We start from the raw sequence: 72,089 nt of genomic DNA on the forward strand, positions 1-72,089 counted from the left end.
GAGGTTTCAGGAGGAGGAGCAGGAGGAGGAGGAGGAGGAATATTATACACAGATTGATGAAGCAGAAATGTCCCCGTTTTGGATGGTGAGAGAGAACGATGCTTCCATCCGCGGGTGCAGCCTACGTATTGCTTAGGTATCGCTGCTGTCCGCTGGTGCAGAAGAGAAGTCTGGGGAAATCCAGGCTTTGTTCATCTTGATGAGTGTAAGCCTGTCGGCACTGTCGGTTGACAGGCGGGTACGCTTATCCGTGATGATTCCCCCAGCCACACTAAACACACTCTCTGACAAGACGCTAGCCGCACGACAAGCAAGCACCTCCAGGGCATACAGCGTGAGTTCAGGCCACGTGTCCAGCTTCGACACCCAGTAGTTGTAGGGGGCAGAGGCGTCACGGAGGACGGTCGTGCGATCGGCTACGTACTCCCTCACCATCCTTTTACAGTGCTCCCGCCGACTCAGCCGTGACTGGGGAGCGGTGACACAGTCTTGCTGGGGAGCCATAAAGCTGGCAAAGGCCTTGGAGAATGTTCCCCTGCCTGCTCTGTACATGCTGCCTGATCTCTGCGCCTCCCCTGCTACCTGGCCCTCGGAACTGCGCCTTCTGCCACTAGCGCTGTCGGATGGGAAGTTTACCATCAGTTTGTCCACCAGCGCCCTGTGGTATAGCATCATTCTCGAACCCCTTTCCTCTTCGGGAATGAGAGTGCAAAGGCTCTCCTTATACCGTGGGTCGAGCAGTGTGTACACCCAGTAATCCGTAGTGGCCAGAATGCGTGTAACGCGAGGGTCACGAGAAAGGCATCCTAACATGAAGTCAGCCATGTGTGCCAGGGTACCTGTACGCAACACATGGCTGTCTTCACTAGGAAGATCACTTTCAGGATCCTCCTCCTCCTCCTCCTCCTCCTCAGGCCATACACGCTGAAAGGATGACAGGCAATCAGCCGGTGTACCGTCAGCAGCGGCCCAAGCTGTCTCTTCCCCCTCCTCCTCATCCTCCTCATGCTCCTCCTCCTCCTCCTGAACGCGCTGAGATATAGACAGGAGGGTGCTCTGACTATCCAGCGACATACTGTCTTCCCCCGGCTCTGTTTCCGAGCGCAAAGCGTCTGCCTTTATGCTTTGCAGGGAACTTCTCAAGATGCATAGCAGAGGAATGGTGACGCTAATGATTGCAGCATCGCCGCTCACCACCTGGGTAGACTCCTCAAATTTTCCAAGGACCTGCCAGATGGCTGCCAACCAGGGCCACTCTTCTGTAAATAATTGAGGAGGCTGACTCACACTGCGCCGCGCAAGTTGGAGTTGGTATTCCACTATAGCTCTACGCTGCTCATGGCCAACATGTGGAGCGTAGAGTTCCACTGTGTGGGCACGTCGCACAGCAGTCGGTGCACGGGCAGATTAAACCGATGTTGCAGTGTCCGCAGGGTGGCAGCGTGCGTGTGGGATTTGCGGAAATGTGCGCAGAGCTGGCGCACCTTTCCGAGCAGGTATGACAAGTGGGGGTAGCTTTTCAGAAAGCGCTGAACCACCAAATTAAACACATGGGCCAGGCATGGCACGTGCGTGAGGCTGCCGAGCTGCAGAGCCGCCACCAGCTTACGGCCGTTGTCACACACGACCATGCCCGGTTGGAGGCTCAGCAGCGCAAGCCAGTGGTCGGTCTGCTCTGTCAGACCCTGCAGCAGTTCGTGGGCCGTGTGCTTCTTCTCTCCTAAGCGGAGTAGTTTCAGCACGGCCTGCTGACACTTGCCCACCGCTGTGCTGCCACGCCGCGTTACACCGACTGCTGGCGACGTGCTGCTGACACATCTTGATTGCGAGACAGAGGTTGCGTTGGAGGAGGAGGAGGAGGAAGGTGCTTTAGTGGAGGAAGCATACACCGCCGCAGATACCACCACCGAGCTGTGGCCCGCAATTCTGGGGGTGGGTAGGACGTGAGCGGTCCCAGGCTCTGACTCTGTCCCAGCCTCCACTAAATTCACCCAATGTGCCGTCAGGGAGATATAGTGGCCCTGCCCGCCTGTGCTTGTCCACGTGTCTGTTGTTAAGTGGACCTTGGCATTAACCGCGTTGGTGAGGGCGCGTACAATGTTGCGGGAGACGTGGTCGTGCAGGCCTGGGACGGCACATCGGGAAAAGTAGTGGCGACTGGGAACCGAGTAGCGCGGGGCCGCCGCTGCCATCATGCTTTTGAAAGCCTCCGTTTCCACAAGCCTATACGGCAGCATCTCTAGGCTGATCAATTTTGCAATGTGCACGTTTAACGCTTGAGCGTGCGGGTGCGTGGCGTCGTACTTGCGCTTGCGCTCAAACTGTGGCGCTAGCGACGTCTGGACGCTACGCTGAGAGACATTGCTGGATGGGGCCGAGGACAGCGGAGGTGAGGGTGTGGGTGCAGGCCAGGAGACGGTAGTGCCTGTGTCCTCAGAGGGGGGTTGGATCTCAGTGGCAGGTTGGGGCACAGGGGGAGAGGCAGTGGTGCAAACCGGAGGCGGTGAACGGGCATCGTCCCACCTTGTGGGGTGCTTGGCCATCATATATACCTGCGCATGCTGTTGGTGGTGCCTCCCCAGCTGATCTTGGCGCAACAAAGGTTGCACACCACTGTTCGTCGGTCGTCAGGCGTCTCTGTGAAAAACTGCCACACCGTAGAGCACCTTGACCTGTGCAGGGTGGCATGGCGCGAGGGGGCGCTTTGGGAAACAGTTGGTGGATTATTCGGTCTGGCCCTGCCTCTACCCCTGGCCACCACACTGGCTCGGCCTGTGCCCACACCCTGACTTGGGCCTCCGCGTCCTCACCCGCGTCCACGTCCTATAGGCCTACCCCTACCCCTCAGCATGGTGTATTACCAGTGATTTGATTTCCCAGGCAGGAAAGAAAGTGGCGCAAGCCTGCAGCCAAAATACAATTTTTTCCCTTGTTTTTCAAAGGACAAGCCACACCGCGTGTATTCAATGAATACTACTAAGTTTAATAACTGTGTTGCGGCCCTGCAAAACTGTCACAGAACTTTACTGTTGCAGAGTTACTAACTGTGGCAGAGCAGGTATTTCCCAGGCAGGAAAGAAATTGGCGCAAGGCTGCACTCAACCGTAGCTGGTTGCGTCTGATTTTTTTTACGTTCTCCACGCAGCACACACGTACCCAGAGCCCTGACGGCTGTCAGAGGCAGGGCAAATATACTTTTTTCCCTTTTGTTTAAAAGGATAGGCCCACTGCGTCTATTCACTGAATAATAATTTTAATAACTGTGTTGCGGCCCTGCAAAACTGTCACAGAACTTTACTGTTGCAGAGTTACTAACTGTGGCAGAGCAGGTATTTCCCAGGCAGGAAAGAAATTGGCGCAAGGCTGCACTCAACCGTAGCTGGTTGCGTCTGATTTTTTCTGAACGTTCAGCGCACAGCACACACGTACACAGAGCCCTGAGTACTGTAAGAGGCAGGCCAAATAGAATTTTTTCCCTGCTTTTTACAAGGAACACCCACACTGCGTGTATTCAATGAATACTAAGTTTAATAACTGTGTTGTGGCCCTGCCAATTTGTCCCAGAACTGCAGTGATGCAAAGTTATTCGCTACCTACAGCAGATCAGGGATTTCCCATGCAGGAAAAAAATTGCCCACGCCTGCGGTAAAACGTAGCTGACTGCGTCTGATTTTTTCTGAACGTTCAGCGCACAGCACACATGTACACAGAGCCCTGAGTACTGTCAGAGGCAGGCCAAATAGAATTTTTTCCCTGCTTTTTACAAGGAACACCCACACTGCATGTATTCAATGAATAATGTATGTCTTCTGGCCCTGCCTACACAATTCTATCCCTGTAGTATTAATGCCGGGTGCAATGGTCTGCACAGCCGGTTTTGAGAAAAAAAAAAAAAAATGCAACACTGCTAACAGCAGCCTGGACAGTACTGCACACGGATAGATGTGGCCCTAGAAAGGACCGTTGGGGTTCTTGAAGCTTACACTAACTCCTAACACTCTCCCTGCCTAACCCCCACTTCTGTCCCTATTGCAGGGCGCAATGCTCTGCAGATCCAATTTTGGAAATAAAAAAAAAAATACTGTGCTAACACAGTACTGCACACTAGTAGATGTGGCCCTAAGAAGGGCCGCTGGGGTTCTTGAAGCCTACACTAACTCCTAACGCTCTCCCTACAGCAGCTCCAGCACGATAGTACTTTCCCTCAGCTAAGTCACAAGGCATGTGTGGCGAGCCGCGGGAGGGGCCGATTTTTATACTCGGGTGACATCAGATCTCCCCAGCCACTCACAGCAGGGGGGTGGTATAGGGCTTGAACGTCACAGGGGGAAGTTGTAATGCCTTCCCTGTCTTTCAATTGGCCAGAAAAGCGCGCTAACGTCTCAGAGAGGAAACTGAAAGTAACCGGAACACCGCGTGGTACTCGTTACGAGTAACGAGCATCCCGAACACCCTAATATTCGCACGAATATCAAGCTCGGACGAGTACGTTCGCTCATCTCTATTCAGTACCTTTGCATTAGCCTTGTCAGGGAAAGTGATTACTCACGAATGCTCGCTCTTTGAAATGTGGGGATCTTTCCATTTACATCCAGAATACAGTCGCTACAGGATATCTCTCCTCCGCTTCCATCTTCACCACAAGGAAGCTGAAGGTGCTTCCATGTGGCTCTGTTTTAGACTCAGATTGAAGACAAGATGGAAGCAGAACACCAGAAGATGGAGCTCCTTTCCCACTCTCAAGCACTCCTATTTATATCTTCTCTCATACCACATGACATGACAGACTGATACATTCACAGGCAGACTATGATTTTATGAAAGTTAACCTCTCAAGCGCTGCAGCTGTGCAACACACACACTGGAAACAACAAGACAGGCTTTGCACAGTGCATCCACATAAGACCAACATGTATGACATTTATGGAGGGGACGAGGATGATGTACTGTGCCACTACAATTCCCCCTACTTAAAAGAAAAAACGCCCTCGGCGCCTCCAAAACAGAGTGTATACGTCCGGAGTCGGGCGATCTTCAGTCTATTACTTCCATCCTCTTTAAGAACACACTGCGCAGTCACGGAGTGTGCAAGGCAAAACCAATAAACACAACTCCTATCCCTGGTCACCTATATGTTAGGATGTCCCACTCCCAGTATACTGAGACTATAGGAAGTGTCATTTCTATGTGTCTCTTTTTATTTATGACAGCGTGTAAAGAACAATGACTTGCAAGTACATTTGTGAAAAATCTATTAGACTGAACAGAATTCAAAGGCACTAGTATTGTTATGGAGCTTCCTACATAACACTTTGCTCCAAAGGCTAGAGATATAAGATCAGTGGAATGAACATCACTGTTTCTTACCAAGAAGGAAACACACTGCTACCTAGCACAAAAATCTGAAAGGGTGACTGGCAGGAAAAAGAGCCAAAATTATGAGCGGAGCAGTCAGTAGCTTGCGACAATACCACTGTCCGTGATTTGTGAAGAGGTGAATGAAAAGCCCCGCCCCTTAAGACAAGCTAGAATGGGCTGCAAACACAAAGACTGGACATAAGGGGACACAAGAAAACCTCCAGTCATACACGAATAAAGCAATCATACCATACACACAGTTTTAAGCATACGGTGGCATTACTAAGCTAGCATTTTTAAATTAGCATTAATTGATTATTAGAGATGAGCGAGCATACTCGCTAAGGCAAACTACTCGAGCGAGTAGTGCCTTATGCGAGTACCTGCCCGCTCATCTCTAAAGATTCTGGTGTCGGCGGGGGAGAGCGGTGAGTTGTGGGAGTGAGCAGGGGTGAGAGAGTGAGATCTCCCCCCCATTCCTCCCCGCTCTCCCCCGCTGCTCCCCGCCCCCCGCCGGCACCCGAATCTTTAGAGGCGGTCGGGCAGGTACTCGCTCGAGTAGTTTCCCTTAGCAAGTATGAACGGGGCAGTACTTTTAAGTCCTTGTAGCAGGGTCTTAATGGGGAAAACAAAAGCAATGTCTCTGGTACGTTACAGTCTTTTTTGGCAGTAAAGACTTATTGCAGGAAATGAAAGTTATTATGCGGAAGCGCCATTCCTCTGGAAGAAGTACAGAGGTTGAGAAGGCCCCGCGGTCCTCCGGGCGTCAGTCTCTGCTTGTTCGTCCATTGACGTTGTCTCTGTGTGTAGCCAGATTAGCTGGGGATCCTCCTCCCAGTACAGGAGTTGCCTCCTTGGAACTGGCTCCACCACTGCCACTGGAACTGGGCGTAGTCTCTGTATTCTATGAGTAGAGTCCATCTTAACTTTAGCCTGGCAAAAAGTGTTCTGAGCCCAGGAGTCTGCAGCAGCAGGTAGCTCCTCCCACTTTGGGTTCCAACAAGTCCATTTAGCAGGGGTGGTTCTGCCCCCCTACTTTGCGCCAGGCCAGGGCATAGTTTTTTTTGGCACCAAGAGCTTTGTCGGGAACTTCTTAGCAGGACTGAGCCAGAGAGAAGCATATTGCATTGGGCACCATCTTGGGTGGCCAAACTACAAATGAAGTGACAGTCCATTAAACAGTCCATCGACTTTATATGGTGTAACAGCTCTGATCCTGTTCGTAGTGATGTCAAAAATTGGGGTTTGGTAGGGTCCCACAGGGACACCCCGAGCACCTGACATACGTGGGGAGCTGGGAGGGTTAAGTGTTGGCTTGTCATGGCGGCACTTACCAGACTCCTTTCCCTGAGAGATGACACACAGTCAAGGCCAGAGTACATCTGCAGGCCACCAAACACACCCCTAGGATAGGAAATGCCAATAAATAGGAGGATGAGGGTAGTAGTTATCACGGGTGACGCTACCGTTCCTACACACCAGTATGATACATGGCAGAGAATAATCACAGGCAGTTTTCTAGTACCTCAGATCCCTAGGAACGGTTAGGGCCTGGTATAAACTTTACTTGAATAAACTGTTAGCAAACAATTATTACAAGGCAATTTAGGTACAGTCTTCACAGTGCAGGCAACACAAGAAATCAGAGGTGAGGGAGTAAGTACAGTATGACACCGGACCTGCACTCCGCGTTATCTGTCAGATACCGCTCCTGGAGAGGGAACACCGGAGGAGGAAGGGGGTAGGGTCACTCCACAGACACTCTGGCAGCAATTATTGACTTTCAGTATTTGCACCGTGCACTGGAGACGCGTGAACGCTTGGGGAGAGTACTTCTACATGGTGATCCTGGCTCTGGGCGGACGCAAAGGAAAACTTGAAGACTTAATTATTCAGTACCTCTGCACTGGTCTTGTCAGGGAAAGTGATTACTCATGGTTGCTCTGATCTGGGGGGCTCACTCCATTCACATCCAGAATGCAGTCGCTACAGGATATCTCTCCTCCGCTTCCATCTTCACCACAAGGAAGCTGAAGGTGCTTCCATGTGGCTTTGTGTTAGACTCTCTCAGATTGAAGACAAGATGGAAGCAGAACACCAGAAGATGGAACTCTCAAGCACTCCTACTTACATCTTCTTTCATACCTCATGGCATGACAGACTGATACATTCACAGGCGAATTATGATTTTATGAAAGTTAACCTCTCAAGTGCCACAGCTGTGCAACACACACACACTGGAAACAACAAGACAGGCTTTGCACAGTGCATCCACATAAGACCAACATGTATGACATTTATGGAGGGCACCAGGATGATGTACTACAGTTTCTCTGATCATTATAAGATGCCAGAATAAGAGTTTCACAGCATTATATCACTTTTCAAATATACGTTGATGTGAAGAGCATGTACATAAAATTTCCATTTCCCTTTTGGTTTACTCCTGAGGTCTCACCAGCTTACATTTGCTACCCAAACAGGAAGACTACATTGTACATGATGGGTGTAACGTGATTGTCCCTTTGATTTACCCCTGAGGTCTCACCAGTTTGAATTTCCTCTTTACACATGAAAACTACATTGTACAAGACGGGTCTAATGTGAGCAGAATAGCATTCTTCGTTGCTGTACCTTCAGTTGTTGTCCTGGCCACGCCTCTGAAAAAAAGTTTGTAGATGAAGAACAGGATTTCCAGGTCTCAGTGTGGTGTCAGATATGAGTGTAAACAGTATCACGGTGCGTTGCTTGCACTGATCACAGTATGGATACAGAACTCAATCTTTCAGCTTGGAATGTAATAATATGGCACACCGGTAGCATGAACAGATAATGGCTATGTTCCAAGGATTTGTACTTCAAGTGATACTGATAGTCTTGATTTCCGGCTCCTCCACAGGTAAGATTGTATACAGGTTGAATGCATAGAATATGTAAATGGCAACATAGAATATCTTAATGGATGAGTCGAACAACGATGCACAGATTTGGCAAAGTTTGACTATATTTCATGTGTTATGATAACTTTTTTGCCACATTTTTTTTTACCCTTTTAATCACTTTACAATCTTATTCATATGAGATAACTTGTTGGAAAGTTAACCCACATAGGTTAAACTTTACTACATTGGTAGATCAATACAAAAGATAGATACGACCCATTGCCCTTGTGATTATACTGTATGATCTTCAGTTGGTTACCCATAAGTGGTGAGTCGCAGGAGAACTTAGACATGAGATAAATGGCAGCAGAAGAAGGCAGAGAAAACATGTATGCAATAAATAATGAAAAACAGAAGCTTACCACCTTAAGATCTGTCTACTGAAGAAAACCCAGTCTGTAGTCCCAGGTGGACGGAGAACTGCTGAGCTTGTAGTAAGGTGAAGTCCACAAACTTGGAAGACTCCAGCACTTCTGAATTGATTGCTGTCTTTATTAACATGACATTAAAATGTGTTGCAATGTCATCCACGTATAAACTTGTAGAAACTCGCTTTACAATTTTCAACTTTATGAGTAAGTGTATTTATGCAAATTTATATGTGGATTCTATACTTAACAACGGAGAATTTTACTAATATTCTATTGGCCCTGAATTGTCAAATGTAGTTGTTTACAGAGGTGTTGGACATTTCATCTTAACAATTTACACGTTTTTAGCATCCTTTTTACTGTACAGTAAAATAGGGACTAGAATGTTAAAGGCAAAATTTATAATTGGGAGTTTTCGAGGTGCTGCTAATAGTTGTCTTTAGTTGTTTATTCTCATGCATATTAACTGTATTTATGGCATAAGCTTGGTTCTGCTACTGTATTTATGATGTGAACTTGATTCTTATACTGTAATTATGTTTTGAACGTGGTGTTGGGGCTATATTTTTGTTCTGAGCTTGGTTTCGATGCTATATTTGTTATGAGCTTGATTCTCGTGCTGTATTTGTTATGAGCATGGTTCTGGTGCCTTATTTATGTTGTTAGCTTGCTTATCATGCTGTATTTGCATTATGAGCTTGACTCTAGTTCTGTATTTGAGCTTAGTTTTGGTCCTGTATTTATGTCATCAGCTTGGTTCTGGTGCTGTATTTATGATATGAGTTTGGTTCTGATACTGTATTTATGTTATTAATCTACTTCTAACGCTATATATATGGTATAAGCTTGATTCTGGAGCTGTACTTGATATGATTTAGGGTCGCAGCCACCTGCAGTTGGCCACTCATTGCTGCCTTAATGGCACACACTCACAGTCTTAACGTACCAGTGTGTATCCTGCAAACCAAACCCTCTTCAATCCCTAACCACCTTTGCCTATATGAAGCAGCTTCCACCTAAGGAAAATGCCTAAGCCTTTTGCTCTTCTGGATCCAGCTACAGGTGCTAGTTATTTGTTCTGATTTCCTCATTCTAATTCTAGCTGTTCCTAAGTGCTCTGCATTCTCCACTCATCACATCATCTTACATTATTGATCATTCTCCTGTCTGCTACCTGGTCGGACTCCTGGCCTGTTTATATTGTGCTAAAACTCCTTTGTGTGCCCTGAATTCTGGACTGTCCCAAACGTTAGTTAACTTGGTTCTTGTGCTGAATTTATGTTCTGGAGCATAGTACTACACTCCTTGTCAAAAAAAATCATGCCCCTAGAAGAAGTTGGCATTTTGCTGCAAAACTTAGCATGCAGTTACATCTCAGGCAGATATGGAAATTATAAGAGTTGTGGCATGATTAGATGAACAGTCTTGCCCTAAAAACCTATAAAACGTCTCTCAGAGGCTCCTTGTGTGTAGTGGCCTCTTTTCCCGCTTGTGTAGAGCTTGTTGACCACTATATGCCTCTATGACGCAATCAAAGAGATTTTGCTCAGTTAACAGAGTTTGAGAGGGGCGCATTATTGGGGTGCGAGAAGCTGGATGGTTGTATCGACTGCCACCTGGGCCGTTCTGACCACACTGTTAGGAGGTGTTGGGAACAGTGGATGTGTGAGGGTACACAAGGTGACCGGGCTCAGGACACCCTCAACAGACCACCAGTAGAAAGGATTGTTTGACAAGCATGAGCAGCAGCAACTGTTTCATCCAGAGAGAGGTGGCGCCATCGTTACAGGCCCCTTTGTCTGTTGGAACCAATTCTATGCACTTGGATGAAGGACAGTTAGTCCCACGGTGCCAATTATGAATACTGCCTTTGACACGCACGGTTGCCTGCATTTCCAGTGGTTTTCTAAATGACGAAACTGGACTGCTATGGAGTGGAACTGGGTTGTCTTCAGGGACGAATCCTGGTTTAGTTTGGGCACTGACGATGGCCATGTTTGTGTTTGGAGACCTCGGGGTGAGCTGCTCAATCCTGCCTTTGCTGTGGAGCAGCACACTGCCCCCACTATTGGTGTGATGTCTGGGGGGCCATCACATACAACAGTCAGTCACCCCTAGTGGAGGTACAAGGGACAATGACAGCTCAGCGATATGTTCAGGACATCCTGCAGCCACATGTGTTCCTCTCATGGCGGCTTCCAGCAGGATAATGCTCAGCCGCACACAGCAAGGGTGTCACAGGAATGTCCCCACAACATTGTCACACTTCTGTAGCCTGCCCAGTCACCAGATTTAGTGCCAATAGAACATGTATGGGACTATCCAGGACGCCAAATTTGATAGCCTATTAGTTGCATGATCTAGAGGCTCAGTTACACCAAATGTGGACCCATATGCCTAATAGTGGACTGATAGTCCGAGTAAAAAATAAAAGACGCAGCGTGTCCTATACTTGGCCAATTTTCTAATGAGAATAGCACATGTCAATGTCTGATGTTCAGCACCCGGAGGGGATGACCATGTGTGGTATCCGATGTGGGTTATGCCCATGTGCAAGTAGACTTAGATAAATGTGTCTCTATGACTCTTCACCATCTATACATTCTAGTGGATTGGGAGGTAGGGAATTCATGATGTCAGATTCCCATCAAGATGATAAATGTTTCCATTAGTCGGAACATAAAATTTAAGTTAGTAATCACTGAGTGATCAATATTAACCATTCTGTTATACTTTTTGATCCCTCACATAGGCAATCTGTATGATGTTACAATATCCAGACGATTGATTTGCTACATTACACATTATTTTCCTTTAACTATATGCTTTCCATCATGTGTTGATGGAAATCATGTTACCTATGACAGTTTTAACAAGCTGAGCAGGTTTCCCTAGAGAGAATAATAAGCAAAGAAAGACATAGAATTTGGTAACAATTGCCCAACTGTTATGTCGGGTCATTAAGTATTGGTATGTCGCTATACTGGAAAATGGTATGCCATCAAGCAAAATAAACCTAAGGCGAACTCACTCCAAAATACACATGGATAGGGTATGTCCACCTAGGTATGAAGGGTATGTACAATTTATATATAGATAATAGTTACATAAAGCTGCCCCTACTGTGAGATCAATGATCTATTGTCCAACGATTGCTACCCCATACATATCAACGTTCAGTTAATCGCATGGATGTTTTATCACACAGACTATAATTCATTCTGACCCACATAATAGGGCTGATATGGTTAACATGTCGTTCTGACCATGTATGCTGTAAGAACAAGACTGCCCTAAAAATAGTGAAACTGTGGGGTTATTTCCGATTTCACGCCACTTAGAAATTTGTAAACTTTTTATTTAGTTCATTATATGCTATTGAATATTGCCATTGAAAAATACAACTCGCCCAACAAAAAATGAGCCGTTTTATGGCTATGACAGTGGAAAGATAAAAATCTATAAGTTTTTGAAAAGGAGGTCATAAGCCAAAGATGAAAATCAGCAAAAAATGGCCATGTCGCCAAGGTGTAAAGTTAGGATGCCTTGAAGAAAATATCTCCCCTTTTTGTTTCGGTCCTGTGATTAATGGGAATGTATTCAGAATCAAAAATCTGTATTTCTCTTTTCATCTTTTAGAGGTTTTCAACATATTTTCTATTTTTGCAAATATACACTGAATTTGGAAAGTCTGCAGACCCTTTCAGTTTTTTAACATTTTTTTTATGTTGTGGCCTTGAGCAAATTAAAAACAATTCAAGGTTTCCCCATAAGGGTGGATTCACATGAGCGTGTTTATGTGCGTACAATTTTGTGCACAAAAACATGTGCCTATTAGAACCATTAGTTCCCTATGGTGTGTTCACATGTCCCTGTTTTACAGGTGTGCAAACGTACAAACCTGCAAAACATAGGACATGCATGCACCATAGGTCTGTGGTGTGTGTCAATATTGCCCAGCGGGGAGTCCCCTTGTCACTGAACACTGCCATTCATTGAATTCATTGAGTGGCTGAGTGCTGCCTGTGATTGGCTGAGTGCTGTGACCAATCACAGGCAACACTCAGCTGTCATTCAATGAATAGCTGAGTGCTGCCTGTGATTGGCAGAGTGCTCAGCCAATCAGATACAGCCCTTTTAGCAGGCAGGGATTTTCAATCCCCGTCTGCTGAAACAGATTCAAAGCAGTGCAGGGAGATGACAGGTTGGATACGCCTGAGCCCCGGCAGCTGAGGAGAGGTGAGTATACACTTTTTTTTTAGTTTTGACCCATTCTAGGCACGATTTTTCAGAGAAGGGCTTATATTTAAAGCCCTTCCCTGAAAATCCCTGCAGGGCTTGCTGGCAGCCCATTGCTTTCAATGGGGCTTCAGAAGCGCCAGTCCAGTTGAAAGCAATGGGAGAACATTGCGATCCTCTGCCACAGCTGTCACAGCTGTGACACCAGTGGCAGCGGAATCTTTACTCCACATGGGGAATATTTACATGGCAGCGGCAGAGAGGGGAGTTTATATTTATATATATATATATATATATATATATATATATGTATTTTATTTTTGTTTTTTTACGTAAACCAGGGATGATTTTCAGGGAAGGGCTTATATTTCAAGCCTTTCCCTGAAAATCACTGCAGCGTTTGCCGGCAGCCCAATGTTTTCAATAGGGCCGCCAGCAGCTGCCATGGTCCCATTGAAGGCAATGGACACGGACCTGCATTCATACAGGTTTGTGCACGTATGTGGGTGCCCGTTTTTGTGTGTACCTATGTACTCGTGTGAATGCACCCTAATTCTGCATTCAATACCTTGTAAATTAAAAAAAAAAAGAAAATCTAACATTTTGCATTGACATAAGTATTTGGAGCCTTTTGGTATGACACTTGAAATTTAGCTCTGTAAGCCATCCATTTATCTTTAATCATGTTGGAGATGTCTCTACACCTTGATTGGAGCCCACTTGTGGTAAATTCAGTTGACTGGACATAATTCCCCTGTCTATATTAGGTCTCACAGCTCACAATGCATATCAGAGCTAATAACCAAGCCATGGGGAGGAAAGAACTGCCTGTAGAGCTCAGAGACAGGATTGTGTGGAGCCACAGATCTGGAGAAGGCTGGCCTCCATAATTCTTAGATGGAAGACCTATGGAACAACCAGGTCTCTTCTTAGAGCACACCTATTATCTTGCGTAATTGCCGCAATTTTGCAATGTAAAAGGGTGAATGCCATGAATCTGTTGCAAAATCAACCTGAATCTATATTGATGCAAGCACTGTGAGTCTCCATTTCCTAAATAACATGTCTTCTCATTTTTCATTTTAGACCAACATTTGCTTCCAGCCCCAGAAAATATCTCCATGGTCTCTATCAACCTGAAGCATTTTCTGCACTGGGATCCGGTGATGGTAGATGGAAATGTTACTTATTCTGTTCAATCACAAGGGTAATGACTGATTTACATTTTATTTCTTGATTGTATTTTCCTTTATTTTTGTTTGCTAAGAAAGTATCTGTGAAGATCTTCTGCAAATGAGATCCACTTTTTGGCAGGTCCTACACAAAACCGATCTGGCAAAATGTGCCAGCTGTGCCATGGTGGATGGGTGGTCTGCTATGGTGCCAACCACTGAAATCCGCTGCAATGACTCCCATTAGATCAGCACAATCTGTCCTCTCCTTGCATGTCAATCTTGCAGCTATATCGGTGTCAGTAACAAGGATAGAATTGATAATAACTTTCGCAGGAATAAAGGTACATCACATTTAAGCACTGATTTGGATTGCTCATCAAATTATCTAGCAGATTCATATGTTACATGCATCCCTTCCCATTTAAAAATATCGACTTGGTTCTAAGATGGCAACATTCAAAATGGCCAACATGTTGGACATCGCCACATCCCATCCACAGGATGGTGTTCTCACCCACTGTTTTCAATTTATTCAGGTGTCTCCATACATTTGCACCACCTTGTATATATATAATCTTAGCCTGATGTGGGGCAGTTTGTTATCAAAACAACTCTGCCATCAGGTGTATGCGTTACATATAACTATACGCTATTCCTCAAGCTCACATCTCCTCACACCTTGTAGGTGCTCTCCCTAGGGAGAAATAATACCCTTCCTGACCCACGTCACCTATGTCATATGCGCCTGGTCCAGCCAAGCTAGCAACTTACTGCACACTGATGAGGGGCAAAACCAGGAAACAGTCTGCCTACACCTGGTTATCTTTTCCTCCTGGGAAGACTCTGGCTTTGGCTTATGTTCCCAGTCATTGTTACAAGGCTTGTTAAAAGGTCTGACACTGACTTGCATGAATGTTACCTTCTAATACCCTGTTCCCAAAAAATAAGACCTACCCTAAAAATAAGCCTTACCCTGATTTTTCAGGATTTTCAGGGAGGCTTGAAATATAAGCCCTACCCTGAAACCAAGCCCTAACTGCATTACATTAAAAAAGGAATACATTACCTTGCAGGTATGGTCCAAATCTCTCTTGCTCCAAAGCTTCGACGCGCTTCTTGCAGTCCTCGGCTGCATACAGAAGATCACTTCCAGGTTACGGGATTCATGAATCCCACCTCCAGGAAGTGATGGCTCTGTTTGGTTCTCAAGTGCTGCTCAGCCAATCAATGCAGCGCTCGATGAACCAATGCAATGTCTGTGATTGGCTCATTGAGCCCTGCATTGATTGGTTGAGCAGCAGTTGAAGAGCCAATCCCAGCCATCGCGTTGGAGGCAGGATTTATGAATTGGTCAATCAATGCCACGGCTCAGAGCATTGGAGCTCCAGAGAGCAGCAGGGGTGGACATGGTCTGAGCCTGCTAGATAAGTATATTAAGACATCCCCTGAAAATAAGACCTAGCACCTCTTTTGGGGCAAAAATTAATATAAGACATGGTCTTAGTTTCAAGGAAATACGGTAGGTGGCGCTGTAGAGGCCTTGTTTCATCTCCCTTTTGTATATTCTCACTCACTCATGATCACCATAGCATCTACTTCATGCCATAATCATTTACATCCACACAAGTGGCGTGAAACATTGACGGTCATGAAATGATAAAATCTTGATTTAACAAAATCCAAACAAGTCCTGTGAAATCGTGGTACGTCCTCGAATATATGATGGCGAACAGGAGTGCTGAACTGTGCAAGCAGAGAGAATAAGTCAACAAACGGACCCTCATGTTGGTTTGCCCTGACTCCTTTGCATTATACCTGATATTCCTAATTCCAGTGAGTACTTTTCCAGAGCATGGAAATATTTATAGATTGCAGCTGCCATCCTGGGACGGTCTTTCTACTATATATGTGTATATATTACTCTGGGTCCCTATGTTGAGTTCGTAGCTGGGTACCTTATGTGGTTATGACAGTAGCACCATCCTGATGACAGCTCCGCTTGTGACAGCACCTGCAGCACATCCACAGATTTCAAAGCTTAAAATGCATAGAATTTGCTAGATATGCTAAACACAAGGCAGTGCAGAATAATGTTATGGCCAAAACCCATATGAGCATGTGAACATTTCCAACCAAGCAGAATCTGTTTACTTGTAAGGAAGAGAAAAGTGCAATGCATACAGTTTGTACTTTGGACAGACATTTCCATGTTTGATGTTGCGTGGGCGTATATATTTTGGTTCACTGTGAATTTGTCTGCTATTATAAAGTCTTCTAGATCTTTTATATATACACCCAATAAGTTGTAAAACAAAACAGCTACGAAGTATGGATAATAAATAATGCATCTAATTGACTAGGAGAGAGCATTCCAGAAAACAGGTGCAAATAAGGAAGATGGAACAATACCTCTGCAGCGCCACCTATTGGATGGCAGCATTCCTGCAAATCAATGTCAGACCCTTTTATACAGGTCTTTTCAACAATGATTGGGAATTGAAAAACAAGCTAGCATCCATACACAGACAGCTGTTTCTGGGTTTCTGCCTCTCATCAGTGTGCAGTAGGATTCTGGCTTGGCTAATGAGAGGCCTATAATGTGAGTCGGGAGGGGTATCATCACTCCTTAGGGAGAGCACCAAGAAGGTGAATGAATGCTGCCATCCCATAGGTGGTGCTGCAGAGGTATAGTTCCATCTTCCTTATTTGCATGGCCTTATAAGCCTCCTCACTCACCTTTTAGTGCTCTCCTTAAGGAGTGATGATATCTCTCCCAACTCGGAGAACAGGTGCATCATGGGAGAAGGGAGGTTTTGATAAGTGAAAACTGTAGTCTTTGCTAACTATAAAAATGTCTGCTCGCAGAAAATGTATTAACCCTTATGTAACATGCTCTCCATTAATTCACTAAATAAATTTATTTCGGGTTCACTTACTGCAGTGGAGTTAGTGTACTGTTGAACTGAACATTACGTTATCAGAATGTTCTCCCATTAATCACTAATATGGGATCAGTCCTTATAAATGACCTGTCATCTACTCTCCTCACCAGGGCTAGTAGCACAGCTTTGCAGCCGCACTTCTGCTAACTCTAACAAAGTCTTTCTTTTGTCATACTCACCCCATTGCCCCGTACATGCCTTCTTAGATTCAACTCTCAGCACTGTGAATGTTTTAAGTAGGTAGTCTCCACTGCTCACTGTCAATCGAGTCTGACATCAACTATTGACAATGAGCAGTGGGGACCGCCCACTTGACACATTCACAGAGCTCAGAGCCAAATCTATGTAGAGGCCATACGGGAGAATGAACAAAAGAAAGACATTGTTGGAGTCAGCAGTGGTACGGCGGCAAAGCTATGCAGCCAGCCTCACTGATATGAGGACATAGATCCTCTTTAAAGGGGTATTCCAGCTAGAAGAATTTATGAGCTATTCATTTGATAAGTGACGAATGTTAGATTGGTGGGGATTCAACCAATGAGGCTGCTACCTATTGCTAAGCTACAACAGGTGACTCTAGTCCCCTCTCTTCACCCAGAGAGGGGGCTTGAATGGAGTGGCAATTGAACATATACAGTCAATTCAAACCCTATGGAAAAGATGGAAATGGTCAAGATCAGCCCTTTAGCATTGTTCAAAAAGGAACATAAAACAGCATTCGCCAAAACTGTTGATTATTGTCCATTTTATTTTACCAAATGTCCCTGACGAATATGTTTTTTGCATCGACAAAGGATATTTGTAACTAATGATGAGCTGGTTCGCTGAGCTTTTTATAGAAAGTTTGGTTCGATCCAAATTAGTTCAAACTGAATCGGAAGTTCACCAAAAACCTTAAAATTGTGTATAACACTGTCTCAGCCATTGAAGCCCTGTGTAACACTCTGAGAGTCTTATACAGGGCTTTTATGGCTTTTAGACAGTGTTATACACCAGTGTTCAGGACTAGTGTTGAGCAAACCGAACTATTAGAAACTTGTTTCGGGTAGAACTTTGTTAAAAGCTTGGTTCAGGTTTGTGCCAAACTGAACCTTTAGCAAAGTTTGACCTAAACAGAGATCTACTGGTTCAGTTGGCTATTTGTAACGTTATCTACTAGTAGGCCCTACATTCCTCCAAAACTGGACTATTTTGGACACAGACCCTGCCATTTAGTGCTTGGAGGCCACTGGTAGCTCATTGGTAGTCCATAACCAACTGCTCCATCATATCCTAGCACAAACTAAAGAATGCAAATGCAGCTGATAACAGAGCTCATATATTTGTGGTATAGAGATCTTTGCTGTGATTATATGGATTTGTAATACTGGATGCCATTATCAACACTAGTTTTTTTTGTTAGGGAATTTGAAAGTGTATATATGCCAAATAATTGGTATGAGCCTGAAAACTGCCAGGAAATCTCCGCTCACCAGTGCAATGTGACTGACGAGGTTTCAGCCACTGTCTTGTATAAATTCCGGGTTCAGTCAGTGCTTGGAAACCAACTATCTGCTTGGAAAGAACTTGAGCCGCCATTCAACAGAAAAACAAGTAAGAACTATGCCTGCTGGTTAATTACCTATTAGCAATATCTAGATGCTTATAGACAATCAGTGATGTAAAGGGAGTAAAACAGTAGAGGTAGGGATGTTTAGATATGATACATAGCTACTGATTCTAGTGGCTATTGGAACACTCAAATTCTATTATCCGATGATCTAAGGACACTCTCACCCGTTTTTTTGGTTCTGTCTTATATTGTATTTTCCCTTTTCATCCCCCTTGGAGCTCTGCCTCAACACTTTCTATAAAAAAGGCCATTGTTAGAGGTTGGCAAAGGTATAGTTAAAGTGGTGTAATTTGTAATGTGTTTTAGGTGAGTTCAGAGCCCTCTATGCCACATAATATGACTGTAGTTCTCTAAATGGCACATCATTATTGGGGCCCCGGTACAACTCTCATGGTTGAAGTTACTGCTGTCTTGTGAAAAGTTTTTCTGCATCAGTTTATTCTAACAACACTTTAACCTTCTGCTTTCATGGCTAAAGCGACCCTCTAATTTTAGGACCAAATTTTGTCCTGGTGCCACAGGAGGCTGTTCTATTACCTGCTGATGGTCTTAGGTGTCGATGCTCCTCTGATCTGCAGGTTCTGAGTCCCATTTTCATCCATCCAAGAACGCTGATGCAATCTTCAGACTACTTAATCCCCACAGTGCATTGCTAGTGTTAGACTACCAATGCACTATAACTTCTCTGATTGGTCAGCTCTGCTCACTTGATTAGTGCTGGCCAATTGGAGCCATGTACAATGTGTATTAGGTAGCTAGAGAAGTTGAGTGGCCATCTTAGACGGCTAAAAATGGGATCCCAAACCAGTGGATTGGAGAGACATTGTCAGAAAAGAACAACAGCATATTTCCTCCCCCTCCAGTCTCAGAATAGAATTTTGTCCCAAAACTGAAGGGTCGCTTTACGTATTGCAGTATTTAAGTGCAGAAGAAACACAACCATTCCTTACTATACATACTGTAGCTGTCTCTGCAAGAATCCAAACCTTCTGTATTTCCAACACTCATTTGGAGGTGCTAGATTAAAACTATGTCTCCCAGCAACCCCATACTCATTAATGCTTGATTCGGACAAGCATTCACGTGTTTTAATGGACCACTGGTATGCAGCTCTGGAGGGGAATTATCTCTAGGGGTAGAAAAGAATTGGATGTTGAAATGGAACATGCCCTGTCCTTCTTTCCTCCAACATAATCTGTCAGGGTAAGGTTGGTAGACTTCCATGCACTTGTGACAGCTGTATGGTCACACAGAAATTGCAGGTCCAAATGACTTTACCTATTGTCTCTGGGGCCTTAACTTTGATACCATTGTGTCATCCTAGCCTTAGTAAGTCTAACCGCATATTTGATAAACATACAGTAATACATTATGTTTAGAAAATATGCAACGTCTTCAAAGGCTTTAATTGTATTGATCTAATAAGCCACCAACTAGTTGAAGCTCATGTTTAAACACATCACACTATATTACTTCCTTGACACTGCCCAGACGTGCTCTGCCACCCTAATGGAATCCATTCTACTGTAGTTACCATGATATAGTAACTTGAAAGCAACATATCAGATACCACAGCTTGTGAGAAAAGACAAACGTGAGGTTGTAGACAATATTCCAGCGACCTACGCCTACCGCTATAACCTTTGTAGGCTACTTGTGGGGTAATTAGTTGGTTGCTGCATGCGTGACACAAGCCCTGTCCATCAATCCTAAGATCAATCGTGCTATGATTCAGTTGTTTCTCTCTTTTCTGAGCAAGTGTAAAGCTTTAGAAATATGTACAATTTGGATAAAGACTGAACAAGTACGGTTTGTTTGGAAGGGTTGCCAGAAGAAAGTCTCGTCTTTCTAAAATGTACATGGCAGCACGGCTAAAATTTGCAAAGTTGCAACTGAACAAACTACAAGATTTCTGGAGCAATTTCTTATGGATAGGTGAGACCAAAGTGGAGATGTTTGTCCATAATGCCAAGCACCAAACCAAACACAGTCCAGCAGCACAAACATCACATATCAACTGTCAAGTACGGTGGCGGAGGGGTGATGATTTGGGCTTGTTATGCAGCCACAGGACCTGGACACCTTCCAATCATTGAGTCGACCATGAACTCTTCTGCCTTAAAAAAGTATTCTTGAATCAAAGGTGAGTCCATCTATCCAAAAGCTAAAGCTTGGCCAAAACTGGGTCAGGCAACAGGACAATGATACTAAGCACACCAGCAAATCTACAACAGAATGACTGTAAAAGAATACAAGTTGCTGCAATGGTGCAATCCAAACCTCAACCCAATTGAAATGTTGTGGTAGGACCTTAGGAGCGCTGTGCATAAATTAATGCCCACAAACCGCAATGAACTGAAGCAGCATTGTAAAGAAGACTGGGCCAAAATTCCCCTGGAATAATATGAGAGAATAACAAAGTCAAACCGAAAACAATTATCAAGTATGTGGCATTCTTTCACAATGCAAATAGGCAAGATAGAACAATACCTCTGCAGCCCCACCTACTGGATAGCTGCATTCCTGCAAATCAATGTCTGACCCATTATACAGGTCCTTAGAACAATGATTGGGAATTGAAAACCAAGCTAGAATCCATACACAGACAGCTGTTTCGGGTTTTTTGCCCTTCATCAGTGTGCAGTAGGATCCTAGTATGGCTAGTGAGAGGTCTGTGACATTGATCAGGAGGGGTATTGTCTCTCCTTAAGGAGGGCACCTAGAAGATGTTTGAGGAGACACCTAGAAGGTGAGTGAAAAGACTTATAAGGCCATGCATGCTCCTCTGGGAAATATATGCAAATAAGGAAGATGGAACAATGCCTCTGCAGCGCCACCTATTGGATGGCAGTATTCCTGCAAATGTTTGGAGCTCTTTGTCTGAGGACGTGGTGATGGTAAATTCAATAAAAGAGTTTAAGAGGGGCCTGGACGTCTTTCTTGAGTGTCACAACATTACATCAGAAGGGTCGGTGATTCGGGGATAATTCTGATTGCCAGATTCGAGTCAGGAAGGAATTTTTTTCCTTAAAATGAGAAAAATTGACTTCTGCCTCGTTTTTTTTTTTGCCCTCCTTTGGATCAACATGGGGGGGGTGAAGGTTGGGGGAAATAGGCTGAACTCGATGGGCTTGTGGCTTTTTTTGGCCTAACATACTATGTTACCATTGCTCCAGATTTTGATGTTTGCTGATTTCACGCTTTCAATAGAAGGGGTGAAGTCTGCTGTGGACCTGCATCAAAATCTGAGTCAAAATCTGCAACAACGGTGCGCGTGAATGGGTTTATTGCTGCTATGTGAAGCAGTCGGTACAGACGATTCGATGTGCGTGGTGCGTGTTATCCAGATCCCATAGGAGTCTATGGAAAGCACACAATAAAGATAGGTCAGGTCCTATCTTCGCGTGTACCACGGGGTTTAGATGCGACCTTGCAGTCGAATGTCCTATCTCTGTCAGGTACGTTTATTTAGCGCGCCTAACAATCTTTCGTGTGAGCGAGCCCTAAAATATATTTCCCTTTAAAGCAATTAGAGGCAGAGTTTCAACTTCTTGGATCCTAATACCAACCTTTAACAGAGTGTCTACCCTAAACTTGCCATTGATCACACTGGTGTTTACTAATGTCCCAGAGGGGATTTTGGCCTTTTTTAATGTCAGTAACAATGTAATTAAGATATTTGTTTGCTATTTTCAGCTCTACTGATTCCTCCAAAGATAGACCTCCAAGTCAGTGAACTTAATCTGGTGGTGCACATTGAAGACTATGGGATGAATTTTCAATTTTATGTCTTTTATTGGCAAAAAGGGAACAAAAATGAAGTAAGTATATACGATCTGACAACTGAACTTCAGCAGGCAGGATTTGGGAGAACAGCCTACAGGATTTTGGGGTTATTGTTGATGTGAAAATGAATTTGCAATGACCATACATTGCAGTGTATTGGTACTTAACCCCTTAGTGACCAAGCCTGTTTGCGCCTTAATGACCAGGCCAAATTTTGCAAATCTGACACGTGTCACTTTAGCATGGAAAAACACCAGAAAGGTTTTGCATATCCAAGCGATTCTGACATTGTTTTTTCGCCACATGTTGTACTTCATTTAGGTGGAAAAAAAAGACCGATAGAATTTGTGTTTATTTATTAAAAGTGCCAAAATTGGGAAAATTTTGAAAAAATCGTCATTTTTTAACATTTCCAACTGCAATATCTCAAATATGTGCAAACATAATATAGAAATTTTTGCTAAGATTTATATTTCCATCCGTTTACTTTATTTTGGGCGCACATTGGAAAAACGTTAGTTTTTTTTTAACCATTTAGGAGACGTACAAATGTAACATTACTTTTCAGCATTTTGAGGAACACTTTGTTTTCCTACACCAATCCAAGATTGGAAAGACTCATAGGTAAAGATGAGCGAACACCAAAATGTTCGGGTTCGCGTTATTCGAAACGAACTTCCCGCGATGTTCGGGTGTTCGTTTCGAATAACGAACCCCATTGAAGTCAATGGGCGACCGGAACATTTTTGTATTTCGCCGATGCTCGCTAAGGTTTTCATGTGTGAAAATCTTGGCAATTCAAGAAAATGATGGGAACGACACAGCAAGTTCTCCTCTGCCACAGCTGTAACAGCTGTGGCAGAGAAGAACGATGTTAGCCCATTGAATTCAATGGAGCCGTCAATACAGCCGACTCCACTGAATGCAATGGGCTGCCGGCGACCGCGGGATGATAATGTAACCTTACGTCATGTGAATGGCATGGGATCAGAAAAGAGCCCGGGCAAAGTCAGCAGCAGCAGCAGCCGGCTATTGCTGATAGCCGGCCTCCCGCTGCAACAGCAGGGGTGCGTGAGGACAGTAACCCCGCCGTTAAACCCCTGCATGCTGCGATCTATGTAGATCACGGCATGTAAGGGGTTCACAGAGGAGGGCGCTCCCTCTGTGACGTCATTGAACCCTCGCGATGTAATCACGAAGGGCCGACGGATCGCCATTGCAACAGGACGCCAGATACAGGTGTCCTGCTTTGCCATTGCCTATGATCGCTATTACAAGCGATAAGGCATTGCAGGACAGAAGTCAAAGCTTTTTTTGATGGCTTAAGATAACTTTCTGTAAGAAGTTATGACACATAAGTTAAAATCTGCTACATCTGTACATACAACATATGGAGCAATACATACATAATATTTTTTTGGAATGGCTTATAAATATAAAAAGTGCAGTGTAGATCGCCCTTTGCTGGCTGCTTGTAGATTGCATTCTTCAAAAATAGGCTGTAACTATAGATTTTATACAGAGTGAGAATTTGAAGTGATCAAAAACAACATTTCTGTGAGCATGCTAACTTTTATAGCATTATACTATAATTAGTTTTAACTACATTTTGAAGAATTTCTTGTTTTCCAGCCACACCAACTTATAAACTACATCCGCGACGAATCTAGATAGGAATTCCATTAGTTACTGATATAATTTATAGGGCATATGCTGCATACTCCACTGGTTAGCAGCTTACAGCTGTATGGGTTAGCTTCTCCACTTGTAGCTACCATTGCCCAATTATGTGAAGATGTAGTATGGAACCCCCAATATTAGCCCAGATATATTCAACACAATTAAGTACGGCTAATTGCTGAATTTACCTAACAAGGACTCTGCATTAAAGGATATTGTCGTTTTTTTTACATTCAATTTCGCAGACACAATGTAAAAGAATAAACGGTTATAATACGTTCGCTTTTCTGGAGAAAGCAGAGGAGGGGAATGAGTACTGTGCAGAGGTCATTGCACATGCAAGTCCTATCAGCAAGAATAGCAGCAGCAGTGATGTAGTCTGTGTCCAGGTTGAAGGTAAGATTAGCATAATATAGATATATATATATAAAATCTGACTCCACCCAAAACTTTAATATTTAGGCCTAACTTCAGTTAACGTCTGTATCTTATTTCTCCATGCAAGTACAAGACAAGATGTGTATACTTCTAAGGGCTGCGTCACACTGGCGTTTTAACGTGCAAATTTTTTGTGTGCAGAACGCAAACGCACAAAAATTCGCATGACTGAAGCGGGCGGCACGCAGAAAAAAAAGCACTTGGCCACGTTTTTCAGCACATAAACTGTGCTGCCAGCTATCCCCTGCTGCGGCTGTGACAGCTGTGGCAGGGGATATTTTACTCCCCGCGGGGAGTCCCCATGTCACTGTACACTGTGACAGTGCTGTCACAGTGCTCAGGGACAAGGGGACTCCCCGCTGGTGAATATTTACACGGCAGCAGCGGAGAGGGGAGTGTATATAAATAGTAACAATTAGAGGCAAAAGGCCTTACAGTACCAAAATTGATAGTGTACTACAGAGCCCAAATAATATCATTGGTACAAAGAAAGTACAGATTAGATATTAGAAAACACTTTTTCGCAGTGAAGGTGATGAATGAGTGGAACAGGTTGCCATGGGAGGTGGTGAGTTCTTCAATGGAAGTCTTCAAACAGAGGCTGGACAAATATCTGTCTGGGATGATTTAGTGAATCCTGCACTGAGCAGGGGGTTGGACCCGATGACCCTGGAGGTCCCTTCCAACTCTTTTCCATTTTATGATAACACTAGCGTACCCGTCGCGCGTTGCTGCGAAGACAGACATACATACATACATTCGTTTTTATATATCTAGATGACGGCATTGAATTGAATAATCGAGTTGGGACCCATTAACTTTTCCTATTTATGACATAATCAATGCTCGTGCAAATTTCAAGTTTCTATGACATTGGGAAGTGAGAGAATTAAATTCCGTACGTAAAATTTGGACGCTAATTCTTTTGCGCTTAGAATTGAATAATCGAGTTGGGATGAGACATAAGGCCTTGCCCATAAGCATTCCCCAACCTCCAAGAACTGAACCTACCTACCTGAATGAGATTTTGTAGGCCGCTGCTTCCCCCTTGCAGGCTAAATAAAATAGCCGTTGGGTGGAACATACAATTTATCCGGCTGCTGTGGCTTCTTAGGAAGATATCCTAGTACTTGTTTACCCACTTCCAACTCCAATGGTAATTGGCTGGCGTGCTCTAATGGTTCCAAGCTGTACGTGTCATAATAGAGCCTTAATGACATCACAATGCAGCTTTATAGAACATGTTGGGGCATGTTCAAGGGCGTCCGATGTTGATGACATCAGTGATGACATCACAATAGCAGGTGGCTTACTTATTCGATCTACGTGGGGGGGGGGGCGTAACTTTCGACGACGCTCGCGAGCCATTTATCGTAGGATATTTGTACTATGCCTATAATCTTCCCAGGAGTGTACTTAACAACTTCCCAAAGTTTCATGGCGATCGGATGAATGGTGTAGTAGCGCATAAAGGACAAACAGACACGCACGCACGCAGACAGACATACATTCAATTTTATATATATAGATGATCAAAAATTTCCCGCATTTTACTGCCATACAGTTACACTGTTGCTGCTTTGGGAAGCCCCATTGGCAGGAGCTCCAGAATTCATAGTGCTGGTAGGTGACTAAACACAGCCATCAGTTGGCGGAGAGGGAATGAGTTGGAAGTTTTGGGGGCACAGAGACAATGTGACAGAGGTATATTGCGGATATTGGATTTAACTGCAGTCATACTCATTTTCTGGTCTTGAATGGCAAATGTCCCAAATCACAAAACAGTTAAAGTCTTATGAGAGGTGTAGATAATAGTTATGATTCTACTAACTTTAGCTAAAAAAAACCTCATAAATTGTATAAATAATTGTGATTGTCTTCTGAATTGTAGAACGATTGAATCTGTTCACTGGAATTCTCTGCCTATTCGGGGTGCTTCTGGCATTAGTGCCTTTGGCGTTAGCAGTCTGGAAATCTGCCATTATAGTGCGGTACTTCTGCAGTCCAGATGAGGATATTCCGGATGTATTGGTAAGAAAATGGGTTCAATCAATCTTTCAATATACCGGTGAGCTGTGTATGTAGATGCATGGAACACATCAGGCTCAGGACACTACTGAGCTTGTCATTTAAAGGGAACCTGTTGTTACCGTTGAGTCCCACAAACTATGTTATAGGTCTGAAAAGTGAGAGAAAGGAGTCCAGGGAGCTGTTTGATACTAATGGGGTGTGCTGTTCCTGTGCTGTGTCCACACAAAGTTACCGTTCACACACAGCATGACTCTTTTTCAGCCAGCTCTGTGCACACGCTCTTCCATAGTGATGCCAAACTCATGGCCCTGGGGCCACACACCTAGTTTACAGTACAGCTGCCTTTACCAGGATAATCATCACATATGAATGTTCTACCCAACCATAGAAAAGTGGATGGTCTTCATTTTCACACCTAGAAAGCACTTTGGTATCTCACAGATTTAACAAAAACGTGTTTGTTTTCCACGAGTTACGTAAACTTTTTGTTGTCTCCTGGGACTCAGCACTGTTTTTGGCAAAGATATATAGAAGGAGCCCAGAGCCCAAGTATGGATGTGTAAATATGCCCAGTGTTTGCATGTGATGATCATTTTCCTTACAAGGGTGGGCCCTACATTTACAGGACCTGCTGTATACATCACATGTAGAGGCCAAATGTGCTCTTAGCCTTAGTCTGACCCAGACTGAAACATGATTTGTGGCCCCCGGATGGAACCAATGGCCTATTATAAGACCTTTACAGTGTTTCATGCTGACTGACAACTAATCTAGATACTGTACATCTTTTAGGATGAAAGTGAATCAGAACTAATATAAATGATAATAAATTTACTTAACATTTTATGTGTTTTTCTCCAGAAAGAACCCGATATGGATCGAAGAATGCTTAAAAACTATTACTCACTCAAGGACAAAAGTAAAGAAATCAACAGTGTTGGACTTCATGAAGATAGGCTTCTGCCAAGAAAATAGTTCTTTCACAGTCAAAATGCAAAGGCTTCGACATACTATGAGATAGAAACAATCTTCTATGAACATTATTCACATCACGGTATCCTGAAATGCAGATACTGAGTGGTGAAAGCCTTCTATAGCTGCAGTGCTTACATGGAACGTTTTCATTACCACTTATCTATGTAGCAAATAGAAGCAACTCAGCAGCTGATAAGACTTCAATGCCGGTGCTCTATGGAAGTATATTAGCACGGTTTAGCTTATGGCTTCTCATGGCTTATTCACACGGGTATATTTTCGGTCCGTGTGCTTGTCCGTATGTGTAACTCATGGACCGCTCACAGACCCATTAAAGTCAATGGGGCTAATCGCGCATGAGATTTTTTACATGAACCTATGTTCCATGTCCTGTTGAAGTCCGTTTCATAGACCAGAATTCCCAATGAAGTCAATGGGTGTGTAAAATGAAAAATGGGGTGCACACAGAGGACATCCATGTACACTCTGTTTTTCAATAATCACCATTTTTTCAGTTTTTTTTTAGTTTTTCATTAAACAATTCTACAAAAAAATGGGTCTCCTTTAGGTTCAATTGTGCACAAAGAAATAAAATGATGATACATAGATCACACACCAACATAAATAGAAACATGCAATGCATACGGCGCTCACACGGACATAGAAACATTAAGGGTGGGATCACACGGCGTAATCTATTGTGAGACATATATGCAGTATGCAGGGCATATGATCACAGGCTACTGCGCCAATTCAGTGTATTTTACTGTACTTCATTGCGCTGCCGGGACAGCTCACATGCGCCCGGTCCTAGCAGCACCATGTTTGAGTAGGTGGGACAGCTGACTCGGTAAGTGGTTCAGTTGACTAGTTAGGAAAGTCAGCTGACTCGGTTGGTGGGTTAGCTGATCTAGAAGGCCCAGGTGGTATCGTTTAGCCCCCCAAAATTGCACAGCTCCCTGTGCGGTATTGTGCAGGTGGGGGCCTACCATACACAATTGCACCCGAAAATACAGCATTTTTTTTTCCTGCGCCCGAAATGCACACACAAAAAAAAACACATTTGAGAGAATGCTTGAAGTCAATGGGTTCTATTTGCTGCACATTATGGGCGCAGATTTTGCAGACGCATATGAGCTTGTGTGATGCCACCCATAAATTGGTCCATTTTTCACCTATCCAAAATTGGACATGCTCATCTAAATAGATCCTTAAGGCTCCTTCAGGGGAGCGTTAGTGCAAATATGCTCGCCGCATTTTTACGCTTTTTTTTTATTTTTACATTTTCTATGTTCCTGTAGGACAGCTGTACCTGCAAACCTCTGGTCACTCTGATAATACATTGCAGTACTGCTGTAGTGCAAGGCATTATTGCTAATCATAGAGATCACCTGCTATGCAGACCCGGATGCCAGATATGCAATTCTATGACAACCCATCAGCCCTCCGCAAATACATAGCAGAAGGCTGATAACATTACAGAGGGAACGTCCTCCCTCCCTGAACCCTTTACATGCTGTGATCAACGTTGATCATGTCATGTAAGCCGTTAACAGTGGGAGGGCAGCTGTCAGTCACAGCCGATTCCCGCTGCGGATGGCGTGGGATAAGCTTCTGAGTCTGCACCTACCTTAGGATGTAAATGTATGCCCATTAATGGGAAATGATTCCCAGCCAGGACGTACATTTACGTATTGAGGTGGGAATGGGTTAATAGGGTTGTACCAAAATCTAAAGTTAACTAACTTTAGAATCAGATGGATAACTTTAGGATCCTTAGAACGGGGATCTTGACGGCCCCTGAATGAAGGAAGCAGCGGTTGTGCATGTTCTCTGCTGCTCCATCCATTTCCATGACAGAAATTGCCAAGTATGAGTGCTCGACAATCTCTGGCGCTGTTAAGGACACGAACAGACCAGCGGTGCACATGTGGACTGATGGGACTGATGGGACCGCTTTTCTCAGCATTGGTAGAGGTCCCAGTGGTTGGACCCCCACTGATCATGACGTTTTCTGCTATCCTGTGGATAGAGAATAATTATAGATTGTTGTACAACCCCTTTATGTAATTACTATGTAGCCTTTGCATTACTTGTGGCAGCACAGGGCAGTGTACTACATTGTAATCCTAGAACGTACCTGCAAACCAGTTTGAAAACTATTGGAATAAAGCCATTTCACGTAGTGCAGAGTGTGCCACATTACTAAAGATGGTGCATACCTGTTGAAGCATATAGTGCATATCCGGTAATTGGCGAGACCAAATGCCAAAATGAACAACATTAAAAGATAAAGTGTTAAGATTTTTTTTTTATATTTAGATTAAAGAAAAGAACATTGTATACAAAGTTATTGGGGACGCAGAGCGGCCATGTTGGGAAACAAAGATAGTGCTCACCGCAGCTGTATTACCACGACATTGACGCATTAAACTGAATTGTTGAATGCCTGGATGAAGATGCCGGCTGCAGCGTTAGTAACGTGATTTGAAAGGACAAGGAAAATCCAGAAGAGGGCAAAATAAAATCCAAATATTTATTAATTAGTGATTATAATGATAAGGCAGCAGACCTGTAGACCCATATGGCGTTAGACTGAGTACGTGAGTGTGATGCTTTATCATTCTAATCAGCGGAGTAACTATATTGAGTGTAGAGAATGTGGTCGCCTTAGGGGCCCATAACAGCTCTTTAAGGAGACCATCGCTATAAATGAAGCGTTAAAGTTGGGGGGGGGCCTTCTTACAGATGTTGCATAGGGAGTGGGACTGGACTACTTTAAGTTACACCTCTGATTTTGATAATTGATTAAAGAGAACCTGTCACGTCCCCACAACACCATAAACTAAGTCATGTTGCAGTTAGAGAACATGAAAGGGAGCCGGGTGATGTATTTTTTATACTCACCCTCTCCCTGGTTCTAGCGGTGTTCCCCTCTAAAGTCAACTAACAAAGAAATTAATAGAGTACTAACAAAGAAATTAATAGAGTACCCCGAGATCAAGCCAGACAATGCATGGACCATCAGCAGAAAAGTTGCCCTAGGGCAACAAATTAACTTATGATCATGTTAATTTGTTGCCCTCGGGCAACTTTTCTGCTAATGGCTCCTCTGAAGTCGGCTCATAACAGCAAAATCGGACTCTTTACAGTCCCATGTTCTTGCTCTCCCATAGACCTGAAAGGGAGACAGTGGAGGATCACAGGAGTGGGTGAGTATAAAAATACATCCCCCAACTCCTTGTCACATTCTCTAACAGCACAATAACTTAGTTCTGGGGATGTAACAGGTTCCCTTTAAGAAATATTTTGATTTTCCTCTTAATGTATGTAGCTCTGGTTTGCCACTCATTAAGCCTAGGGCATCACCAGTATAACTGATAGCCTCTTTATATTTGCTAAGGATATTTTATTGTTACTACCATATAATGTATGGCTCCTAAGTGATACTGCTGGGAGAATGACTTGGGCTCACACCAGGAAGAGGAGGACGTGGGTGAGATTTTGTAATGTGACATTCACTCCCCAATGTATACCCGTGTTACACGGAGCTCGTTTTGAAAGTTTGCTAAAAATGCAGAATTTTCTTAATTTTATTCGTCTTTGCATTGTTTTATTGCATTATTTATATTTTATATGGAAGTATCCGATAAACATAAGTTATGTATTTGGGTTTATAATGAAATAAAGATAAAATGTTTTAATTAGTGTTGTGTTTTAGTCTTATTTACTTTGCTTTTTGGGGGGATTTGAAGCATTTCTCCAAGATTCCCCTTTACTAAGGCTAATGCCTGATGACTTTTTTTTCCTCTCAGGTAGTGTAGAAAGTTTGTTTTTTGCAATAATCTTCAAATATAATAAAACATGGTATGAACCAAGAAATCTTTGTTTCAGTTGTTGAATAGAAAGTTAATCAAATAATACAAATAATATCTGAGATAAAGAAAAAAATAACTCAAAAGGTTGTTAGAAAAAAAGTGTGTACCATTCCAACAAAACAGAGGCAGGCTGCCCCATACACTAGTGTATTACAGACCGTGTGCTGTTTGTTATTCCACAGACAGCACACAGCCTCATTACAGTCCTATGAGGACGTGCACATTGATTTTTTTTTTACATGGACAGATGGTCTGCGTGAAGAAACTCACGGCATGTCCTATTCTTCTTCACTTCACGGACGAGAAATAGGACATGCCAATGCATGTGAATGTGCTGTGTCCTGTCCTAGTATAATGCTGGTAGAAATACCATATACTGCAATACTGAAGTATTGCAGTATATGGTATAAGACAGTGCTTTCCAACTCCAGTCCTCAGGGACCCCCAACAGGTCATGTTTTCAGGATATCCTATAGTAAGAACACCTGCAGCAATTTTGGAGGCACTGACAACAATTACATCACCTGTGCAACACTGAGGAAATCTTGAAAACATGACCTGTTGGGGGTCCCTTAGGACTGTAGTTGAGAAACACTGGTATAAGACATAAGTGATCAAATGATCGCAAATTCAAGTCTCCTGTGGGGACTAAAAAAGAGTGGATAAAGAAGTTTTTTAGTTTTATAAAAAAAATGTTATATAAAAAATTCAAAAAACTCCCCTCTTCCCATATTTAGAGTAAAAAAAAAATCTAAAAAGAAAAAAAACAACTATTTTGGTAGTGCCATGTCTGTAAAAGTCCAATCTACCAAAATAACACATTATAAATCCAGCATGGTGAACATCGGCAAAAAAAACTGCAATGCCAGAATTGTCTGTGCTGAAGCACCAGCGCGGCTACACTTAAGGGTGCATTTAGACGACCGTATATCGGCCAGGTATTCACACCGGAATGAAGAGTCGGGAGCAGTGCTCTGAGCTCCTGCCCCCCCCTCTGCCTCCTCTCCACCCCTCTGCCCTATTTTCAATGAGGAGTGCCAATACGGGGGCGGAGCTAATTCCCCGGAAGTTAGCCCCACCCTGTCCCACCCCCTTTCATTGCAAATAGTGCAGAGGAGCGGAGAGGGGGTGGAGAGAAGGCAGAGAGGGGGCGGGAGCTCAGAGCACTGCTCCCGGCTCTTCCAGCCTCCTCCCCCTGCAGAGAGAGACGCCGTATATCGGCCAGCGTGAATACCCGGCCGATATACGGTCGTCTGAATGCACCCCAACATTGCAACTCTGAGCTGGTCTGACACCTCACTCAATCAATCAACCTCAAAGTTTATAATTTTACAGCAGTGGTGAAGATCTAACAAATTTAATGACACCAAAATCATCCACTAAAGGCCCACCAAAGGGGTCAAAGTGTGGTGCAAGAAATAGCCTGTAGGCTTTTTTATATTAGATATGTACTGAAGGTAAATTCTGAACATTGATTAGTACCATTAAAAAATACAACTCATCCCCCTAAAACAAGCCCTCAGACAGCGATGTCAGGGAAAATATAAAAAAGTTATGACTTTTGGAAAGTAGGGAGGAGAAACCAAAAAAAAAAAGAAAAAAGTGATAGTCATTAAGAGGTTAATAATTACTTTCCTTGCACAACATAAAAGAGACCAAAAACATAAAAAAGTGCAATATTTTATCACAAAAAACTCTGAATTATGTTGTCAAGGATTCATAAAAAACAAATTTGAAGGGTGAGGATTATAGGGGAATCTGAGTGATCTTAAAGGGGTTGTCCCGCGGCAGCAAGTGGGTCTATACACTTCTGTATGGCCATATTAATGCACTTTGTAATGTACATTGTGCATTAATTATGAGCCATACAGAAGTTATAAAAAGTTTTTCACTTACCTGCTCCGTTGCTGGCGTCCTCGTCTCCATGGTTGCCGTCTAATGGCCAAATTAGACGCGCTTGCGCAGTCCGGGTCTTCTTATCTTCTCAATGGGGCTCCGTGTAGCTCCGTGTAGCTCCGCCCCGTCACGTGCCGATTCCAGCCAATCAGGAGGCTGGAATCGGCAATGGACCGCACAGAAGCCCTGCGGTCCACGGAGGGAGAAGATGCCGGCGGCCATCTTCACCGGGTAAGTAAGAAGTCACCGGAGCGCGGGGATTCAGGTAAGCGCTGTCCGGTGATCTTTTTTAACCCCTGCATCGGGGTTGTCTTGCGCCGAACGGGGGGGGGGGGTTTGAAAAAAAAACAGACCCGTTTCGGCGCGGGACAACCCCTTTAAGGAAAAGTTGTGTAAAAATGAACAAAATTGAAATACTGTAGGACGGGACCAGACAGAGAGTAGGAATGTACCCAGCATAGGCTGGAGGCAGAGGCGCTAATTCTTTGAGCTTGTCAGGGGTATAGTACACTGTATTGCACTATTTCATTTGAATTTGGACCACAATTGCAACAAATCCATTTCGATTCTTTGCCACCTGTGAGCCACATTCACAGGAAGCTGCAACGCACAGTCACCCCATTCACTGCAATGTGAGGGTGAGGTTGCAGGGCTACACAGCGAGTGTTGGTTGTGCAATGTCTGTCATGGCCAAAAGTTGCTGTGTGGCCCGAAACTAAATGGCTGAAGGGTTTATAGTATGTGTATTAATTGTAAGTACTAAAGTTGGCACTAGAGGGCAGCACAGGACCGTGTTCTACATTGCAGTCCTATGACATCCCTGCAAATCAGTGCAAATATTACTGGAAGAAAAGGAAATGAAAGAAGACATTCAGCATGACCAGTAGTGGGCCAGTCTGTGAAAGTAGAGCAGTGTGTGAGGAATATGGCACTGCTACCAAAAAAAAAAATGTGTGCCTGCTATTCTAATATTTCTCTTTGTTACTTTGACTGGTAGGGTACTTCTATTTTATCAGTAAATTAATAATGTGATCAGTATATAAGAATTTGTGGGACACTGCAGGGGGCTCTAAAGTGCCCCAGAAAGAGAGCCTGCTAAGAGTCAAAGGGGCAGGGAAGGGCAGTTGGCACCCAAGAATAGGGTTAAGGGTAATGAGAATAGATAAGGGATTGGAAAGGGTTAACATGGTGTGTGCATGGCCAGCAGCTCCAAGAGGTCAAGAGGGGGCTGTAGGTAAAAGCTGGGCTGTTATGGAGGAAGAAGTTAAGGCAGGAATTAAGAGAGGGGAGTAGAGGGTAATGTAATCAGCAGCATACTAGGGTCTAACTGTTGGTCTTGTGTGTCGTTAAGTTTCAGCCGGCTCGTTCACTTATTGGGCAGTTTTTTTAGACACTGGGAAGAAAAACTGCAAAATTCTTAACAAGAATCTTGCAGTCTAAGCAGGTTGATGATGTCATCAGCTCGTCGCTCGGGCAAACGACAATCATGAGATTCTCATTCTGTCTAACAGGACCATTAGTGTGGGCTTATTAGGGCGCAGGGTAGGGTCAAGGGGTAAAGGTAGGTGTTATGGGGGGCCTGCGGGGCACAGAGTCTAGGCTTTATATTTGGCAAAAGAAGCTTGATCACATGGTTGATGCTCACCGGGAACAGGTCCTCGATGGCGAGATGCTTAGACACAGTGCACATTGTAGATGCTCGAGAACTTTGTTTTAACCGGGAACTGACAATAGTCTCTGGGGGGAGTGCGGACACCCACAGTGCTTAACTGTTGGAGGAATTTGGCTTCTGTTCGAAACCTGGTATCTTCAAACTCCACAATGGGTACTGCCATTCCACTCGTACTAGGATGACGGTCTAGGAACTGGGCTATTGCATTCACTGAGAAGAGGGCTTGATACATGTGTTGAGATGCACAGAGTCCATTAAAACACAGGAGTCAAAACACAGGTACCCAAAGAATATAAGACCGACCATAAAGTACAGCAGCAGGGCCGGCAGAACAGCACATCTACGTGGACCCTGCTCCTTACTGCTGTCTCTTTGGTGCAGGTCTCGGGTGATGTTGAGTCATAAATAAATGCTGTAGTAGACACTTGTATAGCAGCTACCTGTAAGACTGCTTGTATAACATGGAGGCTCAGATACACCGGCTCAGCTGTATGGATGGTGGAATGCTTCTAAATCATGCAGTCACCAAATGATGGTCACATACAAGCTCTACACAGAGATAGTGATAACAGTGCAGTTACCTCCAGTGATCACAAGTGATGTCTCCTCTGATTGGTCCATTTTCATTTTTCTTCTCTGTCCTGGCTGGGTATCTGACCATTATTTGGCACTATTTAGAGGTATACTACTATACACAGAGCTGAGCCGCTGTATGTTGTCTTATAGGTACCCGTTTTTTCGATTTTCTTTGTGGGGGTGGAGGGCACAATTTAGAGTTTAGCTATGACGCTCCAGGAGCTCTATGTATGCCCCTGTGGAGAACTATAGATATTAGCAGTCCAAGGGGCTAGGCAACTTATCAGTCTAAAGACATAACAGGCTACTAGAGATGAGCGAGCATACTCGGCCACGCCCCTTTTTCGCCCGAGCGCCGCGATTTTCGAGTACTTCCGTACTCGGGTGAAAAGATTCGGGGGGCGCCGTGGGTGAGTGGGGGGTTGCAGCGGAGAGTGGGGGGAGAGAGAGAGGGCTCCCCCCTGTTCCCCGCTGCTACCCCCCACTCCGTTACGCCTCCCCCCCGCTCCCCGGCGGCCCCCGAATCTTTTCACCCGAGTACGGAAGTACTCGAAAATCGCGGTGCTCGATCGAGTAATTACTTGAAACGAGTATAGTCGCTCATCTCTACAGGCTACACTTGATGACTTGAAGTAGAACCCACTGAGACAAAGGCCAGATGAGAATGGTATCAGAAAACTGTTCCGTGGACAATACATTACTTCTCAGGCCCTGAATGAGGGAAACAGTAGGGTATATATAGATCTTGATTAACCCATCAGAAATAGGTGTGTGAGGGAATTAAATGTCCATTTAGTGGGTTTACTTGGCTGCAGATTGCTGACCTCTCGGTCTGGAAATGGGCAGCCCATGTGCAGAAATGACTGCAGACCCATGCATATTCTTTTCAACTGGTGCCTGCCAACATTTATTCACAGCACCACAGCAAACGTACAGCATAAACACAGTCCATAATTTGGGGTGCACAACGCACAGGGCCACCATCACTACCCCGCCTACGGTGTCTGGAGGGCGCTCTCCTCTATCAGCCACATGACGGTACCAGAATTTGCCCGCACCAGACCTCACTGGTCAAAACTGGACTTCGGACCCTTTTAGCTCCACTTAGCTATAACTTCCCCTGAGGGTTCCTGCATACTTGCATTTTTCTTGCGCATTTTTTTCACGTGATATCGCTGCGTTTTTTCACACGATTGTCAATGGGAATTTCTAATGTAAAAAACGCATCGCAAGTTGGTGCTTTGCAGTTTTTGTATGATACGCTTTTAACATTAGTAAGTCCCATTGACAATCATGTGAAAAAAACGCACAAGAAAAACGCAAGTGTGCAGGAGCCCTGAGTTTGACAGGAACTGACTTTTTTGATGCTGGGCTAATCTCCCCGAGGCCCTCCCTGTATTACAAACTTCATACCTCACATCATCTACATCCTCACAAGCGATGCAAAGCTACTTCTCTCAATCAAGCACACAAGACTACATTGCTAAATGTATACTTTTTCATCAATAATCTGCGGTGGTTCCATGATGACGGTTTCATGAAGGGGCAAAATCTTGATTTTACAGATTCCAAACTCCAAGATTTTAATATGATAAGGAACGACAGCGATCGTGCAGAGATCGGCAGCAGCTATCTGAACAGGCAAGTTTCGGAAGTGCGGCCCTAGCCACAGGGCCCTAAAAACTATTTAATACACGCAACTCATTCAACAGTGCTCCTATAAGGTCTTACACAGACCGGCATATTTAGCCTTCGTATTAGCGCATAAACCTGTTTTTCTTTCTTTTGTGACTATTCAAGTAGTGCGAGCGAGTTTGAAAAAAAAAAGCAGGAGGATAGTAGAAACAAAACCATTGAAATCAATGGTTTTGTTTCATCCTGTTTTGTGGCGGTGAATCCCATGATTACGCTCACCAGAGGAGGATCTGATTGCGCTCTGATGCTGTCCTCTGGCGAGCGGATCTATGCTCCTCACCGATCTTTTCCCCACTGCTGACCTCGTTTCATCGTTGTGCGGGACACCTGCACCATGTTTGAACAGGTGGGGCTTTCTAATGAGTTAGCGGGCCAGCCCTAAACAGTGCCTGGCGATATTGATTAACTCAAATAGCTCAATTATGCTCAGGACAAGGACGCATTTGCGCACACCATAGACTCCTGTGGAGCCTCAGGTGTGCACGTGTGTGCGCCAAAATAAAGTATGCTGGCAGCGATAATTCATGCAGAAAATTGGCCAATGTGAGTGAATCCATTGTAGCCTACGGGTTTTCATGGTTGCAGCTACTGTGGCCGATTTTCTGCATGCAAAAACGTGCGCAATAATGCTCATGTGAAGGACCATATACACTGCGTATTTATGCCCCAGACTATGATAATGGTGAATATTACGTGTGTAATAAGCACTAAAATAGGATTTGAAAGGCTAATTAGTCTTAGAGTTCCAGATGTGTTCTATTTTCATAGAATTGTGCATTTGCGCACCTCCCATAGGCTTCTATGGGGATTTTTGCTGTGCAAATACGCATAAAGATAGAGTAAGTCCTGTTTTATTGTGTATGCGAAAAATATTAATGAGAACGAACCCACAGTGGCCCTATAAAGTGCTATACAAAAAGATTCATGTGTTGATTTTAGGGCTTAAATACCTGGGCGTGAGCGCAACTACGCTCGGAGAGTAGTTGCACATGAGCCAGGGTTTTTTCTTTTTCTCAGACACTTCAAGCTCCGCGCTAGTGTGCGTGAGTTTGAAAAAAAAAAAAAGTGTGAAGATAGGTCCTGTCTAGAGATGAGCGAACGTACTCGGATAAGCACTACTCGTCCGAGTAATGTGCCTTATCCGAGTACCGCTGTACTCGTGCTGAAAGATTCGGGGCGCTCCGCTGCTGACAGGTGAGTCGCAGCGGGGAGCGGGGCAGAGCGGGCGGGAGAGAAGGAGAGAAAGATCTCCACTCCGTTCCTCCCCGCTCTCCCCTGCAGCTCCCCGCTCCGCAGCGCGTCCCGAATCTTTCAGGATGAGCAGAGAGGTACTCGGATAAAGCACATTACTCGGACGAGTAGTGCTTATCCGAGTACGTTCGCTCATCTCTAGTCCTGTCCTATCTTTCTCATACGTACTATTAACGGGCAAGAATACCGCTAGTGTCCCGTTATGCAGACGTGATTTTCATAATGGGACAAAATCGTGCCCATCTGTTTAAGCCCGTAATGTGACCCTCGGGTTGCTTTCACACAAGCGTCAAAATCGCAGGATTTTTTTTGATGCGACAGTGCTACAAATCGCATGCATGTGAAGTCCATGCTTTCCAATGGGTTTAATCACAATTGCAATGTTTTCTCTGATGCGATGTTGTGAGAAAAAAAAAAAATTGCGGCATGCTCGATACAGCCATGATTTGTGTTTTTTTTGTAGCCTATGTTTCTCTATAGAGCCTCCTTGTTTATTGCATCGCATCTCACAAGCTAGCGATTTTCCTATGATGCGAAACATTTCCCTACCCCTAAAATAAGCCCTAGTTGCACTCCCTGAAAAAAAAAAGGCATACTTACCTAGCAAGCGCGGTCCGGGTCCTCCCGCTGCTTTCTGTAGCTCTGCCATGCGTCCAACAGTTCTTGTTCGTCCACAGAAGTTCACTTCCTGGTTGTTGGTTTCCAAAATCCCGCCTCCAGGAAGTGATGGCTCTGATTGGTTCATCTAGTGCTACTCAGCCAATCAATGCAGCGCTCGATGAACCACTGCGATATCGCTTCCACCCCAGTGAAAGAAGCCTTAGGGCGCCCACCCACTGGCGTTTGCGATTTTCGTGCGTGAAAAACGCAGCTTTTTCCGCGCATTTTTGGCTCGTTTTCCGCACGTTTTTCGTGGCTTTTTTGCGGCATTTTCGCGGCTTTTTCGCGCCTTTTCCGTTAATTTCCATTGACATTCATGGGTGCATTAAGAGAAAAATAAGGACACATATGCAACTGACAGTTCCTATGTTAAAAATTGCAACGGACTGAAAAAAAAACCGCAAGTGGACAGGAACACATTCAATTCTAATTGCTCTTCAGAAAAAACGCAAAACGCAAAGGAAAAAAAATCGTCAGTGGGTAGGCGCCCTTAGGCTGAACTCACACGAATATAAGCATATTTGCGAGCGCATTTGTGCCATTTTTTTGCACATTGGGCACTGCATATTTACGTGCACAACTGCGTATTGTACTGTGCGCAAAAATACCGATGCTCCCAGCCATCGAAATCGCCAATTAGTTTAATGAGTTCAAGATATGTTCATTCCCTGTGCAAATGCGCAAGATTATAGAGCATGCTGTTTTTTTGCACAACGGAATTTTGCGCACGCCAAAAAGTGTATGTGAACAAAGCCATTGACATCAATGGGATCTACCAGTATTTTCTGCCTATGGCGCATGCAAAGTTTTGTGTCTGCAAATATTGCTGTGTGAATCGGCCTTAGTCTTGTTAGAGTCAGCAATTGTCCAATATTATCCTGCGAGCCCTGTGTGCGCATTTGACAGTCAGAATCTTGCGTAATAATCATATATTTATATGTGTAGGTTTTTTGGAGAGAGTTTAATTTTTTTTTACTATCATTTGGGCAAAAAATCCATAAAACCTGAAAAAATAAAAATCTCATTATTTTATTGGCACTCACATGAGGGAACTTACAATTCATGCGGCGACGGACCCTCTGAATGTAAATGTTCACGTGCAGTGTTAGCGGTGTCGCTGAACATCTGAAGGGGGTTTTTCATGCATTTCACCTTTTTTCTTCTTTGTCAATGCTTGGAGTCAAAGATCCTGATCGTTGGGGCCTGTGGGTAGAAATAATTACTGTTGGTGACATTTTCTACACGTTTTCTTGTTGACCTGTGTCATTGATTTCACAGCTGGTTGTGAGGAGCAATTGTGTGTTCTCAAAGTTACTTTTGTGTTTCTGTCATAGTGGCTGCTGGACCTTTCAATGTAAATTTAAGTTTTTTCAATAGACTTACGGGCTAAACATATTGCCTGAGGTCATGTTGACTCCCTTCTTCATGGTAACATACTCACACATCAATTCAGCCTTTATTGAAAGAAGTTCCATCTAGAGAACCTAAAGATAGTCGTGCATCTTTACGCTACAATGTTTGTTGTTAGAAGCAATGTATATACTCATGATCTGAAGGCCACAATCGCACATCTAGATTAGTTTACCTAAAGGCCTATTTAGACGGGACGCATGTCGGGCAAACGATGCCTGACACTCGTCCCCGCACATACTAGCTCCCGTGCTGCTGCACACGACCTAGTATCGCTGGCTCACAGCTGGGTGGCTGCAGGAGATTTCTCTCCTCGCTCTCCCCCACCCCTCTCCATTTACTTAACATAGCGGCCGTTTAATACAGAATGCCTGATATTTACACTGAATGATGATCTTTAGCTCATCGTTTATGCTGCATAAACGATGGACGATGAACTGAACACTGATCAATCAGTGTAAAAAGCAGCCGTTCAGTATTGACCGGCCGCTATGTTACCTCAATGAAGAGGGGTGGGGTTGAGCAAGGAAAGAAATCTCCTGCAGCCTCCTCGCCCCCTTGCTGGCCGCTCTGTGAGCGAGCCAGTGATACTAGCGCTAGCTGTTGCACAGGAGTGAGTATATGCGGGGATGAGTGTTGGGCATCGTTTGCCTGACATTTCTTCAGTCTAAATGGGCCTTAAGGCCAAAGATCGTAGTAGAGCTCTGTGACATCACAAACTAATGCAAGTTTGTGTGGTTACATTGCAAATCGCGAGGTGTTTCGATTGCCGAACAATCGCAAGAAATTCAACCTTCATTCATCTCCATTAGTTTGCTATGTCACAGGACTATACTGCAAGCTTTGGCCAAAGTCGCGAAGTAGCTCTAGTCTTAGAAAGTCTAGTTTGACTAGCTGCCTGAGATGCGGAAACATCAACGACAGCCAACGACCTACAACTCGCTTTGCTTTGCTGAGATGTCTCTTACCGCCAAGCATCCTGCGATTGGAAAAATTGATTAATTCCAATTCCAGCCACAAAGGAGGAGGAAAAGTTTAGAGTCCTGCTTTTCTAAATCCCATTCTGCCACTGCCTGCCAAAACATTAAAGGGGTTGTCTCGCGGCAGCAAGTGGGGTTATACACTTCTGTATGGCCATATTAATGCACTTTGTAATGTACATCCTGCATTAAATATGAGCCATACAGAAGTTATTCACTTACCTGCTCCGTTGCTAGCGTCCACGTCTCCATGGCTCCGTCTAATTTCGCTGTCTTCTGGCGTTTTTAGACGCGCTTGCACTGTGCGGTCTTCTGCCTGGTGAATGGGGCCGCTCGTGCCGGAGAGCAGGTCACCGCGTCGTCATCGTAGCTCCGCCCCGTCACGTGTGCCGATTCCAGCCAATCAGGAGGCTGGAATCGGCAATGGAACGCGGAAGACAGAAGAAGAAACTCCACGGTGCACCATGGGAAGACCCGCGGTGCGCCGTGGGAGAAGACCAGCGGTGCCATCTTTAAAAGAAGAAATGAAGAAGCTGCAGAACGCTGATGCAGGTAAGCGAAATGTGCTTTTTAATAACTAACAAATGCTTTCTTTTTCACAGGGCATAATGCAGGGGTCCATTTAAAAAAAAATTCGCTTTCGCCGCGAGACAACCCCTTTAAAGGTGGAGTTATAACAATAATTGATTGCACATTCACAAAGATGTTGTCAGGACCAGCAGATGTAGATCCCTTATGCCACAGACTGGTTTGATTTTGAGCACTTGAAGGACCCAGGTTTCACCCTTTAACCCCGCCAATTGAGATATGGCCTTTGCTGCAGGGTCCATAGGTCATTACTCAGGAAGTAGTCCCAGGACTGTGGCTATGACTATGCTACTATAGGCCTAAATGTGTTGGGCTCCCAGCAAGAGAAACCAAGTAATCTTGTAGATATGATACCTTTTAATGGCTAACAAAAATACATGATGTCATAGCAAGTTTTTTTTTTTTTTTAAATCCAAGTTTTATTGAGTTTTAAACTAAGTACATACAATAAACAATCAGACCGGTCAGAGTCCAATGGTTAAATAGCAGGCGGAAATCGCGGCATATAGCGCTGGTTCTGCTTTGCCAAATATATACTCTCTGGGTTCTTCCTCTAGGCCTAGGCATGGTACCTGAGGGTGTGAACAGGAGCGTAGTCAGACAGTCCAGGTTATGGCAGGTGACACATTTCAGCAAGAGAAACAAGCCAGAGGGCAAATCATGGAGAACAGGTTCAGCACAGTCAATCAGTCCAGGGGTCAGGGTAGGTGCAGTGACCAAGAAGCGGGCCCTAGCCTAGGAGACACTGAGAATTGGTGGTAGGCCCTTGTCATGGTGACTCCACCATCTCCCACCCAGAGGGTAGCCTCGGGCAGGCTATTAAAGTGTGGGCAACCGAGGATCCTCCTTCCTCTGTGGTGATGCTGGGTTACAGAAAGATAGTCCACACACAGAGTAGTTGAAAACAAAGCTGGGAACAGTCAGCAGTGTTGCTTTACTTATAACTCAATATTAAAACAGTTCCAAAGTACACAAGTCCAATACAGCACAGCTTTAGATGGAATTAGTGGTGAGACAGGGAGGCAGAACACAGGATGAATATCGGGCCCATAGTCTTAGTTATCTGTGTAGCTCCGCTCTTGGAAAATCACGCACTTCTTCCCCTCCAGACTCTCGAACTCTCAACACTCACTTCTCAGACGTTTCTCAATGCTGCATGGCAAACTCTTCTTGCTCACAGAGGCTGGTAGTTATCCCACGGTCTCCTGAGATTAGACAAGTCCAAGAGAGACAGGTGATATCTTTTGGCCACCTCCATTCCTAGTAGCGTAGGCCAGACTACTTGCAGACGGACTGGCTAAATGCAGACTAGACTCCTTGCAGACTGCTCTCTTCAATAACCACCCAACTAACTCTCTCACTCACACTGTGCAAACATTAATATCAAGCGTGGTCAGGTGACCACAGACTCACAACACAAAAAGGATAAATTTACAGACAAAGACAGCTCATGCAGACATTAACTCTTTCAGTGCTGCAGAGGTGCACCATACATACTTCATGCACACATAAGTTGCAGACAATACAAAGGCATAAGACAAATATTAAAGACACTCTGAAGTGGCCTATAGGTCTGGGCCACTACACAGGCAGTGGACAAAAGTGTAATCCAGATATCAAGTTGGGGTCAGGAGTGGAGACAGGAATGTAGTCATCGATAGCCAATGTCAGGAACCAAAGAATTATAATGAACTTCAGCAACACCTTGAGCAAGACCAAAATGACAACATTACTCAAGCAGCCTCCATAGGGCTATGTGCTCATGAGCCCCCTCCTGGCTGCTGTTACAGATAGTACAGATGTCAAAGCTGGGCATTGACTATGAATGCCACACATTGTAACAAATATTTTCAAAAATTATTAGTAATTGATATTATGGTATAAATTAAATAGTGGCACTGGCCTCCAAGTAGTAATATCTGCCATGTTAGTGCTTTACCAGCCAGATGGAGACTCTACAGCCTTGTAAACGTACTGTAGCCTGTCACTCACCTGAGGGACCAGGCCCTTGCTGATGCACCATCTAGTTACTGAATCAGGGTTCTATCCTCCTTCAGCTGAAAAGAACAGGTTAGTCATAGGGGCAACATCACATATAGTCTACCTGTAGCCCGCAGCAGGCTGAGGGGTCTATAGCATAGACACACATCCCAAAGCGGAGTGCCCCGACACCACCGTTCATGGATGCACCTATTGGATAGGGAAGCAACCAATAAATGCTTCCAACAATCTTATTGTAACAGGGTATGCATTTTGTGCGGTGTGGAGGTCATTTATTTTTGCTTACTGTTCCCCCAGAAAAGGGAGAAAGGGCTTTTGGACTCTTGCAACCTGGTGAGGTGACTTTACTTGTAGTCGGCTTGTATACGGTGTTGAACCTTTTGCGCTTGTTGCACCATTAAAATAAAGTTGAACTGTTTTTCCTAGCACAGAAGATGTCTAATGGCTACGTCATGTATTCATGATGGGTGAGAACAACCACATTGCCCCATGTCTATTTCAGAGAGATTCGGTCAGAGCCCAAACCAGATTTATCGTGGCCCAAGCCAGGACATGAAGGCCTTATGACCATATTACCCACCAAAACTGATCAGAGTACCATGACTCCATGTTGGGCTGAAACCTGTATGTAAACTGACATTGTATTAGCTCAACCTTTTCCTGTGGCCCAGGGAAAACTCCAGCTTGATGCTTGCATCATGTTAAACCATGAAGGAAGTGGTCATTGATAAGTGTGTTCTTGAGTGAGGTCCTAATATATTTTAATTAAGGTGACCAGACGTCCTGCTTTGGGACCCTGTGTCCCGCTTTCCGCTGGGACCGCAGCAGGACAGCCATTTGTCCCACTTTCAAGACGTCAGGTCATAAAGGAGGTGATTACAAGCCGCAGTGCTGCAGTTTCCTGGCTGGTAATCACTTTGTGGATCTTCCTCCCCATCTCCCCTGACCTCTTCTTCTTAGTTCCACAAGAGAAGAGGTCAGGGGAAGAGGCGCTACTATGGGCACACACACTTCCGCCGGCAGCAGCGGTGAGAAGAGAAGCCGTGGTGCTCTGAAGACCAAGAGGAGGGTAAGTATGTGGGTTTCAGGGAGGGGGGGGGGTTCTATAACTACTATATACTAGATCTACTGTGGGGGTCACTGTTACTGCTGGGGTCGATATAGGGAACACTATGAGGACACTGTGGGGATCATTATTACTACTGAGGCAACTGTGTGGGGGGGGTCACTATTACTACTGTGGGGGGTCACTATTACTATTGAGGCAGCTGTGGGGGTTACTGTTACTACTGAGGCAGCTGTGGGGGTCACTATTACTACTGAGGCTACTGTAGGGTGGTCACTATTACTACTAAGGCAACTATGGGGGTGTCACTATTACTACTAAGGCAGCTGTGGGGGGTCACTGTTACTACTGGGGCAGCTGTGGGGGGTATTATTACTACTGAGGCTTCTGTAGGGGGGTCACTATTACTACTGGGGCAACTATTGGGGGGGTCACTATTACTACTGAGGAAACTCTGGGGGTCACTATTACTATTTAGGCCACTGTGAGAGTCACTATTACTACTGAGAAAACTGTAGGGGGGTCAATGTTACTACTAAAGCCACTGTTGGGGTCACTATTACTACTGAGGCAACTGAGGGGGGTTACTATTACTACTAATATCTGTCTGGGATGATTTAGTGAATCCTACACTGCGCAGGGGGTTGGACCCGATGACCCCGAAGGTCCTTGCCAACTCAACCATTCTATGATTCAATGACTATTACTACTGAGGCCACTGTGGGGGTTACAATTAGTACTGAGGCCACTGTGGGAGTCACTATTACCACTGAGGCCACTGTGGGGGTTACTATTAGTACTGACGCTGCTGTTGTGGTCACTATTACTACTGAGGCCACTATGGGGGTCACCTTTACTACTTAGGCAACTATTGGGGGTCACTTTTACTACTTAGGGCAACTGTTAGGGTCACTATTACTACTGACGGCGCTGTGGGGGTCACTATTAGTGACGGCACTGTGGGGGTCACTATTACTACTCGTGCCACCGTGGGGGACACTATTACAACTGAGCATACTGGCAGCATACCTCAAGCTGACATGATATGTTTATACATGGCAGAAATGCTGTGGAATATCCACTGCAAATTCCGCAGGGTTTGCACATCCAAAAAACTATAAAAATCTGTACCATTGGTGCAGATTTTGACTGGAAATCAGCCGCATACCCTCAGCTGATTATATACTATACAGTGCTATCCCTTACCTCCTACGTAGGCTTCCCACTGTCAGTGCTCCCCGACTTCCAGTTCCCGGTGGCCTGGTCAGGTGAGGCCGCTACAGGCCCTGGGAAGTGGAAGACAGGGAGCGCTGACAGAGGAAAGCCTTCGGAGGAGGTGAGGGGAAGTGCCGCATAGTATGAAATCAGCTACAGATACGCAGCAGATTTCCAGTCAAATTCTACACCAAAGGTATAGATTTTGACAGTTCTTTGGATGCAGAAATACTGTGGAATTTGCACCGTTTTAAAAAAAACGGCTCTGTACATTTTATACGTCATGATTAGCCCCGCCCCTGACCACACCCCTCTGTCCAGCTTTGACCCTGGGAAAATTTGGTCACCTTATCCTAATACTGTTTACCCAATGCTTGTACCTGACACCGATTTCCAGCCTCAGCAATGTTTAAAGGGGACTGACAGATTAGCTGAGGCTGGGAGAACGTGTGCAGGCAGGTTCGGGAGTTTAGGGAGCTAAAGAGAGCCTATCACCAGGTTCATGCAGACCAAACCATGGGCAGTATGAATGTAGGACAGATTTGCCCATTTGGCCATGTATACATAGACGTTTGACTCGGAGCTGAGCTGAAACGGAGCTCTGAATCAAAGAGATGGGTCACGCCAGGCTCTTCCCACCTGCAGCATGTTGACTGACAGCTCTCTCCCTATACACAAGCAGGGAGAGGAGCTGTCAGTCTTGATGATGTGGGCAGGAAGATCCTAGCGTGGCCCGCCTCTTTGACTCCAGAGCTCAGCTTGGAGTCAAACTTCTAAGTATGTTTTTTTTTGCTAAAACACTGCAGCCTTTCAGAATAAAACATCGATGGCCAAATGGGCTTTAATTTTACAGTTAACTATGCCAGATTGCAAAGCATCCATTTTTCCAATTAATTTGTGTTTCATCTTCAGAAAAAAAAGGGGGCAAGTAATATTGCCAATGAAAAATGAACAGCGGCACAGTTGTTAGACAACCTGTGAGCTCTCCAGTCTCGTCTTACTAAATCCTTGTATTTCCCATAAAATAACAGTTGTGGAGCATCCAGCCTTAGAGCTCTGTGTTCTTCCCTTCATCTTTTCTTCATCTTTGAGCTACAACTCCAAATATAATGGAAGTTGTAGTTTCGCAAAACAGCTCAGAGCCACAAGCTGAGACTTTCTTCAAACTTTGGCAGCAGTTTCCACCAAGACTAAAGTAGGAACACGACTGAACATGGATAAAAAGGGGAGCGTAAATGTTTAAAAAAGCGGGTTATTTTTTATACCACTTGCGGCCTTAAAATGATAGTTTTTTTTCTCTCAATGACCGGCACATCTTTATATATCATTGTGAGTAACAAATTTAAGAAACTACTTTAATGTATCATCAAACTTATTAAAACCTGTACACCCTCTAAAGGGGGTTGAAATGCTTTCCAAAACACGCCAATCAGTTTATTAGTTTGTTGTGTAAATAAAATGTATATATATATATATATATATATATATATATATATATTGAACTGGACAGCTCCTTCAGATTCAGCAAGTTCTCATCCGGAGTCTTATCAGGTTATAAAAGCTTGATCAGCTTTCGTAAGGAAGCAAAATTGCAGTTGGGTCCACAGCATAGAGCCGGCAATTTGGTCCCTTTTGTGGTTGATAATTACCCAGCACTCAACAAACCCTCACTTCTCAGCACCGGCTTTTCAACTGGGTGCAATTTGCTGCTTTTTTATCTCTTGTGGCAGCAGCAGCAGCAGCAGAATCCAGGCTCGCTCTCCCCCTCCTCCATACAATTACCTCTTCCGATTAATAAGGAGTGTGTCCGCTTGACAGAGAGGGGCTATTCTGCAGCGGACAATGTCCTCCTTACACAGAGCGGGTGGCTATTTTGGAAACGCATTAGATGCTGCTTCAGCCCTTTATACTCAGGTGGATTTATGCAATGCTCTCTGCCATTTCAAAATCCCATTTATTATTTGTATTTTAGCCCATTCCATCCCCACCTAAACTGTATGACCCTATTATTTTCTTGACTGGTAATTCAAAGCCATAGATGATTAAGTGACTTAACCTGTCCCATTCAGCACATTTTACTCTTGCACTGGGAGATTGATACGATTCCTGATAATAAAAACATTTATGTGCTTAAAATGATCAAGATTCTGTTATCTGCAAGTCCCCTATCAGTGGTGGCGGCTTTAGGTGAAGTTCTGTGAATTCACTCCACAGTCATTCATTTCTCCCCAGAACAGTAATTTTGGACATGTGCTACTAGATATGATTTATTAACTCTTTCCTACATAAAAGCAGAACTGTTTAAAATAAATCAACTGCTTATATTGTTATTTAAATATTGAAATGAATGTATAAATAATCACACAAGATCAGTGTTACGGTATATTCGTGCAGGGCAAAAGTATGGCGACACTCATGGACATCAACAACATGTCAAACCCTGATGCGATTAACGTTTGCAATGGACCAATATATAGGTGAATTAAGACACCAACACGTGGGAAACCCCAATAGAAGAGTGTGGACTCTCTCTCTAACCAACTTTGGCTCGACGGGCCCTGTCTAAAAGCTGGGTGATCAACCCCATGTCTCAAATCTAGGGGACCTAGCCTGTCTGTAGTTGGTGAATAGGGAAGGATATATAGTAGATGGAAGTAATATCTATCTATCTATCTATCTATCTATCTATCTATCTATCTATCTATCTATCTATCTATCTAATCCTAACAGTAAAATTATCACCGCTGGTACTATGCTGCAGACAACCACTGCCACATCAGACACCTCAGGCAGGAAAATAACCAGCACCCATGTAGAGGCGGGCCCAAAACCAATATACTTCCATTATGGCTGAACTGGCCGGTTAGGTGAAACACCACCAGAACACAGAACACACTGCAGCAGGGAAGAGAAAGACGGAACTTTAAATACTGAGGGATTCCTAACTCGCAACACCTCTGGGAACTTCTGCACTGATAAGAAAGAGGCACTCATCGGGACTGAGTGCAAAATGATAGGGAACATCCACCAAAGTTGCGATCACAGGGGCTGGGGCTGACATCTTGACACCAGCTTGGCTCCATTTCTTGATTGCAGCCAGTACACTGCAACAATCAGCTGCAATGCACTGCGTTAGGAATCATGTGTCCCCTGGTTTTTACACCATTCTAGTTTCTAGGACAATTCGCCAAATGTTCTTAGGCACTTTTACATACTTAATTTGACTCAAGGGATTCTATATGCCAGATCTAGCTTATAGTAAAATATAATGTCTTTTTGGAGGTTGTTTCTGGAGTTATTTTATGATATAATCTTGCACCTGCCTGATTACATCTTTTTCTTAAATCCTGTAAGGGGATCAGTTCTTACATGGTTTTAGGCCAATTTGCGTGACCTAGAGTCTGCAGTGGTGGCCATTTAAAAAAAATGGGTTCAGGGACCTAGAAATGCCCCCATGATAGGAGGATGAAGGGGAACGAAGCCTCGCTTACATAAAGCACCTGGAACTCACTAGGTGCCCTATAGGTGCTATAGATATAATTGAAGCTGCGATGCAGCAGTAGCATTGGTGAGCATCTGTGTGCTGGAAGCAACTGAGAAAGTAAGAAGAAAGTGGAAGAGCAGCACATGGTGAATGTTGTGGCCTGTTGGTGTCTGAGCGGAAAGCAGTGGCATAGGTGACATGACAACAGCTGTACAGAAAGCACTAGGAGCAGCTGGGGAGCATCGCAGGAGAGAGAAGCAACTGTATGAGAGAGCCTGAAGACCATGACACAAACACTGATGGCAAATGGTCCCTGATGACCAGGTGGCCAAATGCATACGGTAAAAGTACCCTGACGACCGGGAGCCAAAGGTATGACAAGTTGCATGAGAGAGGAGGTCATTGCTGCAGCTTTGACAGCAGGATGACCATCTAGACTTCTGTGGACTCATGGCCGGAGACTGTTATGGAGCTGCGGTTGATTTCTAACCTTGCGACATTGTGTTGCAACTGAGGCTTGGCCTTGTTAAAACCAGTGTGTATACCCTGAGAAGGAACAATAGGTAGTTAGCAGGCTTGCTGGCAGGGGTGATGTTAGTAGGGCTGGTACCATTAAACAGAATTTTGACAGAAGTACAGTTAATGGTTACCGGATACCGCGAGACAGTCATTATTAATAGATTGTGTGAATTCTGGGAGAGTTGTTATATTAAAGGTGAAGTTGCCTTACTAATGTGAATACAAAGTGATGTTCTGAAGTATCAAAGTTGAAGTTACTTTATCAATACCATGTAAAGCTGGTATAATGCGCAATGTGAATGCTGTATGTAAGGGCACAACAAGCCACCTGACGCTGTAAGTGTAGCAGTGGGGTGTTTCATGGCCTTACAGGGAGACCTGCAGAATATTGGTATGCACAATGTTTTTGATGTAAATTGATGTGTACTAAATGGGACATCTGAGGTGTAGAGATGCATTCCCAATAGGATGGAGAAGGTCCAAACTACAGGTCAGTAATGGCCATCGGCTAGTTTAAGCAAATCAGGGGACTTGTTTCGGCTTGGTCCAAGACATTTTTTAACATTTGTTAAGGTATCACATGCCCTAATTTGGAGCCAAAATCCAATTCCAGTGAAGTTTAGTTTACGTTTGCAATACATGTTGTCTCTGACAGCATCTTTCATCCCTGCCCTCATCATATTACCACCCACCTGGGTCATAGTTACAGGGCTGTGTGGCCCAGTCTTAGTACATCTGCACAGATGACCAAATACCAATTGCTCACCTAACACCCCAAAGTTACAATGTACAATTATGATCATCATCATTATCAGAGTGTACTGTTATACATTTCTGTTTTGACAGTATGCAGTTAAAGTTTTACTGAGGGTTTCCTCAAGGTGGTTTCACAGAATTTTTTGCACCGTTTTTCAGCCATTTTTTGTCAAGACTGTACTTATTTCCCATACCAACCAATCAGAGCTCAGCTTTCATTTCTTAAACTGTGGAAAAATAAAAGCTGAGGTCTGATTGGTTGCTATGAGCAACAATGACAGTCTTACTGCCAGACAGTTTGATAAATAAGCCCCAGTGTTCCTTTTCTGGTATTTGTGCATGCATTACTTTATTATTATTTATTAGTTACTTTTTATTAACTTTATATTATGAATATCATTTGATAATTTTGTACTTTTGCATACATATATTATCATGATTATATATCAGTAGAGTTGAGCAAACGTACTCTGTCGAGCTTGATGCTCGTTCGAGTATTAGCGAACTCGATGGTGCTCGTTACTCGAACGAGCATCACGCCGTGTTCTACCCCGCCCCAGTTTTTGGCTCCTCCCCGCTGTGACGTGGCTGTTTTGGCTCCTCCCCGCCACGAGACAGCATGCGCATCAATGGCAAATTTTTGGGCTGGCAGGGAGAGAGAGAGAGAAAGAGAAAGAGGAACCAAGTAAAAAAAAAAGCTCGGCACCTGGCATCCCACATACAAAAATGCTCGAGTCTCCCATTGTAGTCAATGGGGTTTGTTACTCGAGTAAAGCTCTCGAATTTTACGAAAAGCTCGACTCAAATAACATGGACCCGAGCATTTGGGTGCTCGCTCATCTCTATATATCAGTGATTAATTCCATTATATATAGATTATGTATTTAGATATTTTTTCATTTGCTTTTGCTTTTAATATTCCTTCTTTTCTGCTTCCACTGTCATCTTACTATGACTAGTATTCTACTCAGCCACCTACTTTCAGTCCTATAACTTAAGTTTATGGACTAAAAGTAGGTGACCTGTGAGTCCAAGGATGTAAGTTTCATACTTACCTTCCCCATCATTCGCCCGATGTCAGTCCTGAAAGCCACCGCTCAATACATTGAGTGGCACTGCTAAGTAGTCCTCCCATTCTTATATTACAATGCGCTCACACCGGAGGAATGATGGGGAAGGTAAGTATAACACTTGCATTCCCGGACTCAGTGGGTCACCTACTTTAAGCCCAAAGGCTTAGTTTATAGGGCTCTTTTATGGTCATTCATTAATGGTTCACCCATTTCCTCAAACTCTATTATATGTAGAGTATGTGTTCATATTAGTGATATGTCTTTGAATGACTAAAGAACGTATGTGGAAAAAAATGGATTAATGGAATAAAAGAAGTGTATGCAGGCATGATCTTATGACTGAGCAATACAAAATCTGCAACATTGATTAATCCCTTCCTGCCCCATGACATACATGTAGGTGGCGCTAACTCAGGAGCTGAGCCCCCACTGTCCACAGTCAGAGCTGAATGTAGCTGAAAGTCAGGGTCCCACTGCAATAGTGGGAATCACAGAGAACTCCAGTCCCTGCCATTAATCCCTTACATGCTACAATCAATATTGATTGTAGTATGAACAGGGTTACCAGAGGGAGGGAGCTCTCTCTATGAAGTCATCGGCCCTCAGCCATCCAATTGCAGAAAGCTGATCTGTTTCCATGGCATTTGGACCCCACACAATGGCCTCCGGGTTTGCCATGACTTATCTTAAGCAAGAAAACAGATACAGAAGTACTGCAGTGTATTATCTGAGAGATAATAGGATTACAGAGTCAAAATAAAAAAAATAAACATAGTAAAAAGATCCACATAAAAAAAACTTTTGCACACTTTTTAAAATTGCAATTGAAAAAATATGTTTGGTATCACCACATCCATAACGACCTGTACAATAAACTTAAAGGGGTTGTCCCGCGGCAGCAAGTGGGTCTATACACTTCTGTATGGCCATATTAATGCACTTTGTAATGTACATTGTGCATTAATTATAATTTATGAGCCATACAGAAGTTATAAGAAGTTTTTCACTTACCTGCTCCGTTGCTAGCGTCCTCGTTTCCATGGAGCCGACTAATTTTCGGCGTCTAATGGCCAAATTAGCCGCGCTTGCGCAGTCCGGGTCTTCTTCTTTTCTCAATGGGGCTCCGTGTAGCTCCGCCCCGTCAGGTGCCGATTCCAGCCAATCAGGAGGCTGGAATCGGCAATGGACCGCACAGAAGCCCTGCGGTCCACTGAGGGAGAAGAATCCGGCGGCCATCTTCAACCGGTGAGTAAGAAGTCACCGGAGCGCGGGGATTCAGGTAAGTGCTGTGCGGTTTTTTTTTTAAGTCCCTGCATCGGGGTTGTCTCGCGCCGAACGGGGGTGGGGGGGGGGTTGAAAAAAAAAAAACCCGTTTCGGCGCGGGACAACCCCTTTAATACATTATTTTACCTTGCATGGCAGGCAAAAGCTATAAAAAGGCAAAAAAAAAGAACCAAAATGCTTTTTAGTTCATGTTGTCTTTCAAAACTACATTAAGGGGGCTTTCAAATGGGTGACAAAATCCTGTGATTTTCTCGCAATGCAACAGCGCTACAAATCGCATGTATGTGAAGCCGATGCTTTCCTATGGTTTCTTCCCATGAGCGATGTTTTGTAGGCTGCCACATTATGAGGAAGAAAATCGTGGCATGCTCTATACAGCCGCGATTTGCAATCTTTTGTAGCCGATGTTTCCCTATGGAGCCTTTCTTTGTGTTGCATCGCATCGCACAAAATTACGGTTTTCGTGTGATGTCAGGCAACTTTTACAGTAGCAACTACTATTTATCCTCAAAATAAGCCCTAGCTGCATTAAAAAAGCCAAAAAACAATACATTACTTAACAGGTGTTGCCCGCTCTGCCACACTTCTCCTTCGGCAATTCCGCAGCACTTGTTTGTAGTCTTCAGCCACCACTTCAGTCAGGGAGTTCAAAAAAAATCCCGCCCCCAGAAAGTCCTGCCCCTGATTGGTTCTCGAGCGCAGCAGCTCAGCCAATCACTGCAGAGCTTGATGAACTAATCGCAGCCATCGCATTAACTATAAAATAGGAGAGAATTTATTAAGATTGGCATTTCTTACACCAGTCTTAAAACTAATTACATTGTAGTAAGATGACCCAACTTTAGCAAGAAGGCCCTAACAAAGTTGGCACGTCTGTGGACCATAAAATCCCATCTATGCCTCTTATGCATCTGATCATGGTTTATGGCAATTTCTGGCATAAATTGTAGTAAATTGTCGGTCCACGCAAGCTGCACATGTCTGGCAAAGCCCCACCATTTTTTTAAACTTGGTGAAATAAGGTAAGAGTCACCTTTTTTTGCACAAATATAGGGTATGCCAAAATATGCAAATTTTATATAGCAGAAAACTGGCATAAATATGTTAATAAATTCCCACAATAGCATTTTGGCTTGTGCTGCCTTTATGGTTAGTGGTGTTTCTTTTTTCAGGCGAGGCTTGCTGTAGGATTGGCCTTTTTTCTCATTATTCTGCATATAGTGTCCTTCAGTAGAGTTTTAAATAGACCTTAAAAGGCACCTCAAAAGACACACGTGCAAAAAGGGATCATATAAAATAACTCCATAACGAAGCTTTCAGATGAGCCAACGTTTACTCCGTATTTGGTCCATGTTTTGTGGACTGTAATGAAAAGCTATTGTAAATCTATGTATCTATTTACATAGTCGTATTTGCCAAGGCTGTGTTTTATAAAAAGTGGGATGCGCTACTTTCACACATTTTTGCATCTGTATTCACATTTGTGTTATTGTCTATGAGGCAAATATATAGATCTGTATTTGCCCAGTAGAAAATAAAATCAAGAAAATACGGAGGCGAATACAAATGAAACAGTGATGACACGCAGTTGAGAAGTCATCCGTAACAAGTACGCAATACGCAGTGAAGAAAACCCATTCACATGTATGTAATTTATGCAAAAAAAATACACAACATGCTTTATTTTCTTGCGCATTTTCACAGGGAAAGTACACATATTCAACTAATTACGCAAATTGCCCATTTCAATGAATGGGAGCATGGTTGTGTGTTTTCTTTGCACACACAAATACGCATGATTTCCACTCAAAAGTACAGTAAAACGCGCACAAGCATGCACAAATACACAATGCCCATTGCACAAATGCGCTTACACCCTTGTGACATCAGCCTTAAAAAGGCTAAAATCTTTGGAAAACTACAGGCGTTTTTAGTGCACTTTGATCAGGTAGGGTATTATTACTTCTTAGGGTGACTACCCAGTAGTGTTTTTTTTTTCCGCTGCGAATTCGCTGCGCTTTTTTTCCAAATGTCTATGGGGCTTTCTAATGTTAAAATTGCAACAAACCAAAAACGTCGACTTGATTTTTTGGTGCACTGCGATTTTAACATCTAGAAGTCATGTGAGAAGACTTAGCCCTCATGCACACGCCTTCTGCACGGATCTCTGTTCTTCCGGGTTTTCTGTACTGTGGATGGTCCGCACGGCTCGCCGTCGGACATGCGCACTACAGGAATTTTTTTCAAACTCCCGCTTTTCCCGCAGATTGAAGGCTTCCATTGACCTCAATGGCAGCTGTCCATGCGGGAACCGCAGGAAAATAGAACATGCTGCAATTTTTCATCCGCGAATGAAAACTGCTATTAGTTTTCGCTCGTGTGCATGAAGAATCTTTTTTACATTGCATTCTATGGAGGGTTATTGCTGCCGAATCCGGAGGCGGAGGTCTAATCTTTTTTTTGCAGGATGCCCTGTACTTTCTATTGGTACCCTTTTGGAGTGCGTATGACTTTTTGAACGCTATTTTTTTCTTGGAAATGAGGTGACTAAATAAGTGCACTTCTGGTCTTATTTATTTATTTTTTGATTATGTTTGCAATGCAGGATAAATAACGCATTACTTTAATAGATCAGACATTTATGGATGCGGCGATACCAAATTTTTTAAAATTATTTTTTATTATAAATACAGAAAAATGTTTTTTTTTAATACTTTTAGTATATTTTATTGTTTACAATAAAAAAAAAAGTCAATTATTTAAAGTCTCCCAAGGGGACTTGAACTTGCGATTATGTGCTTGCTTATACCATATACCGCAATACTTCTACTTGTCCTAACAGGTAAAAAACACATGGTAGTCCTGGGAGTTTTCAGAAAGACCCTTGCTACCATTACACGCTGACAGCACCTGGCAATCTTATCTCAAGTGGGCCGTTCGGGACCTTGAATGCTGATTGGTGGACTTATATCTTGCTGGAATATATTAAAGAATTGCCTAAATAACAATCCCCAAGTATAATGTGTTAATGTAATGTATTAGTTCTAATAATCAATATGGAAATAATTGGGCCAGGCGTGACCAACCCAATTTTAAAAAATAATCGTGAATCAGGACTCCCAATTCTGACTTCCATTAAAATCAATAGGAGTAAAAATCAAGTTTTCTAATTTAGCCTCCAAAATATCCCTTGAACAACAGTAGAGATGGTGGTGGATGTGGCATCAGCAGCCCAGTGGTTAGCACTGTTGCCTTGCAGTGGTGGGGTCCAAAGCCCAAATCCCCATCAAGGTCAGATTCATAACAAGAACTCCACAAGTACTAAGTCAACAACACTGTCCACTGCTCAAAGCAGAGAGACAATATTTTGGCAACTGTTGCTAAAAATTGGATCACAATGATCCAATCTGATTTAGCAAAAATTTTATCGCCCTTCCAATCACGATGAGCAACACTACTGACGATACTGCCAATAGCAGGTACAAGTTGTTATACTTCACTCTCCAGTCCATTCCTAGACTATGCCTTATTATGAACAGTGCTGATGGAATTTTGATGCGTCCTCAAAATCAGCATTACCCAGATTCCTCAGGGAAGTGTAATTGGTACAGTGCGCTTGTCCCCTTTAAACAGGGCACACTTATGCTAAATGTATCAATACTTCCTGGGAAGGGGATACAATAAGGAGGCATCAGTTCGCATTTCTCTCCCCAATAGAAAGAAAAAGCAATTAAAGAAAACAGTCCACCCGAATAGCCAGCAGTTATTCAACCTTTATCCACTCGATAATAGCAGTGTTCACCCCTGGGGTTTTGCACTTGCGAGCAATGAATACACTTCCCGGGTGAATGAACATGGAGCTTGCACCCGGTCCCCTCTCCATGCATCAGTGTCCACTTTAAATTAATTTATTTTATTTATAATTTTGTTCAGCCGAGCCTCATTATTTTCCGGGCCACTGGGTGTCAGCTCGGGTCTTATTTCTCAAAGCTTTCGAGGACAGAGTTATAACTGTTTTGCATAATTCATTCATATTATGTATAGTGCTAACAAATACTCATTGTGCGAGCCATTTTTTCTCTACGGCACAACCGATTTTGCATATCAAGCAAGGGAACAAGGGACTGTTGGTTAATGGTGTTTGCCATGTATAACAGAAGGCCTACTACCATGGGGTTTCTCAGTCAATTCCAGTTTGATATATGAGGTTATTATATGCAGGTAATGAATGCTAAGTGGAGCCTGTCACCTACTCTTTGCCTCAAGGAGCACGAGTCCCCAGATAGAGCGCTGAAGCGGTGCAGCTCAGGGTGTCGCCGCTGATTTGTGTACGTGTCTGATAGTCAAAGTGTCTTGTTGTTCTACAGACTATAAACACCTGATAGAAATTGATAGATTTTTAATGGGGGGGAAAAAGCACTTAAACAATTCATTCCTGTTCTGTGGCATTAAGAATAAACATATCATTAATCTTAATGCACTTCCACATTCTTCAGCACTGAGATGTTTTAATAGTGCATTATATCCCCTCCAGGATACTATTTAGACAGGGTCTGGGTTACCATTTCCATTTCTGTTCTTCTTGACGTACTGTAGCTGCTGCGTCCTACATTACCACAACAATTAAACATGACGTTTTATTGTAGGCTGGAGTTATACCGCTATGATGGTTCAGAATGGATGAAGTTAGAAATAGTGAAACACTCGGGTCTTCTGGAGGGTCTGCTCCCATCTGTGTTGTGGATTCATCACATTTCAAGGGGTTAAATACCCATGCATATATATCCATATATTATTTCTGGACCTTTTTAGAAAAGTCACATGACTGTGTTTTTTTACTCTAACCTTGCTGCTGTGGATTAACAGGGACTGAGATGCCTGTTGAGTGGCTGATGGGCTGGTTATAAAAGGCAGGTACTGTTTTGGGGCTCTGGTATGACTCAGCAGTTTTTACAGAGAGCCTTGTGAGGAGTGAGCTGCCCCAGTCCTGCTGGAGAACTGGGTTTTCCTGCACTAGAGAGAAAGAGTGGAACTTGGAGTCCTGGTGTGATGCTACCCAGCTGTTGCAAGATAAGTGCCAATCTTCAATCATACAAGGAAACATTGGCTTCAATTAGCAACCACAGTGCCAAGCCATCACTGGGATATAGACCACCAGTGAGGGCAGATAGACTCTCAGCCAGTATCTGGATATTCATGTTTTGGTGTGATCGTGAGTACCATCACCCAGGCTCATCACTAGTAAATTGGATTGTTTTGACTTCATCACAGCCTCCCCAAAGGTACTGTGCTAATAACTTGTTCAGGGGACAATGACTGCATATTTCATTTAGTGTATTTAGCCATTTGGTTAATGGACATTCCTGATGGTCTAAAGGGCCTTTTACATGTAAAGATAATTGCTTAAACGTCCGAATGACTGAACAAATTGATGACATTTTTACATAAAATTACACATACAGACAATGGCACTATTTCATTCATTAGCTAAAGTAAACTTTGTAGAAGGAAAACTAGTTATTTGCTTAGGCAGGTGTGCGTTTATGCCAGGGATTATCTGGCCCACAGGATTCTATTCTCTTCTCCGTGCATCCTAAACAATGTACTCATTGTGCATGCAAGGCATAGACAATGAGTACATTGTTTACTCTCCTCAAGTCATCAAACCACTCAAAATACTGAACGATTTCCATTCAAATAGACTGAATTTTGAACAGTCTGGCAACTATTTTTATACAAGCTAAAAACCAATGCTAAATGACAAGTGAACGAATAGTGCATGACTGCCCACATTTACATGTAACGATTATCACTCACTTTCGGCCATTTACACAAATTTTGAGCGATAATCGTTATGTGTAAAAGGGCCTTAAGTTACTGCAGAGGAGATTCCACCAGCCTCTGTGGAGCGATTTACCCTTGGCCAGGGTAAATTATTTATTGTCAGTGATAATTCTATATTGTGTGCATGGGGTACGCACTGAATTATAGGGTGAATTGAATGTCAGTAAACTGTATTGTATCCAAATAATAGTGTTGTATATTATTGTCATATTATTCGTTATTGTACATTCAGTAAAGTATTGTTTGTTCATCTGAGCTGGTGTAAAGCCTCTCTATAACCGGTGTCATATTCTGCCCCTGCAACCCATTTCAGCACACCAGCATGAACACCAGCAGCACCAATAAACCCCATTAACGTATTATGGGTGTCTGTTGGGTTTTGAAAAAACAACATGGCAGCCAGCAGTATTGTGTACAAAGGCAGCAGTCGCGTCCAGACCCTGGAGCATGAGTGGGCCCAAGAGCCACTTTGCCAGATAAGAAGACACCATTTTTATATATAGTACATGGTGGTTAGGGCCTATTATTAATATTATTTTAGGGTTCAGGGATTTCAACTCACACCCCTACTAATACACCCTGCAAATATTAAACTGCAGTTAAGTAGATATGCAATTCAGGACTTTGGGATACTCAGTGACAACCAATATAGCACCATTACAGTCCTCTCTTCCTAGAGAGATTGGAGTGCAATCTATATTACACCCTGTTCACACCATAACTAAGTAGTTATAACTTTTACAGTGTCCAAGGAGCGGGCCCACAGCCAAGTAAATAGTGGGGTAGAGAAAGGCCTTGTCCAGGGGTCTACCATCTCCTGCCCTATGGGTAGCTTGGGACCCGACTAAGTTACTGCTGGGGGAGGTCACAGGGGAAAAGTAAGCGGAGGTTACCTGTAGTCCATTTGTCACACGTGACGCCACCGTTCCATCCTCTGCAGTGAATCTTGATGATTGGATAAAGTAGTCCACACACAGGGAAAACTTTCTGGACAAAGCGGAAACGGTCGGTAATGTCCGTTTACTGTAACTAAGCTATGTCCAATCAACAATGCTGGCACAGGTACAACGAGATAAGGTGGTGTGACAGGTAGGATTCTCGGGATAATCCACAGTCCAAGTGATCTGTGTGATCCCGCTTCTGGCGACTTACTCTCTCTTACTCTCTACTGGTCAACACTCATTTTACTTGTGCCTTTCTCTCGCCAAGCAGCGGTCCTTCTCTCTCACTCAGTGCTTAGTGGTAGCACCGACATACCCAGGATAGACTGGGGCCAGGCAAAGCAGAAGGGAATCCCTCGGCTTCCTCCATTCTCTCCTCACACAGACTGATCACTGTCTGTGTGTCTTACTTAGCAGAAGTTCTCAACAAGCCAAGACTAACTCTTGCAAGAACTCTCTCTTTTGCTCTCTCAGACTCACAGGCTAGACTTCTTCTCACATTCTTGCAAACAAATACACATATATAAAACATAGTCACTTGACTTACACAACGATACATTTTCTAGACATAACCCAGACATTAACCTATTCAATCCTGCACAGGTGCAATACACATAATCCAAATGCATACCACACATAAGACACTGACGAGACTATGGCACGAGACAGACATATAACATTATGGAGGGGCCCCACTAACTCTGGGCCACTACACATTCAGTACTCTAGGAAAGCTGAATTACAATCTCTGTGGAGCCTGTAATGTATATTAAGCATGGGTCAGTTCAGTCTGTTGGGAGTGAATGTGCCAAGTCCCCAGGGCTGACCTTAGGCTTGTAGGTTCCCTCTCGGAACCACTGAAAGTATTTGTGGGACCAGGCAATGGCGGATTATAATAGCTATGGTAGTTTCAACAGCCCCTGGCCTGAGGTTTCAGGGAGACCCACTGCCGCCCAAACCAGCCCTATTATAATCCTCTTTTGGCCGCCATCCCACCATCCTACAATGCTGCTGAGCTCAGCCTCTACCAATCATACCCTGCCGTGCTGTCCTGCCCCTGAAGCTTTACCCCTCTGCACTCAGGGTAACGTTAGAGAAGAAGCCCCGTCATCCCACCACACATGCCCTTCCTCTTTCACATTATGGCGGCTCCCAAGAATCCCCATAGAAGTCTATGGGTGGTGTTCAAATGTGCGCGCGACACAAACAGATGCGCAATATGCTGTGCTATTGCACTGGTCAAAGAACACATCTGCAACTAATTAGACTAAATAACCTCCTAAATTGGGCATGTTTGTCTGCCGCGTGCAAATGAAGCTACCCTGGAGGTGCAGAAAGTGAAGTAAAGTACACAGCCACGTGCACAAAAAACCTCATTCATAGTGCAATTGTGCATTTGCTCATGTGAAGCTGTCCTCACTCCTCTGGATGCTGAATATTCCTCCACAGTATGCACTGTAAGGGCTTCTTTAGATGGATGTATTTGTGCACGTTTTCTATCGTACGCAAAATATACACTTGCAATCCTCAGAGAACAAAACCCATTGATGTCAATAGGTTCCTTCAGATGAATGATTTTTTTGCACGTATTTTAGTCCATTTTGCACTGACTGGCTGTACCCCTGTATGTGTGGCGCACTGGTATCAGTTCTTATGGGGAAGGCTGGGTCTGTTGGCAGTCACCCCTCCCCCAACCTGGGTTGAGTTGAGTGGCTGCTCAATCAGCGGGCACCGGAACATTTTTGCTCCTCTATATAGCAATCTGGCTTACTGCATGCCTTCAGGTCAAATGGCGATTGAGCATTTCCTGCAGTATATATCTTGCATCTGGGCCTCTTTTTCTGTCAGTTATGTCTTTGAGCATTTTTTCCCATTTCTGTAATTTCATTGAAAGTAATGGGTTCATGGTGTGAATCGCAAGTTGCCACAACAAACAGATCACAAAAAAAATTCACTGAGGTTGGATTCTTTTTGCGACCTGCAGATCAATATAACTTGCAAGTCTACAGTGACACCGTTGACCTAAATGAAAGCGCAAGGTCACAGGGCTACACAGCAATCTTTGGTCTTGGAAACACTGTTATGGTTAAAAGTCACAACTCAGCCCTAGCCGAATTGTTACATAAACTTAAAGGGACTATATCACCAAAAATGTTTGTATTAATTAAAACCAGATAGGGAAAGATTTTCCATTCTTCTAATTGTTTTATATTTTCTGATTGTAGAATTTTTATTATGTTGTCTATACATCACTATGGGAGCTGCCATCTTGCCTGAGCTATAGTTAAGAGCATTTCAAGCATTTAGAGAGGTGCTTTACAGCAGCCTCATGGGCCATTCACACAATGGACAGGAGGGAACCCAGTGGCTTGTATGGGAGACTGTTCTAAACATGTTCTGTGACCTGTGCGGGGGTCATTTTGCAGAGAGGGGGATAAGATGGTCACAGCTTATCACCTATTGTGAATGGTGAATCCTGTGTTATCTACATATAGGTGTTCCCTCTCAGTGTTAAGAACAATTTACATGGAACAATTAATGCTCAAAATTCATTCAGAAGATGGTTTTTGAGCGATAATGCTTGCTTGTAAAATCTTCCACCTTTCACTCTACGGCTGGATTTTTAGGTGTACATAAAATCCATCCTTCAGCCGGAGAGAAATAGCAGAGACCGCACACTGTGTTCTCCGTGGGAGCAGCTGATTACATTGTATTCAGTTGACAGCCCATGGCAACCCAATGCGAAGGTAATGCAGCTGAGTGCAAAGTCCAGAGCACACGCTGGGATTTGCAAACAGTGGCTGGAGGCTCATTTACACACAAATAAAGCTGATTAAGTACTAATGGATTAGTGCCCATTAGAACTTTATGCAAAATGATCGCTAAAACTGCCAAACTTTCAATCTTTTGAAAGATTGTCTATGCATGTAAATGAGCATTTACCTGCCTGTGATGATAATGAGATGACAGCTGAAAAGTTTTCTATGCATAACAAGGAGTGGCAGATTATTATTAAGCCTAGTAGTCAATGTGCAGGGAGGGGAGGAGGTGAGCTGTGACACCTCCTATTGCGAATGGTGGATCCTGTGTTATCCATATATATATATATATGTTATAACCTCAGTGTAATTCTACCTGTGATAATAATGAGGTAAGTGCTGCAATGTTTTCCACCCCCAAAAAATGAAGCATCAGCCTATAATTACACTCTGTAGGTAATGTGAAAAATGTAGGATTTTAGTTTTTTGTATTTTTTAATATAAACCACATGTGTCAAACACAAGGCCCGCGGTCCGAATCCGGCCCACTGCCTTGTGTTATGTGGCCCGTGGCGTGCCGGCGCTGCTCACCACTGAGGCGTTTACCAGCTGGGGTTGCCGCAGCTCCCCGCTGGTAATCATGCCGCTAGCGCTGTTCCCGGCGCACACTGACGTCAGTGTGCAGCCAGGATCCTCCTCCCCGAGTCCCCTGCTCTTCAGTTCCACAGAAGAGGACTCAGGGAGGAAGCGTGCCGGGCTACACACTGATGTCAGTGTGCACCGGGGGATCAGCGCGAGAAGAGGGGGAGCGTTGCTGACAGGAAGGAAGAAGTAAGTATATGGGTTGGGGGGGGTGGCTGCTTATTACGGGGGAGGGGGCTGCTTATTACTGGGGAGAGGGGCTGCTTATTACTGGGGAGGGGGTATTATTGGGTGGGGGACTGCTTATTACTAGGGAGGGGGTATTATTGGGTGGGGGGCTGCTTATTACTGGGGAGGGGGTATTATTGGGTGGGGGGCTGTTTATTACTGGGGAGGGGGTATTATTGGGCGGGGGGCTGCTTATTACTGGGGGGGGGGCTACTTATTATTGTGGAGGCGGCTTATTACTGTGGGGGCGGCTGCTTATTACTGTGGGGGGGCTGCTTATTACTGCGGGGGGCTTCTTATTACTGTGGGGGGCTGCTTATTACTGTGGGGGGGGCTGCTTATTACTCGGGAGGGGGTATTATTGGGTGGGGGGCTGCTTATTACTGGGGAGGGGGTATTATTGGGTGGGGGGCTGCTTATTACTGGGGGGTGGCTTATTACAGGGGGGCTGCTTATTACTGTGGGGGGGGCTGTTTATTACTGGGGAGGGGGTATTACTGGGGGGCGGCTGCTTATTACTGGGGAGGGAGTATTATTGGGTAGGGGGCTGCTTATTATTGGGGGGGCTGCTTATTACTGTGGGGCGGCTGCCTATTACTGGGGAGGGGGTATTATTGGGTGGGGGGCTGCCTATTAGTGGGGGGCCGCTGCTTATTACTGGGGGGGCTGCTTATTACTGGGGGGGCTGCTTATTACTGGGGAGGAGGCTGCTTATTAATATTACTGAGGGGGGGGCTTATTACTGGGGGTGGGCTTATAATTATAACGTTGCTATGGGGGTTAATATTACTAATTGGACCACTGTGGGGGTCGTTATTTTTACTGGGGCCACTATCAGGGTCACTATTAGGACTCGTTCACACAGGTGTAATTGTATTTCGGTTGCACAAATACGCTGCGTATTTGCGCAATCGAAAATCGCTTATGTCTGTATATTTGGGCAAACAAAAAGAACGCAGATGGGCCCACTGAAATGGTGCGCAAATATGCAGTGAATACACAGGTTTCCTGCGCATTCACCACGTATTTGCGCGGCCCATTTACTTCAATGGCCTATCGGGGTGCGTCGTACGCAACAAAGTAGGTCATGCTGTGTGAAAATATACATCATGTGAATGAACCCATTGAAATCAATGGCTTCTATTCACTACATATTATGTGCACAAATACGCTTGTGTGAACGAGCCCTTACTGTACTGTCTTAGACCCCCTGCACACGGGCGGAAATTCTGCGGTGGGATTTCCCGTAGAATTTCTGCCCGTGGAAGCTGCCATAGGATTGCGCAATACTATGCAGACGGCCGCGGTTTGTCTGCGCGAAATCTCGCACGGAAAAAAAATCGCGGCATGCTCTATTACTGTGCGGGGCAGCTGGCACATCACAGAGCTGGAGCCACGGGAGCAGGTGAGTGCTGCGCTGGTCCCTGCAAGGGCTCGGATCGGGTCCCGCTGCGAGAATTCTCACAGCGGGATCCGACCCAGCCGTCTGCAGGCGGCCTTACAATCGGCCCTTTGAAGGTCACCATAAGCCTGATGTGGCCCTCGGTGAAAATGAGTTTGACACCCCTGATATAGACTGTTACCGAAAAAAATCAAAAATTCAACAAAAAATTTGATTTATATAATATGTCATTTTCTGATGACACATTCCCTTTAAGCTTATTTGTGGTACCATATCTATGTAGTAAGCTTGAGTCTGGTATTGTCTCTATGTAGTAAATGTTAGATTATATTAGAACTTTGTATTGTAGAAGTAGCCCACAATTTTTATACGCCCTTGGGCCCTTGGTAGACTTAATGCACCCCTGGGTAAGATGATAAGGAGGCATGGAAGCTGACAGTTGCCACATGGCTTCAAGCATTTTATTAACAGACTCAATGGAGTATTAATCAGTAATGTTCTCCAAGAATAGCTACAACCGGGTACTATTTTGGAATCTTTCTTCTGGTCTGGGTATTCTGTGTGGATGGTACAAGGTGAGTATTTGCGGTCTCTTCAAACTCAGCTTAGCAATTCTTTAGTTAGCTGAATGAATCTTGACGAGAGCACTATTACAGTGCCCTTGGCGAACACCAGTTTGTGCTGTGGATCTGTGGCAGCCCACAGGCGATATGCTCTGCCTTTCTGGCCAATAGGAATTGCGCTGTATCACCACACAAAGCCTGAAATTGCAGAACCTTATATTGCCTTTTTGTTCTTGCATCACCTTGAGTTGCTACTTCATGACAACGTTGTGGTCCACCCAATACCTGGAGGCAGAAAATCTTTTAACCCCTTAATGACACGGCCTATTTTGGCGTTGAGGACCAAGCGACTTTTGGTATTTTTCCATCTCCATTTTTCAAAAGCCATAACTTTTTTATTTTTCTGTCGACGCGGCCTTATAAGGGCTTGTTTTTTGTGTGGCGAACTGTGGTTTTTATCGGTGCCACTTTTGGGTACATAGACTATATCGCAAAACGTTTATTATTTTTTTTATGATAACAGGGAGAGAAAACACATCAATTCTGCCATAGATTTTTTTTTACAGCGTTAATCATGCAGCATAAATGACACACTAAAATTTTTCTGCTTGTCGGTACGGTTACAACGATACCAAAATTCTTATAATTTTTTTAGGTTTTTATTAGAGATGAGCGAACGTACTCGTCCGAGCTTGATATTCGTGCGAATATCAGGGTGTTCGGGATGCTTGTTACTCGTAACGAGTACCACGCGGTGTTCCGGTTACTTTCAGTTTCCTCTCTGAGACGTTAGCGCGCTTTTCTGGCCAATTGAAAGACAGGGAAGGCATTACAACTTCCCCCTGCGACGTTCAAGCCCTATACCACCCCCCTGCAGTGAGTGGCTGGGGAGATCAGGTGTCACCCGAGTATAAAAATCGGCCCCTCCCGCGGCTCGGCTCAGATGCCTTGTGAGTTAGCTGAGGGACAGTGGTATCGTGCTGGAGCTGCTGTAGGGAGAGCGTTAGGAGTTAGTGTAGGCTTCAAGAACCCCAACGGTCCTTCTCAGGGCCACATCTAATAGTGTGCAGTACTGTGTTAGCACTGTAATTTTTTTTTTTTTTTCAAAATTGGATCTGCAGAGCATTGCGCCCTGCAATAGGGACAGAAGTGGTGGTTAGGCAGGGAGAGTGTTAGCAGTGAGTGTAGGCTTCAAGAACCCCAATGGTCCTTTCTAGGGCCACATCTATCCGTGTGCAGTACTGTCCAGGCTGCTGTTAGCAGTGTTGCATTTTTTTTTTTTTTCTCAAAACCGGCTGTGCAGACCATTGCACCCGGCATTAATACTACAGGGATAGAATTGTGTAGGCAGGGCCAGAAGACATACATTATTCATTGAATAGACGCAGTGTGGCTTGTCCTTTGAAAAACAAGGGAAAAAATTCTATTTCGCCTGCCTCTGACAGTCCTCAGGGCTCTGGGTACGTGTGTGCTGCGTGCAGAACGTTAAAAATAATCAGACGCAGCCAGCTACGTTTTACTGCAGGCTTGCACCAATTTTTTTCCTGCATGGGAAATCCCTGATCTACTGTAGCGAATAACTTTGCATCACTGCAGTTCTCTGACACATTTGCAGGGCCACAACACAGTTATTAAACTTAGTAGTATTCATTGAATACACGCAGTGTGGCTTGTCCTTTTGAAAAACAAGGGAAAAAATTCTATTTTGGCTGCAGGCTTGCGCCAATTTTTTTCCTGCATGGGAAATCCCTGATCTACTGTAGCGAATAACTTTGCATCACTGCAGTTCTCTGACACATTTGCAGGGCCACAACACAGTTATTAAACTTAGTAGTATTCATTGAATACACGCAGTGTGGCTTGTCCTTTTGAAAAACAAGGGAAAAAATTCTATTTCGCCTGCCTCTGACAGTCCTCAGGGCTCTGGGTACGTGTGTGCTGCGTGGAGAACGTTAAAAAATCAGACGCAACCAGCTACGTTTTACAGCAGGCTTGCGCCACTTTCTTTCCTGCCTGGGAAATCAAATCACTGGTAATACACCATGCTGAGGGGTATGGGTAGGTCTATAGGACGTGGACGCGGGCGAGGACGCGGAGGCCCAAGTCAGGCTGTGGGCACAGGCCGAGCCAGTGCGGTGTCCAGGGGTAGAGGCAGGGCCAGACCGAATAATCCACCAACTGTTTCCCAAAGCGCCCCCTCGCGCCATGCCACCCTGCACAGGTCAAGGTGCTCTACGGTGTGGCAGTTTTTCACAGAGACGCCTGACGACCGACGAACAGTGGTGTGCAACCTTTGTCGCGCCAAGATCAGCTGGGGAGGCACCACCAACAGCATGCGCAGGCATATGATGGCCAAGCACCCCACAAGGTGGGACGATGCCCGTTCACCGCCTCCGGTTTGCACCACTGCCTCTCCCCCTGTGCCCCAACCTGCCACTGAGATCCAACCCCCCTCTGAGGACACAGGCACTACCGTCTCCTGGCCTGCACCCACACCCTCACCTCCGCTGTCCTCGGCCCCATCCAGCAATGTCTCTCAGCGTAGCGTCCAGACGTCGCTAGTGCCACAGTTTGAGCGCAAGCGCAAGTACGACGCCACGCACCCGCACGCTCAAGCGTTAAATGTGCACATTGCAAAATTGATCAGCCTAGAGATGCTGCCGTATAGGCTTGTGGAAATGGAGGCTTTCAAAAGCATGATGGCGGCGGCTGCCCCGCGCTACTCGGTTCCCAGTCGCCACTACTTTTCCCGATGTGCCGTCCCAGGCCTGCACGACCACGTCTCACGCAACATTGTACGCGCCCTCACCAACGCGGTTACTGCCAAGGTCCACTTAACAACAGACACGTGGACAAGCACAGGCGGGCAGGGCCACTATATCTCCCTGACGGCACATTGGGTGAATTTAGTGGAGGCTGGGACAGAGTCAGAGCCTGGGACCGCTCACGTCCTACCCACCCCCCGAATTGCGGGCCACAGCTCGGTGGTGGTATCTGCGGCGGTGTATGCTTCCTCCACTAAAGCACCTTCCTCCTCCTCCTCCTCCAACGCAACCTCTGTCTCGCAATCAAGATGTGTCAGCAGCACGTTGCCAGCAGTCGGTGTCACGCGGCGTGGCAGCACAGCGGTGGGCAAGCGTCAGCAGGCCGTGCTGAAACTACTCAGCTTAGGAGAGAAGAGGCACACGGCCCACGAACTGCTGCAGGGTCTGACAGAGCAGACCGACGGCTGGCTTGCGCCGCTGAGCCTCCAACCGGGCATGGTCGTGTGTGACAACGGCCGTAAGCTGGTGGCGGCTCTGCAGCTCGACAGCCTCACGCACGTGCCATGCCTGGCCCATGTCTTTAATTTGGTGGTTCAGCGCTTTCTGAAAAGCTACCCCCACTTGTCATACCTGCTCGGAAAGGTGCGCCAGCTCTGCGCACATTTCCGCAAATCCCACATGCACGCCGCCACCCTGCGGACACTGCAACATAGGTTTAATCTGCCAGTGCACCGACTGCTGTGCGACGTGCCCACACAGTGGAACTCTACGCTCCACATGTTGGCCAGACTCTATGAGCAGCGTAGAGCTATAGTGGAATACCAACTCCAACTTGCGCGGCGCAGTGGGAGTCAGCCTCCTCAATTATTTACAGAAGAGTGGCCCTGGTTGGCAGCCATCTGCCAGGTCCTTGGAAAATTTGAGGAGTCTACCCAGGTGGTGAGCGGCGATGCTGCAATCATTAGCGTCACCATTCCTCTGCTATGCATCTTGAGAAGTTCCCTGCAAAGCATAAAGGCAGACGCTTTGCGCTCGGAAACAGAGCGGGGGAAGACAGTATGTCGCTGGATAGTCAGAGCACCCTCCTGTCTATCTCAGCGCGGTGAGGAGGAGGAGGAGGAGGAAGAAGATGAGGAGGAGGGGGAAGAGACATCTTGGCCCACTGCTGACGGTACCCATGCTGCTTGCCTGTCATCCTTTCAGCGTGTATGGCCTGAGGAGGAGGAAGAGGAGGAGGAGGATCCTGAAAGTGATCTTCCTAGTGAAGACAGCCATGTGTTGCGTACAGGTACCCTGGCACACATGGCTGACTTCATGTTAGGATGCCTTTCTCGTGACCCTCGCGTTACACGCATTCTGGCCACTACGGATTACTGGGTGTACACACTGCTCGACCCACGGTATAAGGAGAGCCTTTGCACTCTCATTCCCGAAGAGGAAAGGGGTTCGAGAATGATGCTATACCACAGGGCGCTGGTGGACAAACTGATGGTAAACTTCCCATCCGACAGCGCTAGTGGCAGAAGGCGCAGTTCCGAGGGCCAGGTAGCAGGGGAGGCGCAGAGATCATGCTGCATGTACAGCGCAGGCAGGGGAACATTCTCCAAGGCCTTTGCCAGCTTTATGGCTCCCCAGCAAGACTGTGTCACCGCTCCCCAGTCAAGGCTGAGTCTGCGGGAGCACTGTAAAAGGATGGTGAGGGAGTACGTAGCCGATCGCACAACCGTCCTCCGTGACGCCTCTGCCACCTACAACTACTGGGTGTCGAAGCTGAACACGTGGCCTGAACTCGCGCTGTATGCCCTGGAGGTGCTTGCTTGTCCTGCGGCTAGCGTCTTGTCAGAGAGTGTGTTTAGTGTGGCTGGGGGAATCATCACGGATAAGCGTACCCACCTGTCAACCGACAGTGCTGACAGGCTTACACTCATCAAGATGAACAAAGCCTGGATTTCCCCAGACTTCTCTTCTGCACCAGCGGACAGCAGCGATACCTAAGCAATACGTATTATGCACCCGCGGATGGAAGCATCGTTCTCTCTCACCATCCAAAACGGGGACATTTCTGCTTCATCAATCTGTGTATAATATTCCTCCTCCTCCTCCTCCTGCTCCTCCTGAAACCTCACGTAATCAGGCCGAACGGGCAATTTTTCTTAGGGCCACAAGGCTCACTCATATAATTTTTCTAAACAATTTTTATACGTTTCAATGCTATTAAAAGCGTTGAAACTTTAACTTGAACCAATTTTTCGTTAAACTGGCCTGCCTCCAGGCCTAGTTACCACTTAAGCCACATTAACCAAAGCGATTAATAGGTTTCACCTGCCCTCTTGGTTGGCCATGGCCAATTTTTTGGATGTACATTAGTACTGTTGATACAGCAATTTTTGTGGCCCCTCGCCTACAGTGTAATCATAGCAATTTGTATGTTCTTCGCCTGCACTCATGGTACAGAAAGGTGTGTGGGGTTGGCCTACACTTTAGCTACATAAATGTAACTTGTGCCTCGTCTATACTGCAGCTACTGAAATGGAACGAAGACTGCGCTCCCACTATACTGCTGCTTCGGAATTGTTACTGGGGCCTGTCTTGAGTGCTACTATTACTGAAATGGAACGCATACTGTGCTCCCCCTATAATGCTGCTAGTGATATGTTAGTGGGGCCTGTCCTAATGCTACGGCTGAAATGTTACTAATTATGGGCTCTGCCTATACCGCTGCTAATGGTATGTCTCTGGGGTGTGGAAACAGAGGCTTCCCAAAGACATGATGGCGGCGAGGCCATTTCCCACCAACGCTGTTACTGTTAAGGTGCATATAACCACGGACACATGGAGAGGACACGTAGTGCCTCAAAAACATCCCCCGCCACAGCCCACTTAATCCTGGCCACATTCCGAAAACCAACAAAATAAAACCGTGCTACTAGGTCCGCAGTCACCAACACATTACCACCAACGCGGTTACTGTTAAGGTACATATTACCAGTCTGACTGGTGCATGCAGTGTGGGCCGAAGCCCACCTGCATTAAGCACGACATTACTACCTCAGCTGTGTTGGGCAATGCAATGGGATATTTCTATGTACCGCCGGTGGCTTCCTGGCACCCACCCATGCTGTGGGTCCACAGGGAATTATAAATGCATCTGTTTCCACTTGTAAAGAACCACAGCCTGTGTTTTTTAGCGTTTTTTTTACACTTTTTGCCGTACAAAATAAAAAGGGTGTTCAACTTTTTTTACACATCGTTACGGATGCATCAATACCAAATATGTGGGGTTTTCATTTTTTTTCCTTTTTTAATGCTAATATTAAAAAAGCACAAAAAAGGTTTTTTGAACATTTTTTTACATTTTTTTTTTACACAATTTGAGTACCTCTGAGGGACTT

The 72,089-nt window shown here is 44.6% G+C and overlaps 1 protein-coding gene across 1 annotated transcript; it reads left to right on the top strand.

The window, feature by feature from the left end:
* Nucleotides 1-8,050: 8,050 nt before the first annotated feature.
* On the top strand, nt 8,051-31,256 carry IL20RB (interleukin 20 receptor subunit beta). Its single transcript, XM_066598070.1, has 7 exons — nt 8,051-8,257; nt 13,997-14,117; nt 18,430-18,620; nt 22,336-22,460; nt 24,351-24,501; nt 26,435-26,574; nt 27,436-31,256. Exons 1-7 carry the CDS (start codon nt 8,191-8,193, stop codon nt 27,547-27,549), a joined length of 909 nt encoding a protein of 302 aa, XP_066454167.1. The 5' UTR covers nt 8,051-8,190; the 3' UTR covers nt 27,550-31,256.
* The last annotated feature ends 40,833 nt before the right edge of the window (nt 31,257-72,089 follow it).

The sequence above is a fragment of the Eleutherodactylus coqui genome, chromosome 1, assembly GCF_035609145.1.
Source record: "Eleutherodactylus coqui strain aEleCoq1 chromosome 1, aEleCoq1.hap1, whole genome shotgun sequence".
NCBI lineage: Eukaryota > Metazoa > Chordata > Amphibia > Anura > Eleutherodactylidae > Eleutherodactylus > Eleutherodactylus coqui.

Coding starts and splice junctions, on each gene's coding strand:
- IL20RB (XM_066598070.1), top strand. CDS start 8,191: ATGGCTATGTTCCAAGGATTTGTACTTCAAGTGATACTGATAGTCTTG. Junction 14,118..18,429: donor TATTCTGTTCAATCACAAGG/GTAATGACTGAT, acceptor TTTTTTTGTTAG/GGAATTTGAAAGTGTATATA. Junction 26,575..27,435: donor AGGATATTCCGGATGTATTG/GTAAGAAAATGG, acceptor GTTTTTCTCCAG/AAAGAACCCGATATGGATCG.